Source organism: Dama dama, chromosome 13 (assembly GCF_033118175.1).
Source record: "Dama dama isolate Ldn47 chromosome 13, ASM3311817v1, whole genome shotgun sequence".
Classification (NCBI taxonomy): Eukaryota; Metazoa; Chordata; class Mammalia; order Artiodactyla; family Cervidae; genus Dama; species Dama dama.
In genome coordinates this window covers 69,589,734-69,661,822 of record NC_083693.1, presented here as the reverse complement: position 1 = coordinate 69,661,822, position 72,089 = coordinate 69,589,734, and the positions used below count along the sequence as shown (strand labels likewise).

General features: G+C 43.3%; 1 pseudogene; it reads right to left on the bottom strand.

The window, feature by feature from the left end:
• Nucleotides 1-39,482: 39,482 nt before the first annotated feature.
• On the bottom strand, nt 39,483-40,131 carry LOC133068497 (large ribosomal subunit protein uL1-like; annotated as a pseudogene).
• Nucleotides 40,132-72,089: the final 31,958 nt, after the last annotated feature.

Sequence of the window (72,089 nt, the reverse complement as noted above, 5' to 3'; positions counted from 1 at the left end):
CCATCTGGAGAGGCTTTCCCCCACTCGGGTATCGACGTCATTCCCCTTTGTGTTACACTTATTTATTTCTATGTCTTATACTCTCCCAACTCCCGTTTTAATAAGATCAGATCAACTATGTCTTGTTATTAAGAAAAAAAAAAAAACCTCAACTGATTACATCTGACTTATTCCTGGTCACTCGTGTAATCGGATGAGCGTGGGGGAAATAGGATTTGGAGGTGGCAGACAAGTTCAAGGACTAACCAGGGTGTCACTCCAGACTGCTCCTGACCAATTATGCTCTTTCCCTTTCTGAGTCAGGTGGCTTGTCCTAAACTATGTCCTACAGACAGCAAAGGCCCTGAAGAATTCTTTTTCAAGTTTTTAAAGCCTTACAGAGAATTCTTTTCTGGGTGACTTTCCAGAGCCTTGGATCTATTTGTGTTTGTGGTTAATCAGCAAGAGAAGCAGTGTGGGATGTCCCCCAGACTCAGGTGACGGAGCAGCGTGAGGTGAAGGAGAAGTATCTTCTGGACCAGCAGTCCACCGGCTACATCTTAAGAAACCCTGAGCTAAGGCATCCCCAGAAGAAAGCAAGTATGCCCACTGCTCAAAGGCAAAGCCCAGGATCTTTTTAGCATCCCTGGTGCCCTGACACATCACACTTTACCTCTGGAGGCAAAGCTGACCTCTCCTGTTCCAATTGACACAGTGCTGAATCCTCTCCTCTGGATGAATCCGGCCCTCACTGTGTTCCACATGCCCTCAGGGTTTTGGAGCCCAGAGGACTCAGAGTGAATTCTTTTTCGCTCCTTTTAATGCGGTCTTTTGACTGAGGTCAGAAGCGATACACTCCATCCACAAAATAGTTTAAATGCTTTCCATATTCATTGTGAGGCCACAACAATATCTCGTGATTAAAAAGCCGTATCAAAGCTGAAGGGTGGCTGGCGTAGCTTGCTTTGAAGGATGTTTCAATTATATTTCAGTGGTAGCAATAATATTAAAAAAGAAGAGCTAAAGGGAGCTTTCAACGACCCCCTTCTTTAATGCTTTGTCTCTTGATCATCATGGACACTTATCTTTGGCAGGAAACTACCCCCTGTCTTGAGAAAAAATTTAATTATAACATTTGATTTTTGCACCTTCCTATGACACAGCGTCACTGAGTGTGCTGTTTGCAAAAGGTTGGGGAGTTGGCTTGCCAGAAAATGAGAATTTTTAAGTTCAGTGGGGACCAGGTAAACATATCCTGCCCAGAGGGATAATCGCTTTTGTGGTTTCTTTGTCACTCTTCTCTGAAAGACAGGATCATACATGCTTCATTCAATTAAAAAGCCAGCTGGCGATTGCCTTCTAAGAGAGGCAGTAAGCGTGATGGTTAGAGCATGACTCAGGGCTAGACTCTTCCAGTCCCAGCCTTGCTTTGTCTTCATAGGGATTTGGGGCACTTTGCTGGGTGTGTTTTGATACCTCCACTTCCTTGGCTGTAAAATAGGGATAAAATTAGCAGCGATCTCAGGGCCAGGCTCACAGTGAAGCCCCACCCAGGCAGCTGCTCTCATCCTGATGATGATATAAGATCTCGGGGTGAGCACAGTGAGGATGAGATGGGACTCATTCATTCACTGAGGATGCTCTGGGTCCAGTGGTGTGGACAGACATCCCCGCATCCAGAAAAGTGGGTGATGGTTGCTATCTTAGCACGTTAAGCATGCTGGGAGCACACGTTCTCCAATCGCCTAGATAGGATGAGCGAAACCTCACGGATACTGTTGTCATATCAGCCAAAGATGAGACCTGTGGTTTCAGGGCTGTGTCTCTTGCGGACAGCTAGGGGTTAGGCTCAGGCAGGTGAAGGTTGCCCCGGGCAGAGAGATGGCTGCCATTCTTTGCCTTTGCTGGAGAGGCCAGGTTTAACACATTCAGTTCACAAGGTCCAGGAAGTGGAGGTGAGATCCCAGAGGTGAAGGTCCAAGGGAAGCCAGAGAGCGAAGCGTGAGGTGGAAGAGGGGAGTATCCATAGCATCACCTCTGCTTGTGTGGTTATGATCACTATCATTCTCATCGGTGCTGTTGTAGTTGTTACTGCTGAAGTTACTGCCAGGTCTTTCTTAGCTTTTCTTGCTGTACAGTTCTGGATCATTTCCTCACCATAGAGCTCCCTTTTTCTTTGCTGGCTGACTCTCATGTGCCCAGCCTGCCTGCTGGACTGTGGGGTTTAGAATGACTCGCCCCCAGCATCAGCCCACAAGAGAAGACGGGACGAGTCTATGGCCTCTGTTCCCCTGTCTTGTCTCACAGGGTGAAGACACCTCTCTTATTTGCTCCCTTTTCCTGCCATTGGCATCTCTAATCCTAACTGTGCAGCTGGGTCTCCAGATAAACGTGTTTTCTCCCACTCTCTGATAAGGACATGCTCTCCTACCTCTCATGGCTCTTCTTCTGTCCTGTTTCACATGCCCTAAATGCTGTTTTCCTGGGCCACCCTGTGAATTTTGTTTACACAGAGAGAGAATATTTGGTCTTCGAGACCAGACTTCAGAGCTGTTTCCATCCAATAGAAGGCCATCTGGGGTCTGCTGACCCTCCCCATCCATCTTTGCCACCTTCTTGCAATCAACAGAGTCATTCCTATTTTTTTTCTGCAGACATTTCCAAGTGAAACTTTTTTGAAAAGATATTAGAAACACTGTCATCAAGTCATGATGGTGTTGGTTGGGGAAAGGTTGTAGTTTGTTAACCTAGCTTGCCTCGTTGACTCAAAGCTCCTACACCCACCTCAGTTGAGCGATCTTTGCCTGGCCTGCTGTGAGCTTTCCCAGGAGCTCAGCAGTAAGGAATCCACCCGTCAATGTAGGGTTAGATCCCTGGCTTGGGAAGATCTCCTAGAGAAGGTAATGACAACCCACTCCAGTATTCTAGCCTGGGAAATCCCATGGACAGAGGAGCCTGGCGGTCTTCAGTCCATGGGGTTGCAAAGATTCGGATACAGCTTTGTGGTTAAATGATAACGGGGACACTACAGGTCAGTACCATTTGATAAGCAGGTTAGCACCCTAAAATAGTCCTTCCATAGCAGAAGTGATGTATTTTCAGCAGACTTGAGCAGTTAAGAACTGCTAGCACTGATTCAATTTGAAGGCATTAGGAACGTCAAGTCCACATGACACAATCATCTTTCCCTTCATTGTAAGGCAGGCTTTTGGCATAGATGGCATCTTTGGTATGCGAGTTTCCATGCAAATGATGTCATCTGAATCCTTTCAACAGGAGATAATGACACAAGAACTCTGGGGACCAAGGGAGAATTCTTGAAATGAGGACCTTCAAGTGACAAAAAGCAAGGTAAGCCTTCTTATTTGTGGCCTTCTAATTTCTGCTTTTTTTTTTTTCCCTTGTTGTTGCTGTTTGGTCATTGAGTCATGTCCAACTCTTTGCAATCCCATGGACTGAAGTATGCCAGACCTCCCTGCCCCTCACTATCTCCTGGAGTTTGCCCAAGTTTGATTATGGGATGGCATCTAAGAAATGAATCAGTTTGAGAATCAAGGCCTCCTTTCTCAAACAGCCGCAGTACTCTTGTAGAACTTCTTTGTGAACCCAAAACCAGGAGCTCTGACCTGCAAGAAAAGTCGAAATTATTATTTTTTTTTCCATTCAGATTTTACAATTTGGGACACCGAGGTTAAGGGCAACGATACAGTCCCCAAACAATGACAGTAATAAAACTGATAATGAGAATGACAATCAGCGTTTATTGTGCATTTATTACTGGCCACAGCCTGCTCTTGCGTACTGATTCAATCTTCACCAAAATCCAAAGCAGTAGGTTTTATTATTGCTCACAGCAGAGAGAGGTGATGTAACTTATCCAGACCCATTGGCTAGGAGGTGAAAAGCCAGGCAGGGATGGGGAAACTTTTTCTTCTGCCGAATGCTTCATTATCATCTCCTTTAAAGAAATAATTTTATCTGAAGTCAAACACACACCTCTGTCTTTGGATCAGTCAGCATTTGTTTCAAATAAACTGAACACCAGATCTCAAGTAAGGCTTAAAAGCTGAACTGAGCATCCCTTGACTCCATCAGATACAGATGTCAGCAAGGGGGAAAACTGTCCCCCTCACCTGCCTCTTCTGACTCCAAAGTGAGTCCTCACATCTCAGTTGAATGTGACAGCCTGATGAAGTGAAGGGGAAAAAAAACAACACAAAAACGTGGCTTTGGGAGTGTGTGCTGTCGGTGTTCAGCTCCTGATCCTCCCACGGTACAGACCAATCTTCTAAATAGCAGCGCTTTTGTGTCTTGCCCTGTGCAGACAGGCAGCCTCCAGCCCCCCCGACCCCCACCCCTCCTGCCATGGGATCAGCGGGGCACATGTGGCCTTGACCTCGGCTGTCTGGCGGCCGTCTCAGAGGAAAGACAGAGGCAGATGGAGGGCTCCTGATATTTAATAAGGGCTCGACATTCCCCACAGCATGCCATGAAAGGGGACACAGGGCCTGAGGGGAAAGGCAAGTCTTAAAACCAAGCCAGACACCAGCACCTCCATGATGACAAAGCACCCCAGGACATGAACCCTAGCTTCCCTGTCCCTAAACATGACAAAGAGAGACAGAGTGGCTCAGGTCTCTGGAAAAGGGAGCAAGGATGTCCTCGGCCTCCCCCACTCTGCAATGGTCTGATGCTCTTGGCAACGCCAGGCAAGAAACAAAGGGGAAGACAGACACTTTCTCTACAGTGGAAGAATCCTTAGAGAGAACCTGGTCCCCAGCACATTTTGTATCCCTTTGGGATGAAGTCGTTGAGATCCAGAAGGAAGAACTGACATGGCTCGGGTCCAGAGAGGATCGAGAGGATCATGACATTGTCCTCGACCTGGACCTGAGGACCTTTCCTATGTCTACCTCTTTTTAATTCCTATTTATGACACTGGAGGTGGTGGTTTAGTCGCTCAGGCGTGCCGACTCCTGAGATCTCATAGACTGTAGCTCACCAGGCTCCTCTGTCCATGGGATTTTCCAGGCAAAAATACTGGAGTGGGATGTCATTTCCTTCTCCAGGGGATCTTCCCGACCTGGGGATTGAACCTGGGTCTCCTCCACTGCAGGCAGATTCTTTACCGACTGAGTTACTAACACTAGAATATTGAATTTTTAAAAATTAGCAACCTAAAAAAAATGCAAAGTGCAGCAACCCTCATGTAGGAAATAAGACCGCTTTCTTCAAAGGCCGTTCCAGGAGTGGGTGTCTTGAGGGGCCCAGCAGGGTGCAGTGGGAGGAACTTGCAGGAAGGCAGGCCTGGGTGGGGGCTGCAGCTTGCAGCCACCTGGCTCGTCATTCTGGGAGCCTCAGTTTCTTCTGCTCTAAAGCAAGGTGATGAATATGCATCTTCAGCTTTGGTCTTGTGATTAAATGAGTTTATGAACTATTGAACACCCTCTAATATATAGTAGATGCTCCATAAGTGGTGTCCGTTTCTATGACATACGTTTCATAATAAATGTCCTCCCTGGGGTCTTCCCAGGTGGCTCAGTGGTAAAGAATTCGCCTGCAATGCAGGAGGCAGAGGAGACATGGGCTCCATTCCTGGGTCAGGAACGTCCACTGAAGGAGGGCACAGCAGCCCACTCCAGTATTCTTGCCTGGGAAATCCCAGGGACAGAGGGTACTAGCAGGTCACAGTCTATAGAGTCACGAAGAGTCAGGCAGGACTGAAGTGACTGAACATGCATGTCTAAAAGAAAAAAATCAGTAGCCAGAAGATATATTTTAATAGAATAGCTCCAATTTATTAACTGAAGTGTTTTGCAGTATGTTTCTTAGAAGAGGAAAAGAAGTCTTTTTTGCTAAGATCCTAGTTTTTGTCAGAGGGAACTTAAGACCAAAACCTCCCTGATTATGATCTTTTATCTTCTTCAGTTCAGCTCAGTCGCTCTGTCATGTCCAACTCTCTGCGACCCCGTGAATCACAGCACGCCGGGCCTCCCTGTCCATCACCAACTCCCAGAGTCTACCCAAACCCATGTCCATCGAGTCGGTGATGCCATCCAGCCATCTCATCCTCTGTCATCCCCTTTGCCTCCTGCCCCCAATCCTTCCCAGCATCAGGGTCTTTCCCAATGAGTCAACTCTTGTGACTCATTTATCTTCTTATAAACTCACTAAAACCTAAAACTTACACATATATCTAAAGCCTGAGGATCTTTTAACATGTAGAAATTAGATGTTTTCTCCTTCTGCACTTGAAACAGAGAAAGCATGGGACTTGGGGTCCTTGCTTTCAGGGTGACCTTGGGTCTGACACTTCAGGTGTCACATCACTTGGGACTGAACGCAGGTCTGCTTTTACCTAACCAGATACAAGTAACTTAGGGCAAACTTACTGAACTTTGTCACCACCCAGTTTTAGGCACTCAGTCACTCAGTTGTGTCCAACTCTTTGAGGCCCCAGGGACTAGGGGAGCCCACTAGGCTCCTCTGTCCACGGGATTTCCAAGGCAAGAATACTGGAGTGGGATGCCACTCCCTTCTCTAGGGGATCTTCCTGACCCAGGGATCCAACCCTCATCTCAAGTCTTCCGCACTGGGAGGTGAATTCTTCACCACTAGTAGCAGTTGGGAAGCCCCACTGTTTCCTGGTCTATAAAGTGGAAAGAGTCGAGTGTGGTGATATCTGAGAAGTCTGACCTAGCTCTGAACCTCGTGGTCCTTTTGCTCCTCTTCATCTTCCCTTCTTCTCTCTTACCTAAATCTTCCCATCCTTCCAGGCTCAGCTCAGGTACTTACAACCCACTCTCCAAAAAGACCTTTGCCTCTTGACTATGCCCTGAGCCCTGAGCAGGACTATGTCCTGCCTTGCTCCCTACACCCTTACAGACTTTTAAGGCCAATGGGACTTCACTCATTTTACCTTCACTCTGTTTGTTGAAGCGATGCCCAAGTTCTTGGCTCCAACGCCCAGATGTGGCTACTGATTGCTGTTCAGAGTCTATGTGGATCCAAAGATGAATGAGTGTCATCTGAGACCCACCCTGGACTCTCCACCATTACCATCCATCTCAGGAGGCTGTGATGGGTGTCAAGAAGATGAGGGCCCTTGATCCTTTATAACAAGTGAGATCACTGGTCCTGGGAATTTTCTTTTTTTTTTTTTCTCTGAATTTTCTTAATAAAACCCAGGGCTACTCAAATCTATGAGTACATAGTTTAACATGACAAAATCTTACAGGTTAGAAAGTTAAGACTTTACCTTTGCTAACATTTTAAGAACTTTGTATGGCCATGTAAACTATTTCATGTTGCTCAGAAACTTGGATGTACTATTATACAGTTTTCTTGTATTAAGTCCCCCAAGTAGAGAAATGCATTTATTATATTTTTAGTAAGTAAACTATATATATATATATACACACATATATGCATATATATATGTTAGTTGCTCAGTCATATCCTACACTTTGCGACCCAAAGAGTCACACTGTAGCCCACCAGCCTCCTCTGTCCATGGGATTCTTTAGGCAAGTATACTGGAGTGGGTTTCCATTTCCTTCTCTAGGGGATATTTCCCACCCAGGGATCAAACCCACATCTCCTGTTGCAGGCAGATTCTCTACCATCTGAGACACCAGGGAAGCCCATATACATACCTACATTTTTTTTTAAAGTTCTTTATTTCTGCCCAAAGGGCCCATTTTCTTGTTATTTAAGTCTGTGTTAGAAATGCATTTATTTGGATTTTGAAAATTTAGTTTTTCTGGACTTTCATGGCAGAAGTCCACTTACAGTTTGAAATGCCACCAGCACCTCTCTTCCCTTCTCTCATAATTGATCTGCTTCCAAATTTAAAATGTAGTTGCAGCCACACCAGCGTCTGGCGGGGGCCATGTGCCCTAAATCACGGCCATGTCTGTCATCCGACCCTTCCTCCCCCAGTCTGTTGGAAAGCCCATGCACGCTTCTTCCTCTAACCTGGGATCAAACGATGTTTCCCACCCAAATCTGATTAAACGCGCCCTCCCTCGCTGCAGTCCATATGGCATGTAAATGCAGGCTGCCTTTCTCATTTTTCCAGACTCCAGGGTCAGACAGTGCCCAGACACGCAAATAATAGTCAAATTATACAGGAAGTTGTCAGAGGAGCCCGAACACAGACCGAGGCAACCCCTGACCCCACAACTGGTCAAAGGTCTGGTTCAAGTTTCTCCTCCTTAATCTGTCACCACAGCAACATTAAAAACAGCCCTTTGAATGAAACCATTTATAGATTCTACTCTTTTTTTTCCCCCTTATTACCAAAGTTTTGCTTTTACTGCAACTTTGAATCTTACTACTTTGAAATGACACTAACAATTCTCATCTGAGAAGACATATTTATAATATTAAAAGATGAGAATTTTTTTTTCTCTCTCTCTCTTTCAGGAAAGGCCCCAACTTAGGATATTTTCTCCTCACTAAATTTAGATGTAGACCTTTTTTTTTTCTTTCCAAGTCAGAAAAGGCACCAATAAATATGACTGTCTGCCTCACACACATCCAAACTTTGAGCATCTCCCCGCAATCCTAAAAATATTTTAAGATCCACAGCAGGCTGCTAGAAAATGAACAAAAAATAATACAGTGGAATAAGGAGACACTGTCATCCAAGAAAGACAAGGAGGCAAGATGTAGGAGAATTCCCAACATCATGTGTAAAGGCCAAAAAGAATTTGTTGAAATGCCACAGTGGTGAAGATGAAACCTGATGTTTTCTAAGCCTTCCTCTGTGATAACAGACCTTTGCCCCTTCTTGGGTCCAGAGCAGAAGGGGATGCAGAAGGGAAAGCTGGTCATGTGAGTCCACGTTTTTTTTCTGTTTTCAGGATGATATCAAGATAGCCACGTCAGTGATTGAAAACGCAAAACATTTGTGCTTTGTACGTCTTGTGTGGTTTTTAAATTGTGATTGATGACATGTCAGTGGCACTCCCGGGGTCAGGCTCTGCTGGAGGAAATGGACGGTGATCTTGGCTCACGGACACTGAGAAACGTGGGGAAGAATGCTCGTGTGCTAGATGCGCTCCAGTGAGGATCTCTCAAGTACATAGAGGGGAAGGGATAGGTGGGCCTTAATCCTCACAAGGAGAAGGATCTTGGTCCAGTTTGTTTCCTGATAAGCCCCAAACACCGAAAACATTGGACTGAGGCAGTCAATATTTGTTGGATAGACAAATCAATTAATATCTTGCCCATTTTAAAATTTTTTTCAAGATTTTTTTTTTAATGTGGACATTTTTAAAGTCTTCACTGAATTTGTTACAATATTGCTTCTGTTTTATGTGTTTGGTTTTTTGGCCACGAGATATGCGGGATCTTAGTTCTCTGACCAGGGATTGAATGAACACCCCACGCATTGGAAGGTGAAATCTTAACCACTGGACCACCGGGGAAGCCCCAAAACAATTTTAAAAAGTGTTAGGGGCTATAAACCATTCAGAGAATTTTAAATCCCTCAGGCATATACCAAAAAGAGTGATCAAGCTTTATCAGAAATGGATTCTGTAGATTATGAAAATCCAATAATTATTCAATGAAGCAATTAGGAAGTTGCTATTTTCCCCTTAAATTTCTAGATGTAAGCAGTGAAAGGCTGGAAGAGTAGCAGCTTCACGATACCACTTAACACTCAGATTCATTGTATCTTTCTGCTATTCCATTACAGGTATTTCAACTACCGCAGTTTGGTAATAAGACTACTTTCTTAGAACCAGTCATCACATCTGTATTCAAAGTGGAAAGAAGGAAAACTAACTGGGAGTAGCCACATTTGTCCCTTTTGTCAAAAGAAAAAAATACCTTTCCCTAAAGACCATCTAGGGAACCCCAATCTCAGTCACGTCATTAGCATAAATTCAAATCTGATAAGAAGGGTTTCTTGCTAATGACAGAAGGATAGATAGTGCCCTAGCACTTAGGACATTCCAGTTGTTTCAGGAGCTGAGCTGAGAACACCAGAAACTAAGGATTAAGACCAAATAAATTATCATTTTTCATTACACCTTAGCATGTGAGTAATTAACTGAAGATACAGGGAGAACAGACATCAAAATCTACTCCCTACTGAAAACTTTGGTGGTCCAAATCCCTCTGATGTGACTTGGGCAGACCTAACTATATAGGCTGGAAAGGCCATGAGTTGGACTCTCTTTGAACCTGGATGTATGATACCTGGGTCCATCACTCTACTGCATGGAAATCTTACAAATAAGACAGAATCCAAATTCTAACATGTAGTATAGGACTTTTATGCTGTGATTTCCGCCCATGCACAGAACCCTTTTCCTTGACTCTTGCCATCCTTCCAGCCTCCTCTTTAAACTCTACCTCCTTTCAAACCCTGAATTTTTGCACTTACCCGAACCTCAGCCAGTAATACCACCTCCTACCTTCTTATCAGTCCTTGAAATGTTGGCTCAGATGCCCCTTCTTTTAGAAAGCCTCCTCAGTATCCCAGACAGATGGGGGGCCCACCTCCCCTGCCACTGTCCTGTGACGTGCATCACCCTGCGCTCTCGTGGCTCTCGGAACAACTTTCTTAGCACAGCGAATCCCCCTTTGGCCCTCTAGAGCCCCTCTAGAGTCACTAGTAAAGCCTACAGGGGTGTCGTAGTACATAAAACAGAGAACATTCTCTGTTATCCTGAAGTTCATGCTCTAGCGGAGAAGATATTTCAAAATATAATCAAATTATATCCTATATTCAATATTAGTAATTACTAAAAACTGGGCTTCCCAGGTGGCTTAGTGGTAAAGAATCTGCCTGCCAGTGTAGGAGACATGGGATCAGTCTCTGGGTCAGAATGATCCCTGGAGAAGGAAATGGCAACCCACTCCAGTATACTTGCCTAGGAAATCACATGGACAGATGAGCCAGCAGGCTACAGACCATGGATTCGCAGAGGAGTCAGACATGACTTAGCAACTAAAACAACAGTAGAAACAAGAATAATAGAAAAAAAGTACAGCAGAGGATGAAAGGAATGTCAAGAGTGGGAAAAGTAGACACACTAGGTAAAAAACACCAGAAAAAACTTCACTTAAACATTATGCTGAACTCATCTATCCAGTCAACCATTTACCCATCTATTCATCCATCCATCCATCCATCCAACCATCTATCCATCCGTTCATCCATCATCTATTTATCTGTCCATCAATCCATTCATCTATTCATCAAGTCACTCATTCATTCATATTCTTTCATCCATCATCCTTCCATTCTATTAACCAACCAGCCATTCTTTCAGTTATCCATCCAGTTATACAAAAGGAAGTATGCATTCAATAATTTACTTGCTCATCCTTTGGTCCATCCATCCATCCATCAAATTATTCAGAAGTTAGTTGGTTCATTTACTCATTCATTTATTCACCAACTCATTTATTCATCCATCCATTTAATTTATTTACTTATTTTTTTCAAATATCCATTCACATAACAGATATTCATTATCTATCATGATCATAACTCTTTCATTATCCTTCAGCACGAGGAAAGACAAAGGGGGTGTGAGTGAGGCAGTCAGAGGGAAAATTTCCCAGGTCATCCCGATTGTAAATGTTCAAATGTGTTTTATCTAAGCGACTGTGTCCTTGCTGGAGCCTCTGCTTGGCCCCTAAGTGCTGGCAGTGAGCCCCTGGGATGTCAGATACAGGGACAGCAGGAGCAAGTGCCTTATCACAGCCTAATACTACTAAAAGGATGTTATCAGGCTTAACCCTGTCACCTTGAACCGTAAATAAATAATGCACACCTTTCACAGTTAATATTCATCTAGATTGTCTCCATATATTATCTACCAAAAAGTGTAGCTTCTCCCTAGGTCCAAGAGCCTTGGTTCCACAGTAAAGGCCATGGTGATTTCAGGGAAAATATTAGGGTGCATTCATACTTTGAAGCTGAGTTTACCCGATGTTGTTTTTCAGTTGCCAAGTCATGTGCGGCTCTTTGCAACCCCACGAACTGCAGCACACCAGGTCTCCCTGTCCTTCACCATTTTCTGCAGTTCACCTACCCAACCTCGAAACATAGAGTGGGATAGACAGATTAGTAAAAGAGAAAAGTAAAGAGCACATGGCAATAATTAAAAGCAAGATCAACATGCACATGGATCAGAAATCCAGTGCATAAATGAAAGTAATCCCTACAGGCTACCAGAGTTTAAGTTTGGAAGCAAGCATAGAAGTTAGGGTTTTGTATCCCAAGGGACAACATTTTTTCTTTAACCTACTATATCCACAGTATTATCATTTTAACATGTAATCAATGTAAAATATATTGATGAGGTAATTTATATTATTTTCTTTGTACTAAAACTTGAGGTGCCAACGTGTGAATTTTACACAAATGTGTGGATGCATGCTCATTCACTCAGTGGTCTGACTCTTTCTGATCCCATGAACTGTAGCCCACCAGGCCCCTCTGTCCATGGGATTTTCCAGGCAAGAATACTGGAGTGGGTTGCCATTTCCTTCTCCAGGGGACCTTCCCAACCTAGTGACTGAACTCGCTTCTCTTGTGTCTCCAACATTGGCAAGCAAAATGTTACACGTACGGCACATTTCTTTTCAGACTAGCCGTGTTCAGGTTCTCAATAACTCTATGATGCCACTGGTTATTAATTGGATATCATAGGTCTGAGAGTTGAGGGCCAATGGGAGTAAAATGTGGGGAGGGAGATGATGGATGCTTTTTCTCATTGGACAGTAAAGGACCACTGGGCATTGACACAGAAATAGTCAATTAATATCCTAGTGACCTTCTGAAGTAGGCATTTTTATCCCATTTGTAAGGGTAGGGATGCCTAGGTACAGACAGATTCAGTGACCCGCCCACAATGGCGGGGTCAGGAAGCAGTTGCTTGTGAACTAGAATCCAGGATGCTGAAAGTTGTGCAGCAGCATGGACCTGCTGCCTCCCTGGATACTAAGCTGTGAGCAAGGGAAGCATATGCTCTATGTGCCTCTCAGCCCAGGACATGTGCCCTCTCTCTCTGCAATGACTTCCTGCCTTGCACAGTGGCAGGGGAGCTACTCCTCACATTGTTGCCACTTAGCCAGCTGGTGCCATCACCTCTTCCCCCTTCCTTTCCTTGGTTCCCCTGCTCCAGGAACCACTGATCTACATGTCCACTGCCCCACCCTCATCTCCTCTCAAGTCTCAACAGCCCTGGGTGGGGAGAGCCTCATTTCTCCAGCATCTAGTGCATGATGACAGACAAATGGATCTTTGGAGCTGCCAACCAGGAAACCAAGATGCAGACATTAAAATAAATTAAGAAAAAAAGTACCTTGTCATTTCCCTTGTTTGCTTCATCAACACTCCAGTAAATCACCAGAAAGCACTTAGCGAGGACACAAGCTTGCCGTGTAAATAATAAGACCCTTCTGTCACTGGCAGAGCTCCGGAAGCTGCTTAGGCAAGAGGTGAGGGGTAGGTTTCCAGGTGGTGTTAGTGGTAAAGAACTGACCTGTCAATGCAGGAGACATAAGAGAAGTGGTTTTGATCCCTGCATCGGGAAGATACCCTGGAGGAGGGCATGGCAATCCACTCCAGTATTCTTGCCTGGAGAATCCTATGGACAGAGGAGCCTGGTGGGCTACCGTCCATGGGATCAGAAAGAGTTGGACTTGACCAAAGTGCCTTAGCCCACAAGCATGAGGGGTAGGTAGCAATGCAGAGCTTGGAGCTCAATTTCTGGTCTTGGCTTCTCTTCCTGCTTCCTCCCAGCATGCATTCACCCCCACCTGAGTTTCCTCATCAGGAAGCAGAAAAATAATTCCCGTGTATTAAATAGCTTACATACAAAGGTAATACATTACTTTGCTTTATAGAAGCTAGTCACTTTATGCATATGTTATTTTATTTGTTTATCCATTCATTCAAAAAGCACCTATTGAGTACTTCCAATATGGGAATTTTGCCTAGAGATTCAGTAATGTGAGATCTCAATCTGTTTATCCTCCCAGCCTTGAGCATGTAAACTCTATAGAAGCAGAGACTGAGTTCAGTAGGTTCTGCCTAGGACAGTGGTGTCTGAATTTTGCTGATCAAAACTTATTAAGAGAACAAAATCCCTGACTTCAAATTGCTCATGTTCCAAATGAGGAAGTAAAAAGATGACATGGAGCTAGACTGTTGTTAAATTCTCATTTTTGTGGGTGGAGAGATACCAGATGTCAGATGTCATGGGAGACAAACAAAGGTCACCAAATTTGGATTTTCAGTGTCAAAGCAGGCTTCAGGGAAGATGAATTTTCTAAGCTGAAATTAGCAGCATAGATAGGAGTAAGCCCAGTGAGGAGAGGATGTGGCTAGTTGCATAAGGATGATGGTAAGCTTCCAGGAAAGGCACAAACCTGTAGAATGGATCAGCTGCCCCAGAAGCGCTGGGGCTGGAGAGGATTCTGACCCAGGGCTCCAGGGTCCATAGACTCAGGATAGACAGCTGGGAGGTAATAGAGAAAGAATACTTAGGCACCAAAACTTTGGCCACCTGATGCAAAGAGCTGACTCATTGGAAAAGACATTGATGCTTGAAAATATTAAAGGTAAAACGACAAGGGGAAGGCAGAGGATGAGATGATATGATAGCATCACAGAATCAATGGACATGAGTTTGGGCAAATTCCAGGAGAGAGTGAAGGACAGGGAGACCTGGCATGCTGCAGTCCATAGGGTCACAGAGTCAGACACAACTTAGCGACTGAACAACAAGATTTGGGCAGACACAGACTGTTTCTGCCTTTCTTTCTGCTTTAGGCATAATGGCCATGGGAAAGTCATTGTCACTTCTCTGAGCCTCAGGGTTTTTTTTTTTTTGTTTTTGCTTTTCCTATAAAACGGGACTAATAACCCACACAACTGAAAGGTATTTTGGAGTCCAGTCCAGCATGTGGAGTTTGCTAAATCAGTGCTGTACCCCAAATATGTGTGTGTGCATGCTAAGTCACTCCAGCCATGTCCAACTCTTCAAGACCCTATGTACTGTGGCCCACCAGGCTCCTCTGCCCATTGGATTCTCCAAGGCAAGAACACTGGAGTTGATTGCCATGGAGCTCTTCCTGACACAGGGATTGAACCAGCATCTCTTATGTCTCCTGCATTGGCAGAGAGGTTCTTTACCATCAGCACTGCCTGGGAAGTCCTACCTGGTGTAGTATTGAGTTATACGAAGCCAGATTTATGCCCTAGCTGAAAAGACAAGTCACGGGATGCCTGTCTCACTTTTCACAATCATTGTGGCAGAAATTTCTTCTTTGGGTTTAACACCAGATATATGACAACAGAAAGTAACACTCATACATGTGCATCCACGTTGTTTGAATTTTGATCAGTGTGTTTGGAAGAAGTAAATGAAACTTTTGAGTGCCTTGTAGAGAATAAAGAAGAAAATATAGATAATGGAATATGTTGAGAGTGTATGTCCATGGAATGGATGTCAGAGTCAGAAAAAGACCGAATGTTTCAGGATTCCACTGGAAACTTGGAATGTTTATACATGGATATTGAACAGTGGTCACTGGATGGACACTACAGTGAAAGCTGGAGTGGTAAATTTCAGCAGCTGATAGTAGTACACCATCCTTCAATTTAGTGATTTATTAAAGCATTAAAAGACAAAAAGCAAATCAATGAACAAGTTATCACTCGGGGTCTTCATAGTCACACTCAAATACGGACACCAACTTCACAATGATGTCAACAAAGTCAAACTTGTATAACTGATATTAACAGATACAGCAAATATAAAGCTAATAGTCAGGTTGAAATGTACCTGAGAGCCATTGTTCATTCATTCATTTGAGAGTAACCCTGCCAAACTTCGTGATAAGGAAGAACAAAATAAATGTGCGGTTCAAAATTGACCATGAATTATAATAAAATAAAGTAAATACAATTTAAATAAAGTTAAGTGCTTGCTTTATTTAATGAATGTCAAATGTCTCAAAGGATATTTCAAACAGGACCAAATTGCAAGGACTTTTCTGGCATGGACCAAATTTCTCAGACTGCACCAAATTTTAAGGATCTTATCGACGTGGACAAAATGTCTCCATGAAAATTTTGGACAGGAGCAAATACCAAGAACTTTTGGGGATGAACCAGGTGTCTCAATAGATGTTTTGAGCAGGACCGATGTCCTGCAAGGCCACGGGCTTTTAAGGTGCCCTTTAGACAATTATCTACAGTAGGGCTAGAAGAATAGAGAATTATTTGATGTTTAGATTAAAAATGCTTAACACATAGGAAAGCACTTAAACATTAGCTGTTGTTTATCATACGGTTCTTTAGAGAAATTGCCACTGTCTAATTTAGCATAATTCTAAGTAATGGAGCTTTTGAGAACTGATTGTTTTTATCTAACTTCAAATTTTATGGGAATAAGATAATTACTAGAATATTCTAATGTTATCTATCATCCATATTAAAAAAAAGTCTTGGACAGAGGAGGCTCTTTGAAGCTGCCTTTGGACTCCACTCCCTGACACATTGGTCTGCATCCTGGATCAGGAGTCCAAAGCCAGTATCCCCAAGAGACACATGAGAATGTCTAGGCTTCTTCACTGGACTTTTCTCCTGGTAAAAAAAAACTCTGACACTTGGCGAGCTCAAAAGTCCATCTAGAACCAAAGAAGGGGCTTCTCTTTGCTGAATGGTCTGTGTGGATTAATCAGAAGTTCTGGGGCTTAGCTCAGACTGGCTTCTGCCCTGTTCTGATCACCTAGGGTATCACTATCCTGATGCTTTGATGGTAAGTGCAGAGAAATAAAGGAAGAGGGGAGAGGAGATGCAGGGAGGGAGGAAGAGGAAAGTGGAAAGGGAATGAGGAGACAATGAGAGATGGATTAAGGGGGGATGTAATAAAAGTGGGGCTTAGTGGTAAAGAATCCACCTGCCAGTACAGGAGACACAGGAGACACAGGAGACACAGGAGACGTGGGTTCAATCCCTGGACCAGGAAGATCCCCTGGAGGAGGAAATGACAACCCACTCTGGTACACTGGCCTGGAGAATTCCACGGACAGAGGAGTCTGGTGGGCTACAGTCCATGGGGTTACAAAGAGTCAGACATGACTGACTACCTGAGTGTGCACAAACGCAGTAGAAATGAAAGAACTCAGGGAGAGAGAATAAAAGAAAGAGTGAACAAGAGAAGGGATGAGAAAGATCAAAAGGAAACAAGAACGAATCTGAGGGAGACTGTGGGATTGTTCTTGATTATCCAGCTTTTTTTTTTTCTTGTTTTTTTAAATCCCAGTTCAGTTCTCTCAGGATATTTCTGCCTTGCTGGCAATTTATTGGACCAATATCATCCCCTCTCTCATATGAGAAAATATCCTTTCTTCCAAGTTATAGAGAAAATGAATATAGTTCAGAAGTTATTTTAGATGATATACCAAAAACAATTCACCTTTGTTTTCATCAGGGAAGATGCTTATATATTAACAAAAAAAAAAAAAAAATGAGAATTTACCTGGCCTCTGCTCACCTTTCTGTGCGTGTACATGGATGTGTACTGAAAAAGGGGAAGTGGAGGCCCCAGGTAACATTTGATGGGTACCATCTGTCTAACTAGCATGCTCTAAATCTGAGATACCGCAGATCCAACAGCGTAATTAATCAGCAACCCCCTAAACAAGTCCATATCCTACTTATAAAGATCCTATATTGGAATCTAGAATTTAAATGTACTAAACTTTACATTTGGACCTTGAAACTGGGTCACCACCAAGAATGCCATCTTTTCAGTGCCATCCGAGATTTGCCAATTAACTTTTTTTTTAAATCTAAATTTGGAAGCAGGTCATTAGCATATCATTATTGATGCCACATGCAAGCTACTTTTTTTCCCCTCCAAGAAAAAAATAAATAAATCACAGCATTTCCAGCACACATTTGTTAATATAAAAATTTCCATATCAATAATGCATCATTATTTGATAGGCACTGTCCCTCTCAAAAGATTTCAAACTATTGTTTCGTCCAAAAGCACATGCTCTTGGTGGTAGGTTTTCTGGCAGCTCTGGGTAGTAGCTAAATCCAGAGAAGTTTTATTATTTTTATTATTACCGTTATTATTAATTTGTTAGCCCTAGGTTCTACCAGTGTAGTCGCTATCCCCACCAGGGCTGACCATGTCCCTCCCACTCTTCCTGAGGTCCCCATGGTCCCACGCTCCTTAACAGTGATCTTTTGACAGGTCTGTGCACTCAGGCAGGGAGAGACAAAGGAACATATTTTCTGATGAAGAGCCATCTTGAAGCCGGGCAGATGGATCTCTGGTATAAGCTCTTAATTGGGGCCGCGGCTGCTTGACCTCTCAGGAGACAAAAGGTGTGTTCTCAGAGCCTCTGGGCTCACCTGCTCCTACACACTTCACCCATCAGTCGGGTGCCTTTCAGAGTCCACCTTGAGCATGCAGAGATTGGGGCGGGGCGGGGGCTGTCTTTATTTCTGAGAGAGAAAAAACAGCAGTTTAGCATGAAATATTCTCAGCTGGCAGATGGAAGGGGGTGGGTTGTCACTTCAATAGAATCTGATCTGATGCTTAGGTAAGACCAGGGGACAAAGATGGAATTGTTCCAGCATCAACCAGCCGATACAGTAATGTGATGATCTCTTGTTTTGAGGGTGTACAAGGAGACTGGGGTGTGAGTGGGAGATGAGGAAGCCAACCTTGTCCAGTTCAGTTCAGTCGCTCAGTCGTGTCTGACTCTTTGAGACTCCCTGGACTGAAGCACTCCAGGATTTCCTGCCCATCACCAACTCCCAGAGCTTGCTCAAACTCATGTCCAGTGCATTGGTGATGCCATCCAACCATCTCATCCTCTGTCATCCCCTTCTTCTGCCTTCAATCTTTCCCAGCATCAGGGTCTTTTCCAATGAGTCAGTTCTTCACATCAGGTGGCCAAAGTATTGGAGTTTCAGCTTCAGCATCCATCCTTCCAATGAGTATTTGAGTCTGATTTCCTTTCAGATAGACTGAACCTTGCCCAAGTGCTTGTTTATTCTGGAGCATCTGCATCTGTCACTGTCTTCAAACCTCCAGCTACCCAGGCAGACTGTAGTGTCTTCACTTTCCAGATAAGGAAACCGAGGCTCAATGAGTGAAAAAGTGAAAGTGTGAAAGTGTTAGTCCCTCAGTTATGTCCAATAGCCTGCCAGGCTCCTCCATTCATGGAGTTCTCCAAGCAAGGATACTGGAGTGAGTAGCCACTCCCTTCTCCAGGGGAATCTTCCCAACCAAGGGATTGAACCTGTGTCTCCTGCATTGCAGCTGGATTTTTTACTGTCTGAGCCAACAGGAAAACCCTTCAGAGAGTAAAGTAATTACCAAATAGCAGATGAAGGGGCGCAAACCCATATTTGCCGACTCCAAAGCTTGCACCACCACTAACCTGTTTTCATTTGTCTTATGTCCCAGAGGAACCTCTCCCACCTCCCAGTTCAGGATCTTCCAGTTCAGGTCTTATTCAGTGAATGACCAAGCAGTGTATAGGTGCAGCCTAGCATTGGTGCCTTCCTTCCAGAGATGCAGACCTTGAGACTCATAGAGGTGACAGTTCTCCAAAACTGTGCAATTGATACCTGCTGGGGTCAGGATGCAAAGTCCAGGTGTTCCAGTCTGGGGTTTAATGTCCTCCCCAACACCTCTCCAGGCTGTCTTGCTCTCTTTATTTCAGTTAGCATGGTGACCTGGCCCAGGAAGGGTCTACCCTGCCACTTCAGCTATTCTGATCAAAAGAAAGCCTGTGACTTCATGGAGATTTCACTGCTAAAGTCCAACCCCCAAAACCAATAAAACTGGGCAACCACAAACTCAGAAAAGGTTAGGGATTCACTCTGGGTCATACTGCTTCCTAATCAATCACTGGGTTGGGGCCAGATTCCTAACATTCCAGCCCCCAGATCAGGGCTTTTCTCATGTACTAACTGCTGAGCTGAAGACCCCAAGAGTCAGAGCTCAGACCACGGGGTCCACCATGGTCTGGTTCCTGATGAAGTCCTCCCCACCCTTGATGAGAGTCGCTGGAGAAAAAATCAGGTTGTTCCTCATTCTCTTCTTTATGCTCTCCTCCCTCCTTCTCTCCTTTCTTCCTCCCCTCCTTCCTTCCTTCCCTTTTATCTCTCCTTCCTTTTTTTTTTTAATTAAAAAAATACATTTGTATTTGAAACAAAGCTTACAAGAAAAGTAAAGAGAATTTCTGTATACTCTTTAACCAGTTTCCCTAAGTTAATATTTACCACCATCTCTACAGATTGATGGATAGGTAGACAGATAGGCAAATCAATGGGCATAGATTTGCACACACACACACACACACACACGCGCGCGCGCTCAATATTATTTGTTTTCCTGAGTCATTTGAGAGTGAATTGAACTCTCCTTTACCCATAAATACTTCAATGTGTGTTTTCTAGAAACAAGGATACTCTTTTATATCCCCATAGTACAACAATCAAACCAGGAATCCAGCACCAACATAGCACTACAATCCAACTCATGGATCAGATGCAAATTTTGCTGATTATCTCAGTATTGTTCTTTATAGCAAAATAGATTTTCAGGTCCAGGATTGAATCTGTGATCCATGCTAGATTCTGCTGTCCTGTCTCTTCAGCCTCCCTTATCTGAACCATCTCACAGTCTCCCTTTACCTGTCACAAACCTGCCATTTGTGAGGAGCACGAGACACATATTTTGCAGAATCTCCTTTCATTTGAGTGTGTCTGCTGCTTCCTGGTGATTCAGTTCAGGAACTCTGCAGGAACGCCTCAGAAGCAATGCCATGTCCTCCTGGACACATCATGTCAAGAGGCAAGTGGTGATTGGTCCCATTATTGCTGACCACTTGGTTAAGGTGCGTCCACCAGGTGTCTGCCTTTTCCTCCCTCTAATGGAGAAGTATCCCGTCGGAAGATACATGGAAGCTCTGTATCCTTTCTTCATCATCCTTTGGAGCCTGGGTCAGTTTTTACTACGACGCTTGCCCAGTGGTGATTGGCTGAGTTCTTATTTCCTTCTGTGTTTGTTAGCTGGCACCTTAGGGTAAGAAAGAGCTTTCTATTCTTGCCAGTCTGCTCACTCATTCATTTGTTCTTTCATTTATATTGATGCAGGCTTAGGGATTTGTACTCATTCAACTGTTTACTTTCCTTCTTCCTTCTTCCTCTCCTCTCTCTCTCTCTCTCTCTCTCTCACACACACACACACACACACACACACGGAACACAGACACTGGGAGAGTGGCAAGGAGAGCAGAGACTAAAACAGCATGGTGAGTTTTGAAAATCTGACCTCCGGATAGAGTCCTGCTGGGAGGAGGCTGGTGGGGGAGGCAGGGGCCCGAGTCCTGCTAAAAGGCTCTGTGATAGGGTTCGCTGTCTCTCCTGCCCTCAGCAGAGAGGCTTAAATATCTCCTTCTTGGACAAACAGATCAATACAAGCTTTTTAACATCTTCAATGAGAGCTCATTAATGCTCTCTGGGTGTCCTCCTGCAGCCGGGCTGACCTGCAAGGAGCAGGGAAACTGAACTGCAGACAGATAATTATCCCAGGGGTAACACTTCAGATCAGCTCCTGGCAGAATGTGAATTGTTTTCCTAATTATTTAGGACAGCAGCTAGTAGGAGTGCAAACTAATTGAAAATACATTATGATTTATCTGCATTAGTGAAGCCAAGCCTGTGTGTTGGGTTAAATGCTCAAGGATGGGGTGCTGGGTTCTTCCTCTTTGTGGCCCACCCCCTGGTCCTGCAGACTAACACAGAGGCCTCCTGGGCCTGATGATGTAAGGAGGAGAGAGAACATAAAAACAAAAAAAAAAATTATCAGAAGGAGATGATAACAATGAATGCATTTTCAAAAGACTCATGGACAACCTATCTTTTGGGGAATTCATCCTTTGAGCAGCTGATACTGGGTCCACATCACTTTTGCTCATGGAACTGCTCTTATCAAAAGTCTTTGGCTTTTTGATCTCAGCTTCTCCTGAGTGCAGACTCTCCTGCAAAAAAAAGGTGAGGTATTGTCGGGGGCACTGTACATGTCCCTTCACAAAATCTCATAAAACAATAGTTCTTTTCAGGGGGTTAGGCCAGGCAATAGTCTGTTTCGCATGATAAACTTTGTTATTCTGGGACCACGAGAATCATAAACACCGTGTCCTTTTTTAAAACTTTTTATTTCACATTGGGGTATAGCCGATTAACAATGTGATAGTTTCAGGTGAACGGAAAAGGGACTCAGCCATACATGTATCCATTCTACCCTCAACTCCCCTCAACTTTGCACAGAGCTCCTGTACTATGTACTATACACAGAAGGTCCTTGTTGGTGATCCATCTTAAATACAGCAGTGTATGCGTGTCCATCCCAAACTCCCTAACTATTCCTCCCACCCCCATCCTTCCTCCTGGCAACCAGAGTTTCATTTTCTAAGTCTGTGAGTTTCTTTCTGTTTTGTAAGTACGTTTGCTTGTGTCATTTCTTTTTAGATTCCACATGTAAGGGATGCCGCATGATATTTCTCCTTCTCTGGATTACTTCACTCAGTGTGACAATCTCTAGGCCCATCCATGTTGCTGCAAATGGCATGATTTCATTCTTTCTAGTAGCTGAGCATATATGTGCCACATCTTCTTTACCCATCCCTCTGTCAATGGCCATTCAAGTTGCTTTCCTGTCGTAAACAGTGCTTCAATGAACATTGGGGCAGATGCATCCTTTCAAATCATGTTTTTCTCAGGATATGTGACCAGGAGTGGAATTGCAGCATCATATGGTAACTCATTTTTTTAATTGATTTACAGTGCTGTGCCAATCTCTGTCTTATAGCAGTGACTCAGTTGTACACATATAGACATTCTTTTTTATAAACTTTCTCATTATGATGAATCACAAGATATTAAATATAGTTATTTGTGCTATAAGTAGAATCTTGTTGTTTATCCATCCTATATGTAATAGTTACACCTGCTCACCCCAAATTACCTGTCCCTCCATCCATCTTTTCCTTTTTTGATCAAGTTACCAGGAAGCTCAAGGCTAAACTTTCAGTTCAACTTGATTAGGCAGGACCTTATATCCTACATTTGCACAGTAATGTTACCAGAAGTGGAATCTGGCTGCTCACGGCTGTAAAGCCAATACTTGAGAGGCAAGGTTGGTAGAAAGGAAAGTTTTCTTTATTCTGGAGACTGACAACTGGAGTGGGTTGGAGGGGAGGGCAGACTCGGGTCCCGAGGCTGGCTCCACCACTGACCGTCCGTGGGCACGGGCTGCTAGGGGGCAGTCTCAGGGGTGTACAGGCAGAGGCAGGGGGCTACACACAGGAACAGCACAGTCAGCCCCGGCAGTCATCTCGAAATGTGTCCTCAGTGGTCTGACCAGTGTCATCTTTGGTTCCAGGGTCAGTCCAGGGTCTAATTTAAAGCCAAATTGCGACAGCTTATGTTGTGGCTACAGTCTGGTCACCATGCAGTTAACTCCTTCCACCTGGTGGGGCTTCAGTATCTGCAAGACAGCTCAATGAATATGGCTCAGAGTATTATTATCTATAGCCCTTAAGGGGGAACAAAAGGTTCTTGACTTTGTTTAATGATTAAACTATTATTATTCAGCCTTGTTTGACCATTTTCCTTCACTTCTACATGCTCTCATTTCTCCGATTAGAGCTCTTCTGTGACTAAAGCTTTTCTACAGACAAAAGGCAGACTGAGGACATGGTGGGAACGAACGTAGGGTCCTGCTCTGTTTCAGTAATAATAATCTTTAAATGCTGTTGGTCCCAGTTATGATGCAAATACTATTTCTCCAGCTCAGAGGTTGAGGTGACAGCAAGTGTCAGAGCAAACTCCAGGGCCCAGGCTCATGTTGAGTTACAACATAAATCCACGCCTGGGTCTCCAGGGGCAGCCTGTTTACCAGGGCATGGTCTAGCACAGAGGTTGGCAAACTTTCTCAGTAAAGGACTGGGTAGTAAATATTTCAGGCTCTGGAAACCATATGTCTCTGTCACAAATACTCAGTTCTGTCACTGTAGCATGAAAGTGCCCAGAGACAACACTTCCATGAACGAGTGCAGATGTGTTCCAATATAACTTTATTTATGGACACTAACATTTGAATTTCACATCATTTTCCTGTGTCGTAGAATATTAGTATTCATTTGATTTTTTTTTCATGTGATCCCCTAAAAGATGCAAAAATCATTCTTTGCTTGTGGGCCACACAAAAATAGGCAATAGACTGGATTTGGTTCATGGGTCATAGTTTGCTGACCCCCGATATAAAAAATATATATATGAAATAGGAAAGAGGGAGGATCCATGATTTTGGAGATTATGTGTCCTTGGAGATTATGTATGTGGGTGTGTGGACTAAAAAAGATGATTAATATATAATTGCTGTGTGCTAAGTCACTTCAGTCATGTCTGACTCTTTTCAACCCCATGGACTGTAACCCATTAGACTTCTCTGTCCATGGGATTCTCCAGGCAAGAATACTGGAATGGGTTGCCACTTCCTCCCGCAGGGGATCTTCCTGACCCAGGGATGGAACCCGTGTCTCTTACGTCTCCTGCATTGACAGGCAGGTTCTTTATCACTAGTGCCACCTGAGCTCACCAGAATTACAAGTTAACTTATTTTCTCCATGAAACAAGTGACTTCACAAGCATATGATCACAGCAAGACTGAGGTCAACCCCATGAACTAAGGTAGAGTATGGGTCTTCACACAGACTGCCTTTTATGGTGGTGTCCAACAAACTTATTTTTCCTATTATTTTTGTCATCCCAGACAAACAAAGGACTCCTTCCCTTTCAACAATGGTTTTTACCGATAACATGTTTTTAACTCAACTGAATTTGGCAGGTTGGTGAGAAGTCAAAGAGAGAAAGCTCTCCCCAGCCATATTTACTGTCGCATTTCCATTACAAAATGTACATCACCATCTGCATTCACCATCGACAAAACCATCACTACCATCATCTCTGCCAAGACGTCATACCCACCACCATCACTACCTCATCCACCACCACCGTCTCCCTGCCCCCACCACCATCTCCACCGTTATCATCCCTGCAGCCTCCACCACCACTGCCGCATCATCACCATGGCAACCACCATCATCATCTTCAAACCATCTTCACCCTTTCCATAATCACTGCCACCATGGCCAGCTCCACACCTCAGCTTCCACTCAAGATTCAGAGAGAAATGTGGCTCTGGAGATTTTTTTCAAGTGTACAAAATTCTCCTTGCCCTTCCTTGCCTTCATTTATATACTAGCCTAAAAGTGTACATTCCACTGACTAATTCCATTTTCATTTGTCATTCTGAGAGTCCAAATGTGAATATTTTTTTTAAAAAGGCATTTCCTGACTCCTTACCCATAATAAAGAAAAAAATTGCAGATATAAATATCAAGTGATTTTGAAATGGTCAAGTAAATTATGGAATAGCCTAGTAATGGTCTAGATACAATTATTAAAAATATTTTCTGAGAATTTTTAATGTAGAAAATTCATGATATCTACTATTAATTAAAATCTATAGAATACATAGATGATAGTTCCAGTTGTGAGCAAAAATATAGAAAGAAAAAATAAACTAAGACAGGAATAAAACATATACCATAATGCTCATGGCAGTTTCAACTAGGTGATTAATTTATGATAGATTTTAATATTTTTATACTTGTCTGCATTTTCTAATTTTTCTCTAAAGAGAAAATATTTTGCCTATAACTTTGAAAATATTTTAAGGAAAGCATAAATGATCATCTTTCACATTTCAAAGTGCAATAAAAATAAAATCACATCATCTGAGAAGTCTTCCCTGGCTCTGTTTGGAATTAGTTCCACCTCTGTCATCTTTAGGTCACCAAGAATACTGTTCGTACCTCTCTCTATCAGACATACTTTACATCCTAATGTATACTGCTGCTATATCTATACCTGCCTTTGTCCATTCAGGTGAATTCAGACTAACCGCATACTGGGAACTTTGTTCCCTTCTCTCCTCTCTTTTCCTCCTTTTCTTTCTTCCTTCTCTCCTTCCTTCCTTCCCTTCTCCTTCCTCTATCCATTCTCTTTTCCTCTCACGATATTTATTGAGCACCTATTATAAGCCAAGTACTATTCTGGGCTTGAAAGAGGAGAGTGAAAAAATTGGCTTAAAACTCAACATTCAGAAAACTAAGATCATGGCATCTGGTCCCATCACTTCATGATAAATAGATGGGGAAACAATGGAAACAGTGACAGACTTTATTTTGGGGGGCTCCAAAATCACTGCAGATGGTGACTGCAGCCATGAAATGAAAAGACACTTACTTCTTGGAAGAAAAGTTATGACCAAACTAAGCAGCATATTAAAAACCAGAAACATTACTTTGCCAACAAATGTCCATCTAGTCAAAGCTATGGTTTTTCCAGTAGTCCTGTGTGGATGTGAGGGTTGAACTATAAAGAAAGCTGAGGGCCGAAGAATTGATGCTTTTGAACTGTGGTGTTGGAGAAGACTCTTGAGAGTCCCTTGGGCAGCAATGAGATCCAGCCAGTCCATCCTAAAGGAAATCAGTCCTGAATATTCATTGGAAGGACTGATATTGAAACTGAAACTCCAATACTTTGGCTACCTGATGCAAAGAACTGACTCATTTGAAAAGACCTTGATGCTGGGAAAGATTGAAGGTGGGAGGAGAAGGGGACGACAGAGGATGAGATGGTTGGATAGCATCACCGACTCAATGGACATGAATTTGAGTAAGCTCCAGGAGTTGGTGAGGGACAGGGAGGCCTGGCATGCATGGGGATGCAAAGAGTTGGACGTGACTGAGCTACTGAACTGAACTGACCTATTCTGGGCATTTGGTAAGTACTGGTGAACGAGAAAGACAAATGTTATCCCCTCACAGAGCATATTGAACTCTATGCTACACTGTCTGGTAGGGATACAGGAGATAAACAAATACAACAGAATAAAATGTTACTATTGCTGAGCAGTTTGCTTTTCCCTGTAATCCTCTCTCTTTCCCCAACACACACACACCATGGGCATCACAGAGACCCCAGCTGGAAGGGTGGCCACTGATGAGGCCTGAGCCCCACTCCCTTGCCATGGAGCTTAGGCTTCACGGGTCCAAAGGGACGCCCATGAGAACACCTGATCCCTTTTTCCTCAGTAGCTCCCCGGGGAGCAGGGGAGCAGGGAGCGGGACTGAGGCATGAACACCTGTCCACCAGCAACTGAGCCAGATTCCCACCTCTGAGCCCAGACAGGCCACTTCCCTGCCGGAGGACAGCCGGGGCCAGCTCTCCCCAAGCCTATTAACAAGGTGTGATCAGCCAGCCCTCTGGTGCAGCCCTTTGACTACTTTGAGAACTAGGGGAGTTCTCCAGCCACTTGGAGGGAAACTTAATAGGATGTGTCTTTGGTCCACAGAAAGTTCACCTACAACCTTTCTTGCTCACAGCAAAAATAAAACAAAAGAAAACTTGCATCTTAACCTTGGACAAGAAACATGAGAATAGAGAAGGCCACTCTCACCCAACTGAACCATCAAATCTGATCCTTAAAACTTTAAAAGCCATCAATATTTAATTTAATTTTACTATTTATATGTATCCTGGCCCCCAGAAAGGACTAGGGAAACCTGGCATAAAAAGGTACCTGAAACAGCCAAATAGATGTAAGTAAAGAGTTTAGGAAAATTGGGAAATATTTCAGGAAAAAGATCTTCCGCTAGGAGGAAGTGAGTAGCCAAGATAAGAGTCTTTTCTGGAAGTCACATATGGTCTTGGGTTTCCTCAGGATTGGAGAAACAGGATTATTTACCTGAGTCTCTGCATCCATAACATAAAACAAACCATTTCCTCCAGAGTAGTCTTGTTCTTTCTGAAAAAAGAACCTAGAAATTGCTTCAGAGGCTCTTCAACAGTGCCCCCCGACCCCCAAATCTGCCAGCAGTGACCACAGCCTCATTTTTAGGGTGTGGCTTTTCACATGACTCCTGAGAGAGGGCTGAGGCTTGGTGTCAATGCTGGTCCAGAGGACTGATGGTCAAATCAACTCAAAGCAACTTCCTACAGAGTCGTGACTCTTAGATGGGTTGACCTAGGATAAGAATGAATTCCAGAGTCTCCTGGAGAAATGCCTGGGTAATGATTCTCCCAGCTCTATTTGGGTGGGAATAAGGGGCAGAGAAATGAAGGGTGGACTCCTCACAAATTCTGAACAGCTCTTCAAGGTCATGAGCAAAAGTACTGCCTAGTATACTTCTGAAACAGGAGGGAAGGGGCAGGGCACAACCTCTAAAAGAATGATATAGCCCTTAAGGATAGGACCCAAACTGGTTGGAACAAACTAGGTCCAAGATGGCAGAAGATTCAACTTCCAGTGGACCCTGAATCTCATTAAGTGCTCACTATAATACATTAGCTAAAGGGCATACCAGAAGGTGCCATGTCAGCTCCAAGGCTAACTATAAAAGGCCAAATGAAAGTGAAAGTCACTCAATCATGTCTGAGTCTTTGTGACCACATGGACTATACACTTCATTCCAGGCCAGAATACTGGAGTGGGTAGCCGTTTCCTTCACTAGGATATCTTCTCAAACCAGGGATCGAACCCAGGTCTCCCACATTGCAGGCAGATTCTTCAGCAGCTGAGCTACCAGAGAAGCCCATAAAAGGCCAAAGGTGGCCCAATTCCTAGATATCTCTGCCCCTTCACCAAAATACTTGGAATAATGCTCCCACTCATTAGCCTATGACATTACTCAGCCCATAAAATCTAGCTACTCAAAATTTCAGGGCATTCTGTCTATGGAATGTGAGTCTCTCCAAATCTGCTTCTTACCTATCACTTTTCTTTTACTGAATTATTTCTGTGATGAGACATAAGGAGCCTGAGCTTCATTAAGTCCTGAGGTCTGTGATTTCAATTAAAAGACAGTGAGTTTAAGTCTTCATCTGAGTTGTGTGGTTTCACTTCCATCATATGGCAGTAATGTCAGTGGAGTCTGTGTGATGTAGGCTCAGTAAGGACTTCTTCTTGGGTATTGGGGAAGTCCAAGAGCAAATGCCAGGACTGTATCTTTTTGTAGGCATGTAAAGTGAGGACTGGATTTTCCCAGGGACTCAGAGTTAAAGAACCTGCCTACCAAGGCAAGAGATGCGAGTTAGATCTGTGGGTTGGGACGATCCCTTGGAGAAGGAAATGACAACCTACTCCAGTATTCTTGCCTGGGAAATACTATGGAGAGAGAAGCCTGGTGGGCCATTGGGTCACAACAGAGTCGGACATGACTTAACAACTGAACAACAACAGCATTATGAAGACTTGTTCTCAGGCAGAGACCCTAAAGCAAGTCTACCTGAACTCAGGTCCCAGACAGCCACTTACCAGCTTGGGTAAATCACTTAAGTCTCTTAGGTGAGTTTTGTCATCTGTCAAATTGGGGTAATGGAATCTTCCTTGTGCCATTGTATGTTTCAGTGAATTACTACATATTAGAAGAGTCTGGAATACATTTTGATTTCTTAATCATTTATATGCATATCTGCGGGCATGTGTGTGGGTCCTGAGAACAAATAAGGGACTCTTTTGAAAGATACTTGAAGACCTTTCTATTCCAATGGCGGGTAGGCAAAATTAACCTTTAGGAGAAGACTGCTTTTATGTTTGAGAAATTACTTTAACAGCTTTGTTGGTTATAAAGGCTGAAATCCTAGTTTTAAAGGATTGATTTGAGATAATAAGGAGATACAATTCTCTGTATAAGAATATTATCTCTCCCCCTTCCTTCCTTCCTTTTCTCCTTCTATCCTTTTTTTCTACCACATATAAGCATATCAGTATTGTCAACTGAAAAAAATGCACCACCTAAAAGTTGAGAATTATGTTTTATTTGGTGAACTTTCTGAGGACTTAAGTCCAGGAGTTAGCCTCTCAGATAGCTCTAAGGAATTGTTCTGAAGACATAAAGGCAGAGACAGGATAGAATTTTGTGCAACAAAAAACAGGTAATTGGAACATTAAAAGATCACCACTATTTAAAGTAAAAACAGATATCTCAAGTTAAAGACTTTAGCACTCTTCTATATATGGAAGATGTGAGAGTTTGGGCTCATTGAAATCATTTCTTTTATATGCACCTTAATTATCTAGGTCCCCTATGTTCCTTTTTGCATTATCCTGAATCCCCTCAACTAGTACAGTCAGTTGGCTTGATGGCCTCAACATTTTATTTTTTACTGATATGGCAGGTGACATTCTTTGTCCATAGTGTGAAGTGAATTGATGTTTTATTTCCTCTAAGAGTGAAGAATTGATTAGGGATAGTTTCCAGTAACTCCCTGGACCATGAGAGAGGAGAAATCCCTGATAGGAGCATGAGATGGGCTCCAGGCCCATGCAGGTTGCAGGGGCTAAGAAGAAGCATTTCAGAGGACACCACGCTGGGGTAGGTCAGTTTACTCTGTGAGGTGTGTCTGATATACTGTGTGAGATCCAACTCCAGGGTTTCCCAGGGGGCTCAGAGGTAAAGAATCTGCCTCCCAATGCAGGAGGCACGGGTTCAACCCCGGGGTGGGGAAGATTCTCTGAAGAAGGAAACAGCAACCCACTGCAGTGTTCTTGCCTGAGAAATCCCATGGGCAGAGGAGTCTGCAGGACACAGTCCATAGGGTCACAGAGTCAGATGCGACTGAGCAACTGAGCACGCACAGAGGAATCCAGCTTTGAGTGGTCCTTCCTTGGGTTGCAATCCTCTTGGTACCTCCTTGGCATTTCCATAAAAATGGTCAGCCATTAGCGATTGGCCTTTCATTGGCATTGCCTTGGAAAATGAGTGGAGGATGGTATCTGCCTTGCAGATGAGCAGCGGGGAAACAGGTGAAAGTCTACAGGAAGGCGGTGCGGACTGAATGGTCAGAGAAGAAAGAGCATGAGGCAGTGGCTGTCGTAATGACTGGTCAGTTGAGACAGGAAATTCTAGGGTAAAGGGAGCCCTGGTTTCCGCCAAAAGCACTCTTGATATGGCAAGGTTGGGGATCCTGAGAACACTTCAAGTGAGGTTAGAGAACACACAATTTCTGGAACGTAGCATATGATGCACTCAAGCTGTGTTGGCTGAGTTGATTCGTGCTGAATTGAAAGAAATGGGACATGTCACTTTATCTTTAAACAAACATATCCATTCACTTGTCTGTCTCATTTGAAGATGTCCACAGGTACTTAGGGAAAAAAAATAAAGTTCTTCTAGTGCCGGGAAGAAGTGCCCCACACAGCTCTAGTTGAATGCACACAGCTATGTTTTGAGTGTGTTGGGGTGCTGGGAGATGCAGGCAACTGGAAGGACCAAGTCCCCAGGGAATGAATGGCATTGGCAACGGTTAAGAAGCTCAGAGATGGAAGCGGTAACTTGGACTCATGGGCCATCTGACACCCACTTTAAAGATGAGATGTATCAGATTCAGAGAGAGAAACTGGATGGTCCAAAGCTCCACAGCAGGCCAAAGGAAAGCGGCACCTTCTTCAAGTCACCTTGAGGTCTCCTCACCCAGGCCAGGCTCCTTGTAGGAGAAAAGGGGATGGCCAAGTCCTGTCCTTCCACTGGTGCTTGGAACAGGCTGGGCGTTTTCCATGTTTGTTTCACTCATTTGTTCCTTAAGAGAAGCCTGGAAACTGAGGCTCAGAAAGACTAAGTTGACTTGCACAGCTCAGATGAGTCCATTTGCACGTGGCGGAGCTGGGGATGGACCCATGCCAGCCAATGTATTGAGTCAGAGTTGAGAATATTTACTCCCAGCACTCAGAGTATGTTTATTTCTGTGCCCATTCTTCCTTTGTGCAGAGGACTCAGGAATCCAGATTGATAATCAGAATATTCCTCAGTGAGTTGATGACCAGGGGAGTCGATCATGGACCATATCCGGGGAACGCCTTCTCTCCACTGAGAACATGGCTCCAAAGACCAGAATGTTCTCATTCCTAAACCCAAGACTATTAAATAAACTCTTTCTTTCTCTTTTTCTTTCATTCTTCCAGTTCCACTGTCCCACTCTCTGCATAGGCTCCCAGCAGTCCAAGCCCCTTCCTTGGGGAGCTGGTGTTTCTTCAGGGAGGGGAGCAAAGGAATACTGATGGGGTATCGGGTTTCTAAGATTTATCTCCCTCCTGTGTTCCCTGATGGTTCAACAGGTAAAGAATCTGCCTGCAAAGCAGGAGACACAGGAGATGTGGGTTCAGTCCCTGGGTCAAGAAGATCTGCTGGAGAAAGGAAAGGCTACCCACTCCAGTATCCTTGCCTGGAGAATTCCACGGACAGAGGAGCCAGGTGGACTACCGTCTATGGGGCTGCAAAGAGTCGGACACGACGGAAGTGACTCCACACAGAGGCCAACACTGTGTGGTGTGACTTCTCCAGGAGGCCGGGGAGGGCAGTTTCCTTAAAGCTCTTCCTTGGTGCCCTTTGGCAAAGATCTTCTCCAGATTGAGTTTTGAAGAAGCAGATGCCGACACAGATTTTGAAACTTAGATGCTCATAGAAGGATCCTTACCTGGAGAGGAAGGGGAGGAGACAGGTGAGCAGACAGAGGAGCTGCTCTATGATGGGGGCCCAGCAAAGCCACAGCCAGCCCAGCTCTGGAAGGAACTCTGCTCCCCCAGGCCCAGCAGGCCCCCATCTGATGCGAGGCCCAGGTATGCCCACCAATCTCAGTCACCAGCTCAGGGCTCCCTCTGGAAATGGTGAGGGCCTGAGAGCTGGGGGCTGCCTTCCAGCTACTTCCTGGTCAGGCCATCTGGGCAGCCCATCTCCACATCTACTCCAGGCCTTTATACACATTATATTATTTACCTGTCACCACAATTCTTGGAGAGAAGTAACATCATTCTCAACTTACCTACAAGAAAATTGAGTCCTAAGGTCAGTAAGTTGTACCCAGGGTCACACAAACTAGGCAGCAAAACCAAGGTTTGGCTCTTGGTCTGTCACCAAAGCCTGCCCATAAACTGATGCTCCAGGACACCCTGGTCCCACATTTATGGAGCAGCTCTTGATACACAAAGACACTGGTCCTGTTCACCTAGTGCTTATGAACAACTCAGTTCCCTTCAGAGGAGCATCTGGTCCCCACAAGAAGCATCACCCCTTTAAGAAAGGCCTTCCTTTTGCCTCCTTGGAGGGCAGTGTGAGAGCATCACCATTCATGGGGATAAAACAGGCAGAAAGCCTCCAAAAGCAATCTCCTAAATGACCCAACATCCCCCTCAGATCAGATAAACCAAAAACATTGGCCTCATGACACTTCATCTCCAGGGATCAGAAAAGGGCTGTTCCCTTTCATTCCCCAAAGGAGAAGATGCTCTCACCCCAGGGTCGGAGTCCCCCGAGGGTCTGAGGAAGCCCCAAGGTCTCCCTTCTTGAGGGCACACAGGTGGCTTGGTCCTCAAGACCTTGTCGACCCAGGGGGACCGGGCCCAAGGGACTCGGCCACACTTCAGATTGGGTGAACAGGGACGCGTGCATTCTGATCAAATCCAGGTCCATCGCCTCATCAGTCTGTAGAGTCATGCCCAGGGCCACCTCTGTGCCACGCTGGGAGCCAAAGTGAATAAAGAAATTAAATATTCCTCTCAGTATCGCCCCCGTGTAGAATAATCGTGTATTTATTTGCGATGTTGGCTTCTCCCAGCACCTGTCTCTAGCAGCCTTATCGCTCTGTGAGAACCACCCTGTCCAGCTGTCATACACACAGCCTGCGGCATTCCCATGTGAAAATAAGGCAGGCGGCACCTGATTGGGGGAGAATTTTTAATCTCGACAATTTGTGTCTAATTTTGGGGGTGACCAGGCTGTCAGCACCAGCTACCCATTCGTCTTCGAGGTCGATGCAGGTGGCAGCTGCCACAGCCTCAACACGTCTTTTTTGCATTATTATTATTATTTTTCCAGAGGAAAGGGGAAGGAGGGGGTCGGGGAGGGAGGGGATGAAAGAGTAAAAGGAAAAACGTAGTGCTGCTATTTCGGTTGCATTTTTGAATCCTGTTTCAGCGCAAGAATTTAATTATACATAGTTTCATCATTTCTTATATTCTGACATATTAATTAAGGATGCTCTAATTCAGTTTCTGTAGCACCATTGGCTCAGCCTGTAAAAACATTTTCCCATTTTTGTACAAATAATAAGTGAAAGGTAAAGGTAGCAACACTCTCCGTTGTCAATACGCATGCACCCCCTCCCTCCGTCATCCTCCTGTTTGTCACCGAGAATTGAGCTCATCACTATTTTATACACAGAGGCACGGAAGCTGGCCCCACTTCCCATAATGCATGAGTCCATGATGCTCAGCAAACTGACCTCCCAATGCTGCCTCTTCATGGAAGTAGCTGAGGGTCCATCCCCTGGGGTGGATGTAGGAAGTAAGAACACAAGGGCCTGGGGTCCTCTGGGGACCATCTGAAGAACAGGCTGGCAGGGCTGACCCCAGATGATGGATATATTTTCACTCTGGATTGGCCCCAAGCCTTTTCTCACCCTTTACCTCTAAACCCCGAACCATGCCGGGTCAGTATTATTATTCCCACTCTACTCAAAGGTTGCCTTGAAGGAACAACCGAGTTCTCAGAATGACACCCCTGAGACCTGGCCCTGGGGAAGAGGGGCCACAGAAGGGACCCTGGACAAGAAAGATCTAAACTGGGAGCTGGGGGACCAGGAGGATCTCCTGAGTGCAAAGAAGGGGGTTCAGACAGAGACTAGATGGTTTAAGTTGGGGAAGAACGGACACTGCCCATAGGCTGGATGGAAGTTGAGATGTTCATGGGAGAGATGAGGGTGGGATGTGCATGAGATGGAAAACAATACGAGGCCCCTCAAGAATGCTGGTCTTTCCCAAAGAGCACGGCCAAGGCACCTGGATGCCTTAAGTAGGTGGGACATGGTCAAACAGCACCTGGACGCTTCAATCACGGGGGACATGGTCAAACAGGTGCTTCACAAAGCTCATTCTGCTGCTGTTCAAAATCATGTCTACAGGACAGACGTCATTTTAAACCATCGGCCCCAGCAATTCATTGACATTTCTTGGTGTGTATCGACATATGTGAGCTTTTTTTCAGATCCTGTGTCCTGAACATCTGCTTAAGGGATTTGCTCACAGTAAAGACATTGGGATGTCTCAGACCAAAACTGAAATTTGTTTGTAATCTACAGGAGGGCTCCGGAGTTAGAGGCAAGGAGTCAGAAGCGAAAGCATCATCCAGAGGGGAAGGAGAGAGATGAAATGAGAAGCAGAGTCAAGAGACCAAACCTGGGCAGCAAGGGAGCAGACCCAGAACCCCCCAGACTTGACATGGACACCAGTGGAGATTTATCCCCACTCTTGGGCTCCCACAGCACGCCAGTGGGTCTGAAGGCCAGAGGTACAAGGTGGGGTCTTAGTGGGGTGGGGGAATCAAGGCAGCAAAACCCCAGATGCCCTGACATGAGAGAGAGGCAGTTGTTGGCTGCCTTTGGTTTGAACACAAACCTCAGAGAGAGACAACCCTGAAAGCCGGTCGCCTTGCCCCTTGGCCACTGGCAAGGCAGTTCTGAATTATTCCCTCACTGGGAAATCTGCAGTCATCTCGACTCTTTCAGACTTCCCTAATATACTTTGATTCAAAGCTGAAATGAGGTTTAAGCTGCTGATAGCATGCCCTGAACCTCTCTGGGAAAGCAGCCCTGTGTGCTGATGCCGGAACGCGGGGAGAGGATTAGCAGGTCTCGGTTCAGTTCTACTGCGGCAGCGCTGTGTTACTATTAAGAGGGACGGATTAATATCAAGTTTCGGGGATCTGGTTGCCTGCTGATACTGCTTAATTATCCAGATAACTGATCGGTATCCAAGCCTGAGTGGCAGAATACATCTCAGAGCCATCATCTTTTTTTTTTTTTTTTTCCCCTTTCTCTCTCCCTCTCTCTCTCTCTCTCTTTTTTTTTTTTTTCAGAGAAAAAAATTATTCATTTAAGTATGGCTGAGATACAGTTTTGAAGCTCTCATTAAATGTTAAGCGCTAACACCAGCCTTTGGCTGTGTCTTGTTTAGTTTGACACCTCACAATGAAGAAGGAGGCTTCCCTGGTGGGCTTAGTAGTAAAGAATCCACCTGCCAATGCGGGGGAAGCAGATTCGATCCCTGCGTCAGGAAGATCCCCTGGAGAAGGAAATGGCAACCCAATCCAGTATCCTTGCCTGGAGAATCCCATTAAAGAGGAGCCTGGAGGGGCCACAGTCCACAGGGTCTCAAAAGAGTCAAGACATGGCTGAGCAACTAAACAAGAAGAAGGAGGGAAGAAGGGGTAAGGTTTTCAGTGACCAAGGCAGCCATGGGTCTCTTTCTCTTGCCCTGTCCATTGATTCCATATTCTTCCTCTGCGTTCAGAAAGCCCCTGTCTCAGACCCTGACCTTCGCCCCACTGTAAGGTATGGGGCGGGCCTTCTCCCCAGGCTCCCATCGCAGACTGGAAGCATCTGCTGGCCTGGCCCTGGTGGAGACTGGGGGTGGCCAGGGCAGACTCCTGGGCGGGGGAGCCCGCCCCAGCGGCTCCGAGCCTTCTGTCTTGCCTGGTAATTTTATCCCGTGAAGACTCTTTTTTTCCCTCTTCTCTCTTGCTCTCTCTGTCTTCCTGACCCTGCTCCGCTTGTGTTCAATTGTATGACTGCTGTCACCCTGATTAGTGCTGTCTGGCTCTGGGGACACCCACCTGAGGCTGGGATTAAGGATCAAAGCAACCAAATGGGGCTGCAGAGCAGTGCCTTCCTGGCCTATAAACACCACTTAGGTCTCCGTCTTCGACCCATCTGCTGCCCGGTCGTGTCGGATTCGCTATCTCTTAATTAGGTGCTAACTGTTGGAGGAGGGCATAGCAACCCACTCCAGTATGCTTGCCTGGAGAAGCCCATGAACAGAGGAGCCTGGTGGGCTACAGTCCATGGGGTCGCAAAGAGTCGGACACAACTGAAGCGACTTAGCACATGTGTCCATCAGGCACCCTGCTAGCTAGGCACCCACTGCCTAGCCTTCGAGAGAAGCCCCCACCCATCTCTGTGCCGGGGGTGCCTGATCTTCTCTGGCTGAGATGGTTGTCACCTCTCTTTGGATGTCCGGCAGCTCCAGCCAACTTCCAGCAACCCACAAGGCAGGAGGCGTCTCACTGCTGGGCTTTCCCAGAAGCTAAGACCTCGGCCTGGAAGGTCCATCCTCTTTCAGTTGGCGGCTCTTACTCATGCTTCAAGGGCAGCCAGTGTTCTCAGCCTTGGGCTCACCTGATGGTATTCAAGACTTCCAGTGCCCAGGTTGTACCCTGGAAGGTCTCAATTCAGATGGTCTGGCCATGGAATCCAGGCATCCTCTTCCCTCCACGCTTCCCACGTGTCTCAGAGGAGGGGTCACCCTCTCTCCCTGGTAAGACTGAGCTCCTCTGGGGGTCCCTGGCAGAGCCCTGCCCACACCCCAAAAGATCTAAACAATCAACATAGCTGGGGCTGTGGGTTGAGGCCAGAGCTCTGTGTAAATTACATCCTTTCTTCTCGGCTATGACTTTGTGCAAGTGTCTCCTTGTTTATAAGGAGGAAAGCGAGACTCAGAGAGATGGGGTGAGAAAGCCATTGTCTATTCAGGAGTGTGCCCCTCTCTCGACCCTGTGATCTTCATAGGCAGGGACTGTGCTGGAAATTTCTCTTTATCTTTGTACTGGCTTGAATTGTGATCTCTAAAACCTATGTCTAGCGAGAACCTCAAAATGTGTCCTCCTTTGGAAAGTCTTGGCAGATACAATTAAGGTGAACTCTAGGTGAGTTCACCCTGGATTAGAAGGGCCCTAAATCCAATCACAAGTCCTTGCAGGAAAAAAAAATAAGCCACAGACACAGAAACCCACAGAGGGAAAGACCATGTGATGATGAGTGGAGAAAAAGATTAGAGTGATGCATCTAGAAGCCAAGAACTGCCAACGAAGTCACCAGAGGCTGGGAGAGAGACATGAAAGGGATTCTCTCTCAGAACCTCCAGAAGGATCTACTTCCTGTCAACACCCTGGTTTTGGACTTCCAGCCTCCAGAAGAATGAGTACATATATTTCTATTGTTTGAAACCATCCAATTGTGATGATTGGCTGTGGCAACACTTGCAAATGAATGCCATCCTACAGCACATAGTGGGGTGGTCCCCAAGAGAGTGTCAGCAAGGCCCCGAGTGAGGAATCAATGCCAACATAGTGCTGCTCATCTCCAGACCCACAGCCCCATCCTTTGGTGCTGGGGTTGGGAGGACAGCTCGGGGGTCTTGAGGGACTTGCCCGGGGGAGACACAGAAGCAGGAGGAAGGCTTCCTTCATCTTGAGTGTGACTCTGAAACCCCAGATCTGGAGGCCATTCCAACAGAGCATGTCACATCTCCCTTAAGAATATGAGGGTAAGGTCAAGACAGAGGCTGAATGCCATAGTCAACTTTTCTTAGCTCAGGCCAGCCTATGTTCCCTCATCTCTCCATGAGATTACAGATTTCAGGTTGCCTCACTGCATCTTTCCTGGAGAAGGAAATGGCAAACCATTCCAGTATCTTTGCCTGGAAAATCTCACAGACAGGGGAGCCTGGTGGGCTGCAGGCCATGGGGTCTGAAAGAGTCGGGCACAGCTGAGCAATTAATACACGCACTGCATCCTAGAGTTCTGCTGACGCATCCTGTTCCAGATACAGGGTTTGGGGACAAGGTAGGGATAAGCTAGGTCCCCTGCTCCCCTTTCTGCAAAATCAACTTCACTGTGTCTGGTTCATACATTAAAATTTTCTATATACTAATATTTGGGGGGAAAAGATGGAAGGTTTGCATTCCATTGCTCAAAGTAAATGAGCTCCCTTCCAGGGAGGCCTGGCATTCCATGAACTGGAACAGGGAAAAAGGCCCTCGGAACCTGCACTGACTGTCCGGGTGCCCTCTTGGGCACTGCTTGTCCTTCCCAGTGCAGATCAAAGGACAAACAGGGTTAGGACGCCCCCTCCATGGAGAAACTCTTACAACGGGCCCTTCACTCCATGCTGGGCTGGTCTGTTTAAAACCAGCTTCTGGGGGGAAGAGTCTACTTAAACAAGGAGGAAGAGTTGGGCTCCTCCCTCTGTGTGTTTGCCCTACAGGATGCCTCGGTCTCCACAGCAGCTTGGTTTGGAGGCAAGAAGCCATGATCATTCTGGGTTCTTCTTTTGGGTCATCTGTCCCAGACCTGTCCTAGGGATGCAGAGAAAGAGATGCACACTTATCCAAGTTTGCTCCCAGGGATGTTTTATTCCTGTAGTGTTTTGGAGGCTGGACCCAAATCAAGTCAAAAGAAACAGGTATTTTGATTTCTTTTTTTTGTTGTTGTTTGTTTGATGGTTTAGTATGGTTTATTAAGTTGTGCCTTAGTACAGATGCTGGGGCTTGCCCATGGCGTTCTTAATGTACAAGGCCCTGACGTTCTGCCAATTTTTCTTGAGCAATGACACCAGGAAGTTGATAGCTAAGTGGATGTTGTACACAAGCTCATCATCTGTCATCTTCATGTGGCCAACAGCCACTGCCAGACACAGCACCTTCTTCATCTGGAACTTGATCATGGACTTCATCAACTTTGGCCACCATGTTCTCATTGTGGGTCAGCAAGGAAGGGAACTTACCAGCCTTGTTCAGGCCTGGGCCCAGGATTCGGGGGATCTGCTTGAGCAGAGACTCTGAAGCCAAAAAGGCATCATATTTCTTGGCCAGCTTCTTGACCAGTTTCTTATTCTTGTTGAGTTTCTTCAGCACCTCAATGTCCATCTGGGGGATATCCACAGCCTTGGCCTCATCACAATGCTGCTGGTCCCCCAAGACACACATGGAGAACTTGGGGCGGGGAGTGGACTTAAGCCTGACGGTGCCCGAGAAGCATTTGTCCTTCTGAGGGTCATAGTTCTGCAGGCTAATCAGAAGCTCCACTGTCTCCAAAGACTTCCTGCGCTTGCGTTGGTTTCCATGCAGCACTTCCCACATCGCCTCGTAGAGGGTGTCGCTGGAGACTTTGCTGCTCATGGTTCCCTACACCGTGATAACTAGAAAAGTTTAATTTCTTAATCCTTGGTTACTTAGAGAGGAGTTCTCTGATCATAGGTCCATGGCTTCTGGTCATGTCAATCAGTCCCCTCATGTCCCCTGTGATAGGCCAATGGAATTCCCTGCTTCAAAGTCTTCAGTGGGCTCCCAACCCTGAGGATAACAACCCCAGCCCCCACCCCAGCCTTCCCTCCTCTGCCCTCTGCAAGTTCTCCACCTTCCCTCCCACTGTCTGCTCAGCCTCACTGCCGGTCCTTTCTTAAAGCATCACATGTCCCCAAAGCCTTTGCTCACACTGAACTCTGCCAGGAATGTCTCTCCCATCCATTTTTCTTCTCCGGCCTCTTCTTGGTCTTCAGATCTTAGCTCAATTGTTACAGACCCAAGAAAGCTGTGTTCCCCAGGGTCAGTTCCTTTATTACAGGGACTGCGTTTCTCTCCACCTTCTTACATTGGCAGGAATCCAGGGTTCTTCCTGAGGTGGACTACTGTCTGTCTCTCGCTCCCTGTGAGCCCCAGAGGATGGGGGTCACGTCTGCTGTGTGAGCCTTGGGGTCCCAGATCCAGCTGTGAGCCCAGCACGTCACACACATGGGAAGGTTAGCGACGGACAGCAAGCAGGCCAGGGCTGGTCATCACAGCGGGGAGAGACTGGTCGACTCCCTGCACCTTGGAACACACGATCTTATTGAAGCTTGGCATTATCTTCATGGGAAGGCATTGACCTCTCTATCTACCCACCAGGAAATGGAAACGCATAGAACCTGGTCATTTTGCCAAGGCCACAGACGAGAAAGCAAATATACGAGTGAGTGGCCAGGAAAAAGGAAGATCAAGGGGCCACTGAATACCATCTTTAACTCATGGCACAGCCCTGAATAAGGAGAGCAGCCTGATTCCATTCTGTGTGCCCAGAATGGTGGGCATTAGGATGGTGGCAGACACATGGGGCCTTGCAAATAGGAAGCCCCTGCTTTTGGTTTAACAATCTGTCACCATCTTGAAATTCTTATTTTATGTTGGAATATAATTGCTTTACAATGTTGTATTCATTTCTGCTGTACAATGAAGTGAATCAGCTATATGTAAACACATATTCCCTCCCGCTTGGACCACGCCCCCCAACCCCACCCATCCAGGTCATCCAGAGCACCAAGCTGAATTCCTTGTGCTTTATAGCAGCTTCCCACTAGGTATCTGTTTTACATGCTGTAGTTTATATAAGTCAATGCTACACTCCCAATTTGTCCCACTCTCCCCTTCTTGTGTGTTTATTTTCACTGGGATCCACCAGTTACGTAGTCAATCCTAATAAGAGGAGATGGCCACTTTGACCAGGGTTGGAGATTCAAGTGGCTTCCCTGGTGGCTAAGATGGTAAAGAGTATGCCTGCAATGCAGGAGACCCAGGGAGATTTGAGAAGAGAGAGAATGAAGATGAATGTCAGCCTGACTTGGTGGTGGATGGGGTCTGAGGTGAAGGATGGGTAGGTGTGTTTTTACCTTTAGTGTTGCCAGCAGGAAACCAGTTCAGAGATACAAAGTGAGACCCCAAGCCTCTCTCAATAAGTGTCGAAAATGAAGCACACTAATTTTTTTTAATCAATCTGCCTTAATATAAGGTCTCCAAACCAGGATACTACCAAGAGTTAAGTCCAACTTGGACCATAAAGAGAGAGCTGGACCATAAAGAAGGCTGAGCACCAATGAATGGATGCTTTTGAACTGTGGTATTGGAGAAGACTCCTGAGAGTCTCTTGGCCAGCAAGGAGATCAAACCAGTCAATCCTAAAGGGTATCAACCCTGACTATTCATTGGAAGGACTGACGCTGAAGCTGAAGCTCCAATGCTTTGGCCACATGATGTGAAGCGCTGACTCATTTGAAAAGACCCTGATGCTGGGAAAGATTGAAGGCAGAGGAGAAGTGGGCAACAGAGGATGAGATGGTTGGATGGCATCACCGACTCACTGGACATGAATATGAGTGAACTCCGGGAGATAGTAAAGGACAGGGGAGCCTAACGTGTTGCAGTCCTTAGAGCCTCAAAGAGTTGGACAAAACTTAACAACTGAACAACAGTAACAAGCCCAACTTAGCTGACAACAGCATAAAGCAGGGCTGTCCTGGGCATACCAGAGTGTATGCAGTTGACTCAGACTCATTAAATGTTAAACACGTGTACATTATTATGGCTATTGCAAGGAAAATACAATTAGAATGATAATAATTTACACATAATAATTTTGTGAGTAATAATATTCTGCCTTTATATTGCTTGCTTATTGTGACTTTACAATTTTATTCATTTGTATCATCACTAGTTCATCAAAAATGATTACTGAAAACAGCTCACAGGCATCAGAGGCATGGAAAATGTCACAGTCATGCTAATCTTCTGCTTTTTTCCTCTCTCTTGTTAAGCTACCAGCCCAGGATATTTGTGGGGGGGTTCTTTACAATGACATAGATTACAGAGCCACAATCACAATCTCCTCTTCTTTTACAGTCCTTACCACCTCTGACGATGGGCAGGTTAGGTTTTGTAGCATCTGCATCCATCACCACGCAAGTTAAGCCACATAGTTGTGTATTTGTTTTTCAAATCTTAAACTGCCTAAGAATTTAGAAAACTATTCCATTTGACCACATTTGGTAACATAAAGGAGTTGAAGTTTTATCCCTTGAAGAATCTGCTCTCAAAAGTCGAATCTTCTTATCCAGGTGAGCTCATAGTAACATAGTTACAAGACGTGCAGTAAAGAATGACAGGACTTCCCCTGCTGCCCAGTGGTTAAGAATCCTCCTACCTATGCAGGGGACATGAGTTAGATCCCTGGTCAGGGAAGATTCCATGCTACGGGGCAACTAGGTCCATATGCCACAACTACTGAGCCTGCACACTCTAGAGCTGGTGCTCTGCGACAAAGAAGCGACTGCAGTGAGAAGCTCACACACTGCAACTAAAGAGTAGCCCTCACTTCTTGTAGCAGAGAAAATCCACTCACAGCAAGGAAGACCCAGCACAACCAAAACTAAATAAATATTAAACATAAAAGAATAGTGAAGAGCCATCACTTGAGGCAGAGGAAATGGAAATTAGAATCGGAAAAAGGATTTTTCATAGGCTTTTTATGGAGAGAAACTCTTTGTGACCCCACGGTCTGCCCATGGAATTCTCCAGGCAAGAATGCTGGAGTGGGTAGCCATTTCCTTCTCCAGAGGATCTTCCCGACCCAGGGATTGAACCCAGGTCTCCTGCACTGCTGGCAGATTCTTTACCATCTAAGCTACTAGGGAAGTCCCTAAATAAAAAAGTAAATCAATATTAAAAATAAAAGGATAGTCAAGAGCCATCACCTGAGACAGAAGAAGTGGAAATTAGAATTGGAAAAAGGATTTTTTCATAGGGTTTTTATGGAGGAGAAACCTGTGGTTTAGTCACAAAGTCATGTCCGACTCTCGCCACCTTATGGACTATAGCCTGCAAGCCTCCTCTGTCCATGGGATTCTCCAGGCAAGAATACTGGAGTGGGTTGCCATTTCCTTCTCTAGGGAATCTTCCCAACCCAGGAATCCAGCCGGGGTCTCCTGCATTGCAGACAGATTCTTTACGGACTGATCTACGAGGTGATGCCTGAATAAGATCAAAGAAGTTTTTCTGAACCTTTTTTTTTTTAAATTTTAAATTTTTTTTTAAATTATAAACTATATTTAGCATATAGCAAGTGATGGCAAATAATATAAAGAACAACACTGTCCCCAATCATCCGTACATTCATCTATTGATACATAGTAGTCTCTATGTCTAACGAGTCTTTATGTCTCATTTTGTAAATAAATTCATGATTATCAATAAAGGCCTCTTGTTCACTCCTTCCCCAAACATGTCCTGCCTCTGTCCATAAAATGAACCAATTACCAAGTTAAATGTATTACTTACCCTTCTCATATGAATTGTACATTTTTCCCTTTTATCTATAATCACACTATATACTATTTGCTTCATATTCAACTTTATATTGTTTGCATCATATAATACATAACATCCAGTAAATCTTCTTTTTTTTCCCCTTAAACAGCAATTTTGAGATTTTTATCCTGTTGTTACACCTATCTCTACTTCATTTATTGTAACTGCTGTATGGTATTTGAGTGTATGAATATAACAGAATTTTAATAGACTCCCCTGTTGATAGAGCTTCAGATTGTTTCTATGTTCTTTTGTTAAAAATAAAGCCAGTGAAAATTCCTTTACTTGGTTCCCTCATATGGTGAGAGCCGCTATAGAATATAGAGTTGGGAATGGAATTGCTGGGTTATAGAACTTTAATTTGTTGTTGAGTCTATTAAATTGTGTCCAACTCTTCTCTGACCCCATGGACTATAGCCCGCCAGGTTCCTCTGTCCATGAGATTTCCCAGGCAACAGTACTGGAGTGGGTTGGCATGTCCTTCTCCAGGGGATCTTTCTGACCCTAGATGGAACCTATGTCTCCTCCATAAGCGGGTGGGTTCTTTACTGCTGAGCCACTAGAAAAGCCTTATAGAACAAAAATATCTTCAACCTAACTAAATATTGATATTTATTTTCCAAAGTATGTGTACCAATTTATACTCCCACAGCTGTGTATAAGAGATCCCACTTACAGATTCTTGTCAATTCTAACTGTGATCGATTTGTTTTAAAAAATGGACATTTTCACAGTATTTTGTCTCCCTGATTTATAGTGATATTACACTTCTTTTGATGTCTTCAACACTCCAGATTTCCTCATTACTGAACTGCTTATTCGTACCCTTGCCAATTTTTCTCTACAATTGCTTACATTTTTCTTATTGTTTTATAGGTTTTCTTTGTGTGTTCTGAATACTGATGCCTTGGTTACATTTATTGCTCCACATTTTCAGTTTTTCATTCCATGATTAGTAAATTTAGTAAAATTTATTTATGTCTTTCCATTTTTATTTGAGATGTATATGTCCTGCATTAAAAAGAGAGAGAGAGATCTCTTACCTAACTTAAGACCATAAAAACATTGTTTTTCTCTGTCTTCTGAGGTTGTGCTTTTACGCTTAGGTCTTTAACCCACTTAGAAGGCACTTTTGTAAATGATGTTAAGTAGAACTCTAATTTTCTTTTATTCTCAAAGCAAAACCAATTATCTTGCACCATTCATCAAATAGAATATTATTTCTAATCTGTGGCAAGGACTAATATACAATTCATCAAACCTGATTTCTCTTCCTCCTTCCAGCAAACTGGACTTCACTCCCCTCCCAGTCCCACCCCCACCCCAGGCACTCATGAGTTTTGGCTGTTGAGTAGGACTGAGTCCAATCCAACAGACTATGGATGATCATGATGTTCACACTTCCAAGTCTGGTCCGCAAAAATGCTCCCACAAGTGGTACCCCATGTTTGTTTCTTCACTAGCTTAAGTTGGTTGATTGAGGTGGACAGGGACACCATATAGGGAAGATGCTGAATTCATGACATTGAAAACACAGGTCTTGGAATTACAACTGTTAGGAGAGGCACCTGACAATCAATGCTTCTCATGAAGTAGTAATGAATAATTTCTATTGTGTCAAAATGCTGTGATATTTACCTGATAAGGTAGGTGGCATTTTTTGAGAAAATATACTTATTAATCTTTTTTACCATCTCTGCCATAAATAGTTTCCATATGTATTAACACATGGGTTAGCTTCTGAATTTTCTGTTCTATTCCACTGATCTTTATTTCCTCCCTATTATACCCATTAACACACTCTTATTGTTAATGTTACTTTATAGTAAATATTTATGTCAGAGAGGTTAAGTCCCACCACATTGATCTTGCCCTTTTCTCTATCATATAAATTTTAGTGAGTTATCAAGATCCATAAAATTCTCACTGAGATTTTGATCAAAATAACATTGGGTTTACAGACTGAATTGAGTAGAATTAACATCTTGTCATTATTGTATCATTGCAACATGAACGTTGGGCACAACTACATGCACACACATGTAGTCATAGTTAAGGCTGTCAAACTAAAAGTTCCTATTGAATTGCAAAGTTTTAGTTGGATCTGTTTTATGATGCCTTGCATTTTTGTTGTTATTGTATTAATAAACAGTATTAGAAACTTCTGCAATCATGTCTCTTTATAGAAATATAATGGATTAAATAAAGTGTACATGTTTCCAGCTAACTTGCTGAAATCTTCCCAATAATTTTGCTGATAATGCTTGTTTAGTCTCTCCTTTGATAGCTCTTGTCCTTTGATCAATCTGTCTTGCTTTCTGTTGTAGTTAGTCCAACACAGTGCTAGCCTGAGCAGTGACGTGAGAGCCACTAGTCTTACTTAACTACTAACGGAATACCAATGTGTTACTAGTGAGTATGCCCTTAGACTCGAAAAATTAACAGAGTTAGTCTATAGCTTGTTAGGAGACTTTTTAAGATGATAAATAATTTTTGAATTCCATCAACAGTTCTGCATCTACGATCAAGATGATTTTATTCCTTTATTCTGTTAATATGGTTGTTGGCATTGTTCAGTGGCAATCCCATCCAGCTCTTTGCAACCCCATGGACTGCAAGAGGCCAGGCTTCCCTGTCCTTCATTATCTCCCAGAGTTAGATCAAACTCATACCCATTGAGTCAGTGATGCCATCAAACCATCTCATCCTCTGTCACTCCCTTCTCCTCTTGCCTTCAATCCTTCCCAGCATCAGAGTCTTTTCCAGTGAGTTGACCCTTAGCATCAGGTGGCCAAAGTATTGGAGTTTCAGCTTCAGCATCAGTCCTTCCAGCGAATATTCAGGACTGATTTCCCTTAGGATTGACTGGTTGGATCTCCTTGCTGTCCAAGGAAGGGACTCTCAGGAGTCTTCTCCAACACCACAGTTCAAAAGCATCAATTCTTCAGCACTTAGCCTTCTTTATGGTCCAATTCTCACATCCATACATGACTACTGGAGAAACCATAGCTTTGACTATATGGACCTTTGGCGGCAAGATGATGTCTTTGCTTTTTAATATGCTGTCTAGGTTTGTCATAGCTTTTCTTCCAAGGAGGAAGCATCTGCTAATTTCATGGCTGCAGTCACCATCCACAGTGATGTTGGAGCCCAAGAAAATAAATTCTGCCACTGTTTCCACTTTTCCCCCTTCTATCTGCCATGAAGGGATGGGATTAGGGATGGGATTAGATGCCATAATCTTAGGTTTTAAGCCAGCTTTTTCACTCTCTTCCTTAATATGGTAAGCCATATTAATTTGTCTTTAAAAATTATCCTTCTGCTTCTGGGTTAATCTAAACCTGATTATTTTGCACATTGCTTAATTCATTTTATACTATTTTATTTCAGATTATTTTACTTACAGTCATAAATTATATTTATTAACAAGTAACTTTGCCATAATTTTTTTTTCTCATAGTATATGTCTCTAGTTTTGGTAAGAAGATTATTCTAGAGTCACAAAATAAAGTGTATTCTCTCAATTTTTTTCTTCTGTTGGTCAGATAAGAGAAAGAAAATATTAAGTCTTGCCTGACATAAACTTTCATGTAAAATACAGTTCATTTTTTTAAGTAGTCATTAATTGGTAATTCAATTACTTTATCTCTATTTATGTTGTCTAGGATAAGGAAATGGCAACCCACTCCAGTGTTCTTGCCTGGCGAATCCCAGGGACGGGGGAGCCTGGTGGGCTGCCGTCTATGGGGTCGCACAGAGTCGGACATGACTGAAGCGACTTAGCAGCTGCAGCTTTTTCATAAAGCACGTTTTACAAATGTAGTATTTCCAACTATTTTCACATTTATGTTTTTCACATTTATTGCATTAAATTGCTTATAATTTCCTCTTATAATTTCTATCTCTTCTCTATCTGCAATTGTATTCTTTCATATTACAATATTTTTTAGCTTTTCTCTGTTTGCTTGATATGTGTCATCAGATATAAATATATTATTTGCAAAGAGTTTGGTTCATTTTTCTCTATTGTTCGTTTAGTTTTATTAATTTATTTCTCCTCCTACTTTTTATTATCATTTTTATTTGTTTAAGGTTTGTTTTTATGTTCTTTTAAAAATGTCTTTATTTGTACTCAAAGGTCACTGATTTTGTTTTGAGGGAGTTCTGTTTGTTTGTTTCTAATAAAGCTGATTAAAGTTATAAATCTCCCTTTAAATCTTGCCTTAGCTGCATCTCACAACTTTTGATTATAGTGTGTTCATTATAAATGTGTTAGTCACTCAGTCCTGTCCAACTCTTAGTGACCCCATGGACTATAACCCCCCAGGCTCCTCTGTCCATGGGATTCCCCAGGCAAAAATACTGGAGTGGGTTGCCATTTCCTTCTCCAGAAGATCTTCTCAACCCAGGGATCGAACTCCGGTCTCCTGCATCGCAGGCATATTCTTTACCATCTGAGCCACCATAGTGTGTTCACTAGAGTGTTCATAGTGTGTTCCTATAATTCCATAGGATGGAATTATAAAAGTAATTATTTTCAGTTGTTACTGTGATTCATTCTTTGATGTTTAAGTTATTTTTAGTTGTGCTTTACATTTTCAAACATACTTGTACTATTCAGGTTCTCATCAGAAAAGCAGAACAACATTATACATTTCAAGAAGGGATTTAAGTAATCACACAAGTACTGAAAAATAGAAGTGTACAAAACAAAAGCTTAGATAACTCTGAAATAAAAACTAAATAAAAACTAAAAGAACAGTTGCCACCTTAGGACTGAGAATTAAAAAAAAAAAAAAAGAAAGGAAGAAAGAGCTGGTACTCAGACTTCTGTTAAGTAGCTGGTGTTCTATTGTTCTGGTGTCCTAGAGTAGACTCTGGGGATCAATCCTGGGAGTGCTAAGAATATCCTGAGGCTGGAAAAAAATTATTGCTCTTGGGGTGAGGTTGATAGGAATAAGAAGACAGAGAAAAAGTTTTCTCTTTCTCCCCACCCCCCACCTTCCAACCTTCTTCTATTGGCCGACTTTGTGTGTGCTAAGTCCCTTCAGTCATGTCTGACTCCTTGTGACCCCATGGACTGTATCCCGCCAGGCCCCTCTGTCCATGGGATTCTCCAGGCAAGAACACTGGAGTGGGCTGCCATGCCTTCCTCCAGGGGACCTTCCCCACCCAGGGATTGAACCAGCTTCTGTTACGTCTCCTGCATTGGCTGGTGGGTTCTTTACCACTAGTGCCACCTAGGAAGATTGGCCAAAGCTTACGGGAAGCCAAATGATCAGAGAGTTTGGAAAAAGAGTTGTAAAATCCCAGCCCCAGCCTTTCAGATCAGAGTTTAGTAGTGGTTTTTGAGCCTAAAGTCAGTAAATAATTTACCTTGGTGCACTTAAAAGGCAGAATTTGCATAAGGGAAGTTCAAACTGAGGCTGATCATTACTATCTACTTTGAAATAGATAAGATCCAGCATCTGCTACATGCTGATGTAGAGCTGCCCTGTGCAGCAGAAATAGAAAGCAAACCATATTAGCAATTCAAAATTTCCTAGTAACCACATTAAAATAAGTAAAAAAAAAAAAAGCTATAAAATTATTTTAGTGATATATTTTACTCAATACATCAAAAATATAAACTTTTCAATTTGTAATGTATGAGTTATTAATATGGTATTTTATGGTTTTTAGCTCTAAATTTTTGAAATCCCACATGTATTTATACTTTCAGGTGCTAAATTTTCATCTAAAATACATTATCTGTATTTAGACTTCTTAAATTTACAGTTGGAAGAATTGATTTCCATATCCAAGTTGTTTCAAGCATGAAGTTTTCCATAAACTAAATAAAGCATCAGCTTTTAAGTAAAAATTAAAATTAATTGCAATCAAATAAAATATAAAATTCATGGTCTCAGTCCAGGTAGCTGCATCTCAAATTGTCAATAGCCACATGTGGATAGTGGCTACCTTATTGATGAGTACAGGTCTAATAAGGGCAGGCTAATATTTCAAAGACTCTTCAGCTGGGGAAAGATATCCTTGTCCTTGGATTTAGGGACTGAATATAAACACAATTTCCTAAATAACAAAACACAAAGATATGCTTCAGTTCAGTTCAGTCGCTCAGTCGTGTCCGACTGTTTGCAACCCCCTGGACAAAAGCACGCCAGGCCTCCCTGTTCATCACCAACTCCCGGAGTTTACTCAAACTCATGTCCATGGAGTCGGTGATGCCATCCAGCCATCTCATCCTCTGTCATCCCCTTCTCCTCCTGCCCCCAATCCCTCCCAACATCAGGGTCTTTTCCAATGAGTCAGCTCTTTGCATCAGGTGACCAAAGTATTGGAGTTTCAGCTTCAACATCAGTCCTTCCAATGAATATTCAGGACTGATTTCTTTTATGATTGACTGGTTGGATCTCCTTGATGTCCAAAGAATTCTCAAGAGTCTTCTCCAACACCACAGTTCAAAAGCATCAGTTCTTCGGCACTCAGCTTTCTTTGTAGTCCAATTCTCACATCCATACGTGACTACTGGAAAAACCATAGCTTTGACCAAATGGACCTTTGGTTGGCAAAGTAATGTCTCTGCTTTTTAATAAGTTGTCTAGGTTGGTCATAACTTTTCTTCCAAGGAGCAAGCATCTTTTAATTTCATGGCTGCAGTCACCATCTGCAGTGATTTTGGAGCCCCCCTAAAATAAAATTATGTCACTGTTTCCACTGTTTCCCATCTGTTTGCCATGAAGTGATGGGACCAGATGCCATGATCTTAGTTTTCTGAATGTTGAGTTTTAAGCCAACTTTTTCACTCTCCTCATCAAGAGGCTCTTTAGTTCTTCTTCACTTTCTGCCATAAGGGTGGTGTCATCTGCATATCTGAGGTTATTGATATTTCTCCTAGCAATCTTGATTCCAACTTGTGTTTCATCTAGTCCAGCATTTTTCATGATGTACACTGCATATAAGTTAAATAAGCAGGGTGACAATATACAGCTTAAAGATATGCTTAAAGAACTTTTAATGTGTGCTTACACTTTTGTCTATGACTACAGATCTGTGGGATACCATCAGTCATTCATCCACCCACCCATTTTTCTTCTTGTAGATGTTCTCTGAGCACCCACCTACTATATATACTAGACATAGTAATAGGCTCAAAGGGCAAAGATGAATTAAAAAAAAAATCTCTATAGTCCAGCATGCATTAGCTATTTAAACAAGCTAGGTTTTGCAATTTGAGAAGATACTATAACAGAAGTGTAAAAAAGAGTATATACAAATGGCTTTTTACTAAACAGTGGTTCAACTTACAAGTGAAAATGATATACATTTAGTAGAAATTGTACTTTGAATTTGGAAATTTGATACTTTCCTGGGCTAAGCTTGTGTGGTAGGGTGACTATTTCCTGATGCTGGGCAGTGACCGCATGTCACAGCTCCCAGTAGGCCACATGATCACAAATGTAAATAACCCATATACTCACAATCATTCTGTATCCATGCAATCATTGTTTTTCATTTTCTGCACAGTAGTCAATAAATTACATTAGATACTCAACACTTAATTATGAAGTGGAGTTTTGTTAGCTGATGGAAGCCTAATGTAAATATTCCAGGCATGATAGAGGAGGCTAGCCTGAGCTATGATGTTTGGTAACTTAGATGAATTAAATGCATTTCAACTCTGATCTTTTTAGCTTACAATGAGTATCAGGAAGTAACCCCATTGTGCGCTGAGGAAGAACTGTAAAAGGAGTACGTATAGGAAGTGACAATTTTGGGTGGTTAGATAAAGGGGGTATTTCTTGGAGAGGGAGCAACAAGTATAAACTCAGGCTAAAACACTAGAATATGCTTAGATAATTAGGAGTGGTGTGAGTGAAGATGTGGGTGTGTAGAGAAAAGAGAGTGGGTGTGTAGAGGAGGTAGGGCTATAATCTTGAGCTCAGCACAAGCCCTAATGGCCTAGGCAAGGTGTTTGAGCTCCTTCTCATGGGTGGCATAGAGCTGCTGCAGTCTGGTAAGTGAGAGATAGCAAGATCAGACTGTGTTTGGTAAAAATCATTCTCCAGGGTAGTGATGGAAAGCAGAAATAACAAACAGCTGAGTACTCACTTAGCTGTTCCATTCTCTTGGCATGAGATGTGCTCTCTTATATGCTTTTCTCTGATCTTTTCTTTCAGTATTTCAATTAATGATTGATTCCTGATATCTTGGATCCATCTCTCTTTTTAATGGAAGTATAGTTGATTTACAATGTCGTGTTATGTTCAGGTGTATAGCAAAGTGGTTCAGTTATACATTTGCATTTATCTATTCTTTTTTTAAATTCTTTTTACATGTAGGTTATTACAAAATATGGACTGGAGTTTCCTATGCTGTACAGTAAGTTGTCTTTGTTATCTATTAGATAGATAGATAGATAGATAAATCAATTGATCGATCAGGGAGTATATAGATCAGTGTGTATCTGTTAATCACCAGCTCCTAATTGATCCCTCCTTCCCTTTTCCACTTTGATAATTATAAGTTCATTTTCTATATTTGGGATGCAGCTATCTTAAAACAAGTGATCCCTTTGTAAAGTCTTTGAAAAAAAGACAGCTTAGTTAAATTTACTTCTGAGAACCTCTGGCTTCAGTGATGAGGGGATGGGCTGTGAATTACTCACAGGGTGGAAGCCATGGATTAAATCTAGAAAAAAACATGGTACTGTTTTTGGTATACTACCATAGACATTTCATTTTCTTCAAGTTCTATCATTTTCCATAATGGTCCAATCGGACCCCAAATTGCAGGAAGTGTTTCTGAGCAGCTGCAGTGTGCCTCTCAGGGCCTTCTAGGTAGTGCAGTCGTAAAGAATCCCCCTGCCAGTGCTGGAGACACAAGAGACGCGGGCTCGAATCCTGGATTTGGAAGACTCCCCTGGAGAAGGGAATGGCTACCAACTCTGGTATTCTTGCCTGGGAAATTCCATCGACAGAGGAGCCTGGTGGGCTTGAGTCCATGGGGTCACAAAGAGCTGGACATGACTGAGCGCCTGGGCACGCACACAGGATGTGCCTCTCAGAAGCTCCTGAGAGCTTTGCAACCCAGCTGCCTGCAGTGATAGTCTGATCACTAGCACGCTTCTCACTGGAGTTCTTCCTTTTCTTGCCTCCTGTTCCCACACCCACAGAGTATTTCCTGGGTCATTTCCCAAATAAATACTTGTACCTAATCCATGTTTCAAAGACCGCTTTGATAAGAACCAAACTTTGACAGTGAACACACCCAGACTCAGCACCCTGGCTGGCACAGACCCACGCCCGGGAGGCCTGTTGTGGTGGGTGTCGTGTCACTGCCCCTCGTGTTCTGCACTCTGCTTCATGTGGCTTCTGAGCCAACACGTGAGAACCTTCCAAGAGTTTACCTGGAAAACTTCTTAATGAATAAATATGGAGAGATGTGGGGTGGAGTTTTGTTTCAGGAGATGAAATGTACATTTAGCTACACACTGTGCATATCCCAAAGCCCACAGAAGGATGTCATGGTCTTAACACAGCATTTCATTTTGAATTTGCTCCATACGGAGTGAAGACAGAGAAATATCTCTGATGAGAAGAGTCCGCCATGGCTTAAAGGCCAAGAATATCTCAACTCTGGGCTTCCCTGGTGGCACAGTAGTAAAGCATCTGCCTGACAATGCAAGAGATGAAGCCTTGATCCTTGGGTCTGGAAGATCCCCTGGAGTAAGAAATGGCAACCCAGTATTCTTGACTAGGAAATCCCATGGACAGAGGGGCCTGGCAGGATACAATCTATGGGGCTGCAAAGAACTGAATGCAACTGTGCACTCACACACACACATATCAACTCTACTCACATCATAAAAGCAAGAGGAACTCATCTTACTTTATTTCAAAGTAAATCAAAAAAGAAGAAAGAAGGAAGAAGATAAGGGGGAAAAAGTTGAATTTAAACTTGAAGGGGTATGCATTTTTACTTTGAGTGGATTTTTAGACTAAATGCTAAGTTCTCTTCTATAAACTGTTTAGCAAATTTAGTTTCTATCTTCATTTCTATTAAAATGTCAAATCACAGGGGTACCCAGACCTGTATGTCTTCAACAAGAGTTATGGGAACTCCAGAAAGCTGAGGATCCAGGGAAGAGGCCCTTCTTCTTCCTTTACCTAAGCCATCTTCCTTCTTCCTAAACCATCCTGTCTAGGGATGAGAACTTGGTGGGTTCAGATCACGTTGAACACTGTGTAATCCCATGTCTTCTGCCATGTGGGCATAATTGGAAAACTAAGACATAGAGATGAGGACGCACACAAGCATTCCATGACTTCTGCTGCGTCTCCCAGGCCCCTTGTAATCAGACATATGGACTGTGAGCACAAGTGACCTGAGCCTTTTCCAGACCCAGGCAGTGAGGAAATGGCACACGTTCTTCAGCTGCTTCCCCTTTTATTGCAGCTAGGGAAGCTGTGCCTTTGGAAGGTATGATTCCAAATGGGGGAACCCTTTTGCACCTGCTTCCGAACTGATGGGATGGGGCATATCCCCAGTAGATGTATTGTATGACAGGCAACAAACCTATTAAGCCACTGAGATTCGGGGCTTATTTGTTACTGAAGCATCAGTCAGTCAGTCAGTCAGTTCAGTCGCTCACTCTTTGTGACCCCATGAATCACAGCACGCCAGGCCTCCCTGTCCATCACCAACTCCCAGAGTCTACCCAAACCCATGCCCATCAAGTCGGTGATGCCATCCAGCCATCTCATCCTCTGTTGTCCTCTTCTCCTCCTGCCCCGAATCCCTCCCAGCATCAGGGTCTTTTGCAATGAGTCAACTCCTCACATGAGGTGGCCAAAGTACTGGAGTTTCAGCTTCAGCTAAGCTTATTATTTTTACTAATATATAGACAGTAATTTGTTTGCCTAAATCCACTCAGGATATGGAAGAACCTAGGATCAAACTATTGACTGTTTGCCTCCAAAATCCTCTCTAATTCCACTCAAAAAACTGAATTACCTTTGTGTACCACAATGTATGGCTTCCCAGGTGATGCTAGTGGTAAAGAGCTTGCATGCCAATGCAGGAGATGTTAAGAGACACAGGTTTGATCCCTGGGTCGGAAAGATCCCCTAGAGAAGAGAATGGTGACTCACTCCAGTATTCTTGCCTGAGGAATCCCACAGACAGAGAAGCCTAGCAGGCTTCAGTCCGTAGGGTTGGACCTGATTGAAGCAACTGAGCGCACACACACACACACACATATGGCACAATTTATAACGCAATTCTGCATCCGTTTCCTCCAGCTGACCTTCACAGTTGAGCTAACCTACATCTGTCTGGGGGTGTCTCATACCATCATGGGTTGTTTAGTTGACAAATCATGTTCAACTCTTCTGTGATCCCTTGAACTGTAGCCCACTAGGCTCCACTATCCATGCAATTTCCTGAGAAAGAGTACTGGAATACAAGAATGCCATTTCCTTCTCTAGGAAACCTTCCTGGCCCAGGGATCAAACCAGCATCTCTTGCAGCTCCTGCATTGGCAGGTGGATTCTTTACCACGAGCCACGAGGGAAGCCCCATGTTATCATAATCTACCTAAATGTTCAGCCTCTCCATAATTAATTTCAACATGGAAGCTCAAAGGTTTTAAGAATCAGTGAACAAATCATACATCTCAGAAGGCTGTTAGTTCCACTGGTCTCATTCAGAAATAGAAATGTCAAGCCTAAAGTCCAATCTTCTTTCCCCATAATCCCATACCTAGGCCTTGAAAAATGAAGTTTTTCCTCTCAGTATAAATTTGTTACTATGTCTTTATGGATGGTCTCATTCTACTGGAAAACGAAGCCATGTATTCCCACTTTCTTAGACCAATACTGCAAATTACAATTATCTCTGTATCAAAAAAAGTAAAATATCTAGGATAGGGCAGTGTTTCAAAATGAAGCTATGACCATGCACACATCTAGTATATACACTAGAGTAAAATGAAATAAATTAAAAGGAAATTCTGGGAATACTTGAAGAGACCCCCACCTTTGATCTTCCTTGACTATATTATATTTCATATCTAGATCCTGCCTCTGGTTCAAGATGCATTCTTGTGACCATTTACCTTGGATTTTTTTTTTTTTTGTCTCTAATGAACAAAATATGTAAATACACCTTCTTAAAAAATAGTTTAAAAGAGGGCATCCTGCTATATTACACTCTGGGTTTCCAAAATTTTCTAAACCAGTTGTTTGTGACTCTTATAAGCAAGTGAAATAATACTGCTGGTATGAGATTAAATTCTGTCCACACTGGGTAAAACTGAAGTTCTAGAAGGAACATGAGTTCATCAGACCTCAGTGTTCCAACCTCAACTTGCCAAGTCCATAGCTTGGCTTTAAGCCAAACTTAGGCAGACACTTGACAATACATAATACTTACAGGTAGATACTTGAGTCTGCATCTCTTCGATTTGTGTATCAAGATTCTAGTATATGGCAAACTGGATGAAGATCCATTTTATCAGCTAAAAAGTTTTAAAAATGTTTTATCAGTTGTCCTCTGAGCCTCAACAGGATAAATTCGTCTTCAAATTTATCTTCATTGCTTTCAATGTCTAATTTGAGTGTTCAGCCTCTGGAATCAATTTCAGATGTCTCTAGGGAGCTGGGACAAATAGCTCGCCAGCACTGTATTAAGTCTGAGCTGGGGTGGAGAAAGATTTTGCCTTTCATATATCTATCAATAACATGAGAATGACAGAAAAAAGAGAAAGAGATATAAACCTGACATGTCAGGGGGAACATTAGCATCTTTTAACTATTAATATTATTTAGCAATCATCATTCACAGAACAGGACAGCCTGACTTTGACCTCACTTTTGACAAAATGCATTGATTAACATGAGGATGACTGTGAAATTAGCCAGAGGCATGTTAGAACCCCTGAAACTGAGAGATTGGGTCCCTGCACCCCTTTAGCTGAACTTTATATTAATTGACTGAAAGCTAGACATACATAGGCTTCAGGAACCAGAAATCACAGGTGAAGAGAACTGAGGATTCCTCCTCTGCCAACACTTCAGTGGGCTAATAAAAAAACAAGTCCTATTGCTCCTGGGGACAGCAGCAAAGAGATGACTTCCCCGGTGCTGAGATCTATTAACTCTCTTGGAAGAAGGACGTTTACCCATCACTGTCATCAAGGATAATTCGCACCAACAGAACACAGAGTTTGCTGTTAAGGAACACAAACTTTAGCAACATGAAAAATACAGTGTTCCATCCCACGAACACATAGCCAGGGAGAAAGTTTCTTATTATTTTGCAAACAGTTGATGCTTTATTGATGAGAGTTTTTGGTTGAGGAAAGAAGGAAAAACAACAACAACGACAAACTACTGTTGTAATAAAATTGTTTCAGTGCGAAGTGGTGGGGAAAGTCTGAGTTCAGAGCTTAAGAAGCTTAGATTTGAAAACTCTCCCTTCTATTTCAGAGCCTGTAGCCATCCTAGGGGCTTCCCAGGTAGCTCAGCTGATAATGAATCCGCCTGCAATGCAGGAGACACCAGTTTGATTTCTGGATGGGGAAGATCCCCTGGAGAAGGGATAGGCTACCCACTCCATTATTCTTGAGCTTCCCTGGTGGCTCAAAGTAAAGAATCCACCTGCAATGCAGGAGAACTGGGTTCAATCTCTGGGTTGGGACAATCCCCTGGAGGAGGGCATGGCAACCCGCTCCAGTATTCATGCCTGGAGAATCCCTATGGATAGAGGAGTCTGGTGGGCTACAGTCTATGAGGTCGCAAAGAGTCAGACATGACTGAGCTACTAAGTACAGCACATCACAGCCATCCTGGGTGGTTTCTCGCAGGTGGTTTAAGTATTGGATACAATATGGTGCTTAAATAGCATAATCAACTCAATGGAATGAATTTGAGCAAATTCCAGGAAGTAGTGAAGGACAAGGAAGCCTGCCATGCTGTAATCCATGGAGTCACAAAAAGTCAGACATGACTTAGTGACTGAACACAAAATGTGGCTTCATATCCCTATCACCTTCCAAGTCTTAGTACGGTACAGTTATGCTGGCAGCCACACGAAGCTGGAAGAGGTGAAAAGGAATTGTTCAGAGCTTTCAGAAGGAGCATTTTAGCCCAGCGGTACTGATTTCAGACCTCTGACTTCCAAAACTATGAGGATAACTTTCTGTTGCTTTTAGTCAGCAAATCTGTGGTCATGTATTACAGCAACCACGGAAGACTAGTATCAGTATGTGTTAGTCCCTCAGTCTTGCCTGACTTCTGGTGACCTCATGGACTGTAGCCCGCCAGGCTCCTCTGTCCACGGGATTCTCCAGGCAAGAATACTGGAGTGGGTTGCCATTTCTTTCTCCAGGGGATCTTCCTGACCCAAGAATCAAACCCGAGCCTCCCGCATTGCAGGCAGATTTTTTACCATCTGGGCCACCAGGGAAGCCCCAATATATAGGAGTATATTTTAATACTACAAATGAGGCTTTTGAATGATGTCACTAATGACTTTTCAGATAGAGTCTATTCCAACTAATCAGAGTTTCTAGGAAAATCGTGTTAGCTGAAGATCTGGGTCCACTTCTCACTTCCCTTCGCCCAGTCTCTATCACCATGAAAATCTGTTCATGGCTCTCATTTCATATCTTTGAATCTGAAAATTGGGTACAATAATTCCCATCCTACTTCCCTCAAAATGATGTTACAAAAAAGTGTTGAAGTCAGCTGGGAAGTTTTCCTTGAGGAAGTGACACTTGATGTCAGCTATAAAATTCAGACTATCAGTAAAGGACAAGCACCCTGCAGATGAAATGTATTCTCTTGATTTCTCTATTTTTGCAGGATACTTAGACTCACCTTTTTGGTATATACATCTCATGGTTGATATCTGATTATTTATGTATAATCTGTCCCATTTCAGAAAGCAAGTTGCTCCAAAACAACTCTTTCTCTATTTTATTCACAAATGAAATTCCAGCACCTAGATTATGATAGGTGCTCAATAAACATTGGCTGAATAGTTGAATGGACTGAATCATCTTCAGTTTCCATCAAAACTGCAAGTATTCATACTTCTTCTTTTCCTCTGATTTTACTTTCTTTCTTAAAAATCATTAGCCCCTACATTTGTTCCTTATGTCTGTGTCTCTTTTCCTGATTTGCAAATGGTTTCATCTGTACCATTTTTCTAGATCCCACATGTAAGTGTTAATGTATTTGTTTTTCTCTTTCATTTACTTCACTCCCTATGACAGTCTCTAGGTCCATCCATGTCTCTGCAATTGGTACAATTTCATTCCTTTTCATGTCTGAGTGATATTCCATTGTAGATATGTACCACATCTGATCTAAATGGGAAGGAAATCCTACAAAGAGGGGATGTATGTATACACATGACTGATTCACTTTGCTGAACAGCAGAAAATAACATAAAATTGTAAAGCAAGCATACTCCAATACAAATTTTTTTTTTTTTTTTTTTAAAAGCAACTTTAATTCAGTGGTGAGCTCCATGCTGGACCCTAGGGTTACAAGATTGTGTGTCTGCTCTCGAAATATCACAGTTGAGTGGGAAAGAAAGCAAAAGAGATATAAACAACAACAATAAAAATATTATGAGATTGGAGAGTGGGCAATGAATATTGACAAAAGACTTCCCAGGGGAAGTGTGGACAGAGGAGTTCTGAAGGCTGAAAGGGAGTATAGCAAAGAATAGGAGGAGGGCAGACCAGGCAGAGGAGTGTGCCAAAGAGGAGGTGCTCATAAGCAGTCCAAGCCGGGGAGAGTGGGATGGCTCACATCACACATGGTGGCCTGGAAGCGGCTCTGTAGGAACTGCTAAGAGCTGCCAGATGGAAAGAAGACTTGTCAGGGCTGGGAGGGTAGAAGTTAGAAACATGGGCTCTGGGATGATAAAGTACTTACACCCCAGGTTGTCCACTTTCAAGTTACAAAGACAACACCTCCAGTAGGCACACAAAAGCCCTGGTTATACTTCTTGTCCCAACAAAACTATCAAAACATCCCTGACTCTATCTAAACAATCCCAGTTAGGATGACAGCTTATGTGGTCACCCATTCCCAGGTGTATGCCTAAACTAATTAGCCTCTATGACCCTTTAGTTTCTTTACTGTGAAATCATCAAAATAAATAATACTTCTCTACAGAATAACTATGAGGTTTAAATGAGACACTTGGTTTTAGAAAACACTGAATTCTTTGTAGCATATAGTACATGAACAGTAAATGGTAGTGTTATTGTATACTATTTGGAAGAATCTTTATTATTATTTTTTCATCTCCAGACAATGTTGAACCATTTCAGACTTTAAAGAGAAGAGGCACATGACCAGGTCACCCCTATGTGGCTTGTGGGTGATTCATCTGTCCAAACCTCATCAGAGGCTTGTCTAGTTAATTTCCTCATTGCTTCATCCATCCATTCATCCATCCACTGGTGGAATCAGAAAGTAATATGTCTTCACAGCTTTTCATTAACCTGTTGACCTTGAAACAGCCATTGACCTACTCTGAGCAACCCTTTCCTCATCAATAAAACTACTAAACTTCCTATCACAGTGTTGTTGAAAAGATTAAATGAATTAATAATAGTAGTAGTAAAACTTAAAACTGTTTGATACATGTTTCCTATTATTATTATTAATTTTTTTAGAGTAAGGACTCACATTTGCTACTTGCTGGATGCCAAAAATATGGATTAGTTGCAGACTCTGTGAGCTCCAACTGACTCATCTGCAAAGATGGAGGTGACAGCCAAAATCATGGCAGGTTTGATCATTCCATGAAAAAAGCATGGAGACTTTAGGAACAGAATAACTATTCCTTTTCATTGCATACATGCTAAATTGCTTCAATTGTGTCCAATTCTATGCAACCCTATGGACTACAGCCCACCAGGCTCCTCTGTCCATGGAGATTCTCCAGGCAAGCATACTGGAGTGGGTCGCCATGCCATCCTCCAGGGGATCTTCCTGACCCAGGGATCGAACCCACATCTCTTATATCTCCTGCATTGGCAGATGGGTTCATTTCCACTAGTGGCCCCTGGAAAGACTCTCCTTTTCATTAGTAAGCCTTCGTTCACTAATGGATTTGCAAATTGCCTTTATATCATTCCTCCCCAAGTTACTTAGACTTGACTTTAGAGATAATTTATATGTATTTTTAATGTATTTAATAGAAGCCACCCAATCCACTTCGTAATTTCAAACATGGTACCACATGTAAAGAGGTGAAGCCACTAGTCTCAATGGGCACAGAAAGTCAGCTGCTAGGCTAGGTCTAGAGCTCAGGTCCCCTTGTCCACAGTCTACGATGCTTCCTCTCTTTCTCACAATTTTACCTAAGATTTTACAGACAGGACCCCTTCCATAAATAACATGTACTTGTCAGAAGCTGAATCAGGGAACACATTTGAAACACAGCCATTTGTGAATATCCATTTCTCCAAAGTATGTGGAGGTCAACCATCCAGTCTTAAACTTAGAGAGAGCTCTCAAGTCTAGGTACAGCAAAGCAAGCTGAAAAAAAAAAGAAGTGCATAGGGTTCCTTCCACCACTCAGAATCTCCCAACTCTATGTGAAAACACTTTTATTTTTGGCTCCAGAAGTCTCTCTGGCTTCTAAATGCTGCAAGTCACCTCCCTCCTGGATTTCTAGCTTACTTGGTCAATACAAACAGAACAACTGCCTAAGTGATGTGGAAACTTTGATGTTTTCTGTCATTGTTAGCACACAAAAGCACTTGGATTGACCTACTTACATGTGCCTTCCCTCTCTGCTCCCCAATAAGACTCTGGCTGTATTTACAGATTCTGCAAAAAAAAAAAAAAAAAAAAAAAAAAAAGCCCTGGATTTAGATAGTGCTTCCCTGGGGAGAAATTATTAGCACTAATCCTCGTCTTGGAACAAAGCAGCCCGTCGATGGGATAATGGAGCTCAGATACCTCCCGCACCAGATCTGCCTTCCAGCCATGGGTCCCAGCACAACAGCCACGTGTAAATCCATGCTGCTCCCTGGCAAGGGTCAATGTATTAGTATCGTAATTTATGACACTTTGCCAAGTATGTTATTTTATAGCTCTTCATTTCGTTACAAAGAGATTAAGGATTATTTTTCTACTAATCATGTACGGATGTGAGAGCTGGACCCTAAAGAAGGTTGAGCACCAAAGAATTGATGCTTTGGAATTGTGGTGTTGGAGAAGACTTTTGAAAGTCCCTTGGACTGCAAGGAGATCAAACCAGCCAATCTTAAAGGGAGTCAACCCTGAATATTTATTGGAAGGACTGATGCTGAAACTGACAAGCTGACTTCCCAGATGTTCTGGGTCAGCTCTCCTCTGCACTCACATCCCAGGTCTCCCAGACTTCTGTTGCAGGCCCTTTGTCAGCCTGGAGTCTTCATTCAAGCTCTTCCTCTTTCCCCACTCCTCCAGCTTTTCTGGTCATTTCTTACCAATGCTTAAAGTCACAGGAGTCATTCCCCAAAAAATCTTCTCCGACACTCTGCCAACTCATACCCACATATCTTGACTGTAACAACAAACACTTACACAGGCTTGTATTATCTAAGCATCCCCAGAGAAATAAAATTATTTAATCCTAAAGTGACCAATGAAGAAACTGAGGCACATTGATTAAACCTTGCCTGTGCTCACACAGGTAGTAAGAAGTGGAGCTGGATCCTTGCTCCTAATTGCTACACTATTTTTATACTCACTGTATCTCCTCTTATAGCCCTCATCTTCTGTCTCTCCATAGTAGTATCATAATAATGTGAATCAGCTGGTACCTGCATTTATTTATTTTTTGAAGTATCCATCCAATCCACTCATTGCTGTTGTTGTTCAGTTGCTAAGTTGTGGCTGACTCCACAATCCCACAGACTGCTGTACACCAGACTCCTCTGTCCTTCACTATCTCCTGGAGCTTGCTCAAACTCATGTCCATTGAGTCAGTGATGATATTTAACCGTCTCATCCTTGGCTGCTCCCTGCTTCATTTGCCTTCAATCTTTTCCAGCATCAGGGTCTTTTCCAATGAGTCAGCTCTTTGTATCAGGTGACCAAAGTATTGGAGCTTCAGCATCAGTCCTTCCAATGAATATTCAGGGTTGATTTCCTTTAGGATTGACTAGTTTGATCCCCTTGCAGTCCAAGTGACTCTCAGGAGTCTTCTCCAGCACAATAATTTGAAAGCATCAATTCTTCAGTGCTCAGCCTTCATTCATATATCCAATATATATATCCATCAAATATAACCATCCATGCAATACATCCATCCAATCCATATATTCATTCAATCTATCCATCTATCCATCCATCCATCCAATCCATCCATGCATCCCAACCATCCATCCAGCATCCATCCATCCAATCATCTCTCTAATCCATTCCTATCTATTGTCCATCTGTCTATCAAGTATCTATTTATCACCTATTTATATTCTGACTTCCTCCAGAACTAAGAACTCCATCCAGAGAAGGCTCCTACCTGTTTTGTTTACAGCTGTAGACTCATAGTTACTGCAGTGCCTGGCTCAGCGCAGGCACTGGATAAATATGTGCAGTGTGGTCCAGTGAATGAATGGATGTCAATGCTCCTGTTAAGCACTGGGTATTCAGGGAAAAGCTGAAGAAGGTCCCTGGGCTTGAGGAAATTGAAGAGGGCTGAGGAAAGGGAACCCATCATCATAGCATGCTGAGAGACAGGGTGCTGTGGGAGTCAGACGTAGGGAGGGGAGAATCTTATGTCTGTTGAGGTGGTTAGGAGGGATTCCTGATGAAGGAGCCTCTTCGCAGTCGAGTTGTGTCTGCTGACCAATGCTGCTGACTGATATTGACTAGAGCCCCCAGTCTTTTTCACACATCTATCTGAAAAAGGAAGGGTTCAGGGGACACATGGCCTGTCTTCCCATATTGGGAGGGCTGTCATTTATACGAAGGAGCTGACTCAGGCTGCCTGGCCCGAGGAGGCAGAAATCACAGATTTTGTCTCAGCACACACTCCACTTCTGAGTAGCACAGCAGTGGGAGCTTCTCACTGGCTTGTGGGGGCTCCCAGGCCCTGAGAAAGCTCAGAAGAAGGTTAGGGGTCCCTTGTCAAGGTGGAAAACTTGGAGACGCCCACACTGGAGACCAGTGGGGAGGTGATCCTCAGAGTTTCCTTCCAACCACTCTAAACCACTGTTCTTCTGTTCTATCAAAGGTTTACAGGTCACTGAGGTGTTATCAAAAATTACCTTTGTGTGTACTCTACATAGAGAAAGATCAGGTTCCCAAGGGGTCCACTGCATTTGGGAAAAGAAGTCACTATTTGTGTTGACCTACCATGGAGAACCCAACATGACCTACTTATGTCATCATCTTCAAAGGAATAAGAAACCCTTTCATGATTTTAAAAGTTGTACTGACATCTGTTGTGTTCTCAAACACAAACAGATATGTAATTTAGAAAACATAAAAAAGTCACAAGCCAGAAATAAATTTGTCCATAATCATCTCACCTTGATAAGTCTATAAACTTTTTCACATATTTTATTCACGTATTTTATTCCAGTCTTCCTTTCTATGGTCATACATGCATAAATTTATTTTAATCCTGCTTTTTCTCTTTAAAAACACCATGAACATGTTACATGTCATTAAGTAACCTTCTGAAACATGATTTTTAATGGCTGCTTAGTATTCCATTTTATGAATTCTTCATGAACAAGTTAACTACTCCATTACTGGTGAGTATTTAATGTGCTCCCTAGTTTCAAGAGCATAATTAATGTAATAAAATTGCTTGGATACAGATCTTTGCCTGTCTATGATTATTTCTTTAAGAAAAAAAATCCCTAGAATTAGCTTCTAATTAGCAACTAATAAAAATTAAAAAAAAAAAAAAGAAAAAAATCCCTAGAATTAAAGTTGCTAAGTCAAAAGGAAAGTCCATCTATAAGGCATTTGAGGGGCATATATTACCAAATTATCCTCATAAAAAACCTTAGCAATTCACAGTCCTGACAGCAATATTTGAAAAGGTTTATTTGGGCTCTCACACAGAAATTTTTGCCTGGAAACTTATTCTAGCTCCTAAGTTGACAAGGAAAGTAGACACTGATGCTGTATCAGTATACAGCTGATGCAGTATACAGACATTGATGCAGAGAAGGAAAATCCCAGATCTGGAAACAGAAGGTCTGGGATCAAGTCATAGCTCAGTTGCCTCCATAAGCCACTCAGCACTTCTGGGAGCCAGTTTCATCATCTGGAAACAATCATAAAAGGAATATCACTGGAAAAAAATAAATGACTTTCTTCTCCTGGTAGGAGAAGTCCTGGTAGGACTTCTAATGTGTTAGATAGTTCAGAGATTTCCTGCATCAAGGGAGCTAATGATAAACGAGTCATCAATCAAATAAGTAGAACTGACTGGTGATGAGAGGAAGAACTCAACTCCAGCTCCCACCCCAGATGTAAGCATGAACCTAGTGTTTAGCCTTCCCATGATCAGTTTCCTCATCTGTAAAATGGGTCCATAATAAGGATAAAATCAGTTGGTACCTGTACAGACCTCGACAGAGTGTCTAGTACACAATAAACACAGTATTAGTGTGTTTAAACAAATCAAGTAAAACACTCTATGCAACATACCTTAAGTTAAGGTCTTTACATTATACGACTGATTTCTCACATGCTCTCACCTTGAAGCACCACCATTTTATTTTCATTTTCTGAATGAAGAACTTCAGATAGTTCAAGCAAATTGTCTAAAGTTGCAAAGCTAATACATGGAAGAGCTAACATTGAACTTAGGGCTTGCTACTTCAGAGAAAATCCTCTTTGCTTTGAATAGATAAAAAAATTCCAACAGGATTCCCACTGGGTGCTGGGCATTATGACAGGCCCTTTCACAGAGATCATCTCCTTTAGTCCTTTGCATGCAGTCTTTCTGTTTCCTCATTTGTTTATTTATTAGGGTAAAATTTGCATTCAGTAAAATTTATCCCTTGAAGTTACACTGTCCTATTTTTTTTTGCAAAAACATCCAGCCGTTAACCACTGACCCATCAGGACAGAGAATATTCCCACTCATCAGCATTTCTTCCACCCTTAGCCTGAACTTCTGGCATCCACTGATCCAATTTCATTCCCTAAAGTATTGCGTTTTCTTAAGTATCATATAAATGGACCCATATAGTATGTTGCTTTTTGAGTCTGGTTATTTTCACCTATTATAATGCACATGGCATGTTTCAGTTTGTTGCATGCATCAGTAATTTGTACCTTTTCATTTCTGGCACAACAACCTTTAAGGTAAACACCATTTCTACTTGACAGCTGAAGAAACCGAGGTTCATGGACATTGAGTCCCTTCCAACAGGTCATGCAGCCGTGGTGAAGCCTAGGCCTTCTCTTTCCATATCCTGCAGTTTATTTGCTTATTTATTATTTGTCTGTGTTGGGTCCTAGTTGTGCACACAGGATCTTTTGTTGTGGCCCGTGGTCTTCTCTGGATTTCCTGTGTGGCTCAGTGGTGAAGAATCTGCCTGCCAATGTAGGAGATTCAGGTTCCATCCCTGGAACAGAAAGATCCTCTGGAGGAGGAAACAGCAGCCCACTCTAATATTCTTACCTGGAAAATTCCACAGACAGAGGAGGCTGGTGGGCCACAGTCTGTGGGGCTGCAAAAGGTCAAACACGACTGACTGCAAACACAAGTGGGCTTCTCTAGTTGAGCCGCGTGGACTTCGTTGTCCCGTGCCATGCGGGATCTTAGTTCCTCAACCAGGGATCAAACCCATATCCCCTGCATTGGAAGGTGGATTCTTAACCTCTGAACCACCAGGGAAGTCCCATCATATCCTTCAGTTTAATGCAGTTTAATACCACATATACAGCCAGTGGGTAAACAAACCTAGACAGCATGTTTAAAAAGCAGAGACATCACTTCCCCAGCAAAGGTCCGTATCCTCAAAGCTATGGTTTTTCCAGTAGTCATGTATGGATGTGAGCGTTGGACCACAAAGAAGGCTGAGTGCCAAATAATTGATGCTTTCTAATTGTAGTGTTGGAGAAGACTCTTGAGAGTCCCTTGGACTACAAGTGCATCAAACTACTCGATCCTAAAGGAAATCAAATCTGAATGTTCACTGGAAGGCCTGATGCAGAAGCTGAAGTTCCAATACTTTTAACCACCTGATGCAATGAGCCAACTCATTGGAAAAGCCCCTGATGCTGGGAAAGGTTGAGGGCAGGAGAAGGAGTTGACAGAGGATGAGATGATTGGATGGCATCACCGACTCAATGGACATGCGTTTGAGCAAACTCTGGGAGATAGAGAAAGACAGGGAAGCCTAGCGTGTTGTAGCCTTGGAGTTGGATGTGAATGAGAGACCGAACAACAAGAATGCCTCTGGGCATGCCCCCACTCCCTACACAGTGAGTTCTTGGAGACAGAGACTCCGCTCAGCTCATCACTCTTTCCCATATCATGACAAGACACCCAACCTGGGTGTACATTCTCAGGAAGTATTTGCTAAATTCAAGGACATGTGCAGACAAGAAGACATTTCAGAAAGTTTAAAAAAAATGGTAACAAGACAGCTTTGCAATGCATGTGTCAAAGCACTCTCACTTTTCATTGTGATGCACAGAGAACAGTAACACGAGTGGAGCCAAAGACAGGAATTCATAACCCACATGCCTTCCTATTACTTTATCAAAACTGTTTGCAGACCCCAGCAATGAAGGGGAAAAACAAACATTTCTCCTCAAGAGCCAAGAAAGTCCTCCCTGAGTGATGGGGTGCCTCAGAAAGGGAGAACCCTAGGATGTGGGAATGTCACAATCGCCCAGAAAGATAAGAGTATTGGATGCCACTTATCCGGTGTGTCAGGGCCCCAGTTGATCACAATAAATGCCCCCAGTGTCTTGCAGTCACCTGGCCAGGTAGGCATCCTTACCCCCAAGTAGAAATCAAAGGGCTGAAGTTCCATAGGGGTGAGATATCATGACCTGAAGATACAGATATAGTAAAAACAGAACTGAAATTCAAACCAAGGTCAGCCTTATTCCTCTCTTATTGAGGAGAAGGGGAGAGGATTCCTGAAAATGTCTGCTATGAATCTTTTTTTCTTTTTTTAAATCTTAATCAATCCAGAAATAGTCATTTCACTGGAAGCAACCCAAATATTTATTGACAAATGAATGGATAAACAAAATGGAATACTAGTCAGCAAAAAAATTAAAAAGTGAAATTCTGACACACAGGCTGTAACATAGATGAACCTTGAAGGTTCTATGCTAAATGAATTAAGCTGATTAAAAAGGGACAAACATTCTATAATTCCATTTATATGAGGAAGCTAGAATAGTCAAATTCATGGAATCAGAAAGTAGAATGGTGGGTGCCAGTGGCTTGGCAGGGGTTATGGAGAGACGTTGTTTTAATGGAGTTAATATTTGATGTTTTGCAAAATGAAAAAAGTCTGGAGATAAGCTGTGGTGATCACTTTGGTCACTCAGTTGTGTCTGACTCTTTGTGACCTCATGTACTGCAGTACACCAGGCTTCCGTGTCCATCACCAACTCCCGAAGCTTGCTCAAATTCATGTCCATCCAGTTGGTGATGCCATCCAACCATCTCATCCTCTGTCATCCTCTTCTCCTCCCACCTTCAGTCCTTCCCAGCATTGGGGTGTTTACTAATGAGTGAGCTCTTCTTATCAGGTGGCCAAAGTATTGGAGCTTCAGCATCAGTCCTTCCAATGAATATTCAGGATTGATTTCCTTTAGGATTGACTGGTTTGATTTCCTTGCAGTTCAAGGGACTCTCACGAGTCTTCACCAACACCACAGTTCAAAAGCATCAATTCTTCAGTGCTCAACTTTCCTTATGGTCCAACATCAGTACACGACTACTGGAAAAGCCATCAGTCAGTTCAGTCACTCAGTCGTGTCAGACTCTTTGCGACCCCATGAACTGCAGCACACACAGGCTTCCCTGTGCATCACCAACTCCCAGAGCCTGCTCAAACTCATATCCATCAAGTCAGTGATGCCATCCAACCATCTCATCCTCTGTCATCCCCTTCTCCTTCTGCCTTCAATCTTTCCCAGCATCAGGGTTTGTTCACTGAGTGAGTTCTTCATATCAGGTGGCCGAAGTATTGGAGTTTCAGCTTCAGCATCAGTCTGAAGGACTGATTTTCTTTATGATGGACTGGTTGATCTCCTTGCAATCGAAGGGATTCTCAAGAATCTTCTCCAACACCACAGTTCAAAAGCATCAATTCTTCATTGCTCAGCCTCCTTTACAGTCCAACTCTCACACCCATACATGACTACTGGAAAAACCATAGTTTTGACTAGATAGATCTTTGTTGATAAAGTAATGTCTCTCCTTTTTAATATGTTGTCTAGGTTGGTCATAGCTTTTCTTCCAAGGAGCAAGTGTCTTTTAATTTCATGTCTTCAGTCACCAGCTGCAGGGGTGATGGTTGCACGGTAATGTGAATATATGTTGATGCCACTTACAGATAGTTCAGATGATAACTTTTATGTCATTCATATATTGCTGTAACTAAGAATAACTGTATAGTGCATGACGTCGTGAAGAGTTGGACCCAACTGAGCGACTTTTACAATCAAACTCACAAGAATAACTTAAGTCATCTCAGACCATTGTACATTTATTTTTTTTTTTTCCTACTAATACATTTGCCCAGAGAAAAGGTTCAAGTCCTTGAACAGATAATATAGGATAGGAAATGTAAATAAAGATGGAGGACCAAAAAATCATTTTAAAAAAGGTTTAGAATTAAAAATGAATCAAGAAAGTGAGGGACAAATGAGAAGTATGGGGTTAGTAGATAGAAATTGCTATACATAAAATAAGCAAGCAATAGGATTTACTATATAGTATAGGGAATTAGACTCAATATCATGTGATAGGGCTTCCCTGGTGTCTCAGTGATAAAGAATCCACTTGTCAGATGCAGGTTCAATCCCTGGTCAGGAAGATCTCCCAGAGAAGGATATAAGAACCCACCCCAGTATTCTTTCCTGGAAAATCCCATGGACAGAGGAGCCTGGTGGGCTATAGTCCACAGCATCACCAAGAGTTGGACATGACTAAACAGTAGCAACAATTTTGTAAGACTCTATAATAGAAGGTAATCTGAATAAAACTGAATCACTATGCACTACATCTGAAACTAATGCAATATTATAAATCAACCATCCTTTAAAAAATTAAAAAAAAAAAAAAAAAAAAAACCTAATCATACCAGGGCTTGCAAGTGAGTCCTGTGATTCAGTGGCAGATGGAGGGCATTCTCTGAGAGTGAACCACACACTGCACACTTTTCCATGTATGATCACATTGTCTTCACAAGAATACACTGGAATCTGCACACTTAGCCTCCTTTACAGATTCAGAGAGCAACTCTGAATTTAAGCAAATTGAAAAGTTTCCAAGGTTGCCCAGCATCCTGGTGGCAGTGCCCAAAGAGCCATGAGGTGGTACCTCTCCAGATGTTGGTGGGCCCTCATCAGGTATTTAATGGAGGTCATTTGAAGTGATTCACAAATCCTGCCACGTTCCAGGCATCATGCTGGGGCCTGAAGCAGAGGAGCTGGAGGCACACATTTCAATACCAAGAGGTCCCTGCTTGCAGAAAATTCATACTCTACTGGGAGAGGAGCTATCACTCAGATGAAGATAAGATCTGACCGAGAAGGATGCAGTTGTAGGATCGTGAATCAGTTGCAGTGAGAACACAGAGGAGAAAAGATTCCTTCTGTCTTGGGGAGCCCTAGAGGCCTTCAAGGAAGAGCCCACTTTGGGGTTCTCCTAAGCTTTTGAGGGTGTGGTTTGGACAAGTCGGAAGGCAGTTAGTGCTCAGCTGCTCAGTCATGTCCAACTCTTTGCAGCCCCATGGACTGTAGCCTGCAGGCTCTTTTGCCCATGGAATTTCCCAGGCAAGAATATTGGAACGGGGCACCATTTCCTTCTGCAGGAGATCTTCCTGACCCAGGGATCGAACCTGCATCTCTTATGTCTCCTGTATTGTCAGGCAGATTCTTTACCATCTAAGAAGCCAGAGGGGCAGTTGATTTGAGGAGCAAGAAAGAGCTTGAGCAAAGGTTTGGGGGCCAAAGGAATGTGGAATGGGGTTCTTGATGGATTGGTTCTCTTGGCAAGAGCTGGGGCTGATGAGGCCTTGCACAGCTGGCCTCCAATGGCCTCTTCAGGGCCCCACATGAAATGCTGCCTGTGGTCCACGGGAGCTGGTGGGGGAAGTCAAGGGGGTGAAGGGTGTGGTCCAGAATGAAAGACTTCACGTGAGAGGGAAGATGAACAGAGGGAAAGAGGTTTGAAGCTAAATGAAGATAGACCAGCCGATAGGAGACAAAGCCACCACGGCTGTGCTGGGCCTCCCTGGCTTGTGTGGGAGGAGCAGCAGGTGGGCTCCAAGTGACAGGGGCAGGGAGGAGCCCAGGTGCATAGAGCAAGGGCCTCTCTTCAGTCTGCTTATGTGGGGAGCTCGCTATGCTAAGCAGAAGGCCGTCTGTTTAGACTTTTCTTTTCATCTTGAAAGAGAAGAGAAGCAGTAACAAAGGACTCCCTTGTCAGATGCTAATTCAAGTTGAACTTCTAAAGGCTTGGAGGAGGCATTTGTGACACCAAAGCTTTTCCAAGAGTACTGAAATGAAAACTTGAAGGGGGGGGGGGGGGAGGAATAAAGTGTGTTCTTGTTTGTGTCTTTGCTTGCCTTGAGAGCCATAAGCTCTAACTCGGTTCTGATTCTGTGATGAAAATATTGTGTGATATTCATGTTCGTATTTGTGCGTATGATGAACCATAGGTGAGGGTCAGGCTGCCTCCTTTCTTTGATGGTGTCTGAGCCTCAGAGGTTCATGGAC